This window comes from Rhinolophus hipposideros, assembly GCF_964194185.1.
Source record: "Rhinolophus hipposideros genome assembly, chromosome: 12".
NCBI classification, from domain to species: Eukaryota; Metazoa; Chordata; class Mammalia; order Chiroptera; family Rhinolophidae; genus Rhinolophus; species Rhinolophus hipposideros.
This window is the reverse complement of record NC_138058.1, coordinates 23,741,727-23,813,815: the sequence shown is the minus strand read 5'-3', so window position 1 is coordinate 23,813,815 and position 72,089 is coordinate 23,741,727. Positions and strand designations below refer to the sequence as shown.

The 72,089-nt window shown below is 39.9% G+C and overlaps 2 protein-coding genes across 2 annotated transcripts in view; one reads left to right on the top strand and one right to left on the bottom strand.

Annotated features, from left to right (window-relative positions):
• Window positions 1–3,905, top strand: part of DOK1 (docking protein 1) — a 4,881-nt gene extending 976 nt beyond the window's left edge. Inside the window, exons 2-5 of the mRNA XM_081067882.1 lie at window positions 1–46; window positions 216–309; window positions 498–682; window positions 939–3,905. The exon at window positions 1–46 is cut by the window's left edge and continues 254 nt beyond it. Of these exons, the coding sequence (XP_080924008.1) occupies window positions 1–46; window positions 216–309; window positions 498–682; window positions 939–1,751 (1,138 nt within the window). The 3' untranslated portion in view covers window positions 1,752–3,905. The remainder of the gene's footprint in view (window positions 47–215; window positions 310–497; window positions 683–938) is intronic.
• A 15,454-nt stretch (window positions 3,906–19,359) lies between these two features.
• Window positions 19,360–66,313, bottom strand: M1AP (meiosis 1 associated protein; the record flags this gene model as incomplete). Its single annotated transcript, XM_081067893.1, has 6 exons — window positions 19,360–19,525; window positions 20,500–20,662; window positions 24,601–24,774; window positions 48,135–48,303; window positions 49,627–49,812; window positions 66,074–66,313. 6 exons carry the CDS (start codon window positions 66,311–66,313, stop codon window positions 19,360–19,362), a joined length of 1,098 nt encoding a protein of 365 aa, XP_080924019.1.
• Between the last annotated feature and the right edge of the window lie 5,776 nt (window positions 66,314–72,089).

Below are 72,089 nucleotides of genomic sequence, written 5' to 3'. Positions count from 1 at the left end.
GTCCAGCGCCGCCTGGGTGCAAACGCTGTGCCTCAACGCCTTTCCGGTGAGGGGGGCCGGGGCTGCCCACGAGGGGCTGGGGAGAGCCGCACTGGGCCCCAGAGGCGATGCGGGTGGGGTAGTTACAGAGGCAGAGGAACTGGGCTGGCTCAGGCCCTGGGGACGGCGTTGAGGGAATCATAGGGTCCTCAATACTCTCGTTCTCTTTATCCCAGAAAGGCAGCCGGCCTCTGGCGCCTGCCGAGAACCCACCCAAGCTTTCTGCCCTGGAGATGCTGGAGAACTCGCTGTATAGCCCCACCTGGGAAGGTAGCCGCCTGAGAAGCTGGGCAGGGATGGGGTGGCGGAAAGGAAGGGTGCCCTAGGAAGGGGCTGATTAGGAGGTCCAGAGACCCATGAGCAGGTAGGAAGTTCCTGAGAGCTGGTTTCCTAGTGAGTGCTGGGAGAACCACGCCCCCACCTCCTCAGGTGTCAGTCTAATTGTGTATTCCTTCCAGGATCCCAGTTCTGGGTAACTGTGCAGAGGACTGAAGCGGCGGAACGCTGTGGCCTGCATGGCTCCTATGTGCTGAGAGTGGAGACTGAGAGGCTGGCTCTCCTGACAGTTGGAGCTCAGAGTCAGATACTGGAGCCACTCCTCTCCTGGCCCTATACTCTGTTGCGTCGCTATGGAAGGGATAAGGTGCTGGGTTGGGGGTGTGTGTAGGATGGGGGTGCTGTCAGGGAGGATTGGCTTCCTGGGGCTGGGGCTGTGGATGGGGTGGGGGCAGGGCAGGAAGGTGGAAGCTCTGCCCTCTGGATAACCCTTCTTGCCTAGCCTATGAGCCTACCTCCTCCCCATCTAGTCTCGTCTTTGTAGACCCCCTAACTAGTTAAGCCCTGTGACTTACCTCCCCTGATAGCTTCTGATAATGTGTTTCCCCCCATACTCTCTTCAGGTTATGTTCTCCTTTGAGGCTGGCCGCCGCTGCCCCTCTGGCCCTGGAACCTTCACCTTCCAGACGGCACAAGGAAATGACATATTTCAGGCAGTTGAGACTGCTATCCAGCTGCAGAAGACCCAGGGCAAGGCTGGTCAGGGGCAGAATGTTCTCAGAGCTGATTCCCAAGAAGAAGTGGCAGAGGGGAAGCTGGCTTCCCTCCCTGGCACCGAGGAGCTCCCCGACAGCCTTCCAGCCCTGTATGCTGAACCCTTAGACTCCCTGCGCATTCCTCCAGGTCCTTCCCAGGATTCCCTATATTCAGACCCCCTGGACAGCACCCCTGCTCAGGCAGGGGAGGGGGCACAGTTAAAGAAAACTATCTATTGGGACTTGTATGAGCATGTGCAGCAGCAGTTACTGAAGACCAAGCTGAGAGACCCCAAAGAGGACCCCATCTACGATGAACCTGAGGGCCGGGCCCCAGCCGCTCTCCGGGGTCTTTACGATCTGCCTCAGGAGCCCAAGGATGCATGGTGGTGCCAGGCGCGGGTGAAGGAGGAGGGCTACGAGCTCCCCTACAACCCTGCCACTGACGACTATGCCGTGCCACCCCCTCGGAGCTCGAAGCCCCTCCCAGCTCCCAAGCCCCAGGGCCTGGCCTTCCCTGAATCTGGTGCTGCAACTGGCAATGGCAGCAGAGGCCACAGCTTACCAGACACTGCCCTGTACAGCCAAGTCCAGAAGAACAGGGCCTCAGGGAGCTGGGACTGTGGGCTCCCTAGAACAGGGGCCGACAGGACTGGGGTCAAATCAGAAGGCTCCACATGAGAAGTAGGGCAAGGCTGGGGTCGCTGATGGGAGGACCATGGGGATCAAAGAAACCTGTTAGAACCAGCGGAAACCAGAGGGCTGGAGGGCCTGTGTGAGAGTAGGGGGACAGACGGATCAGGGAAGTCAAGGGAAAGATGAATCCCCAGAAGCTCTGGAAGTGGGACAGATGGCAGGGGCTCAGCTTCCCTAACTCATTCCCCCAAAAGGAACGGACAGCTGCTGGACCAGGTCTATGGAAAGTGCTTGGTCAGAGTAGGAACAGTTGGAGGGGCCAGCTTGGAGGCTGTAGGGAGATGCTGGACTGTGCCTGGATCCTTTTCCCTGCATTGTTCTTTGCCAGAGATTTATTTTTAAAAAGTTTTATTCTCATTAAAGTCAGTTTGGGTTTAAGAGGTCTATGTGTGTGAATAGTCACAGGGGACACAGAGGCAGGGTGTGCTAGGTGGATATGGAAGGGATCAGGAGGAGAACCAGGAATGTGTTGGGGGCCATGGAAGGAGGAAAGGGCCCCAGGGAGGGGAGCTGAGCAAAGCGGCTGTTCAGAGCATGGGTGGTCCATCTGTTTCACCTGGGCTTGACCCTATCTCTGTGACCCCAGGGGAGTTGTTTAACATCTACACCTTCACTTCCCCTGCTGCCCCTTTGTAAACTGGGAAAACTTAATAACCGGCTCTACCTCTCAGGTGTTTTTATGAAAGGAGTTAAATTTCTCAGGTACTAAGTGCAATTTGAAGCACAGAGTAAACATTCTATAAATGGTAGTTGTTACTCTGTAGGCTTCCGAGGAGGCTTTGCTGGCTGATGGGAAGGTAGGCAGGTGTGAGGAGAGTGGAATAGGAAGGGAATAAGTTTTTCACGTCATCCTCTCCTGTTCTCAGCCATATGACACCCCCAACCCCCATTTGCATGCAGGCACCAACCACTTTTCTGTTTGGAGTCTGAAGGGAACTACAGTGTGGTGGGTGTAGTGGGAGGGGCATGGATTTGGAATCAGGCTTGGATTTCAATCCTACTTGCTTTTCATCAGCTCTGAAAACCGCATCCTTGTCTCCTGAGCCCCAATTTCCTGAAGATCAGCCAACCTCATTCACCTGCTTAGGCAGAGCTATAAGGACAAATTCGGACCAGGAATGATCCTAACAATGGGGTTAGCTCATTGGGTGTTTAATCTTCATCTGTGTTCACAGTATCAAGTGACTCAAAAGAAAAAACAAGTCCTTGCCTGGAGGAGGGGGAGGTCAGGTATGTCTCTTCCAGGCTGAGGAGTGGGGGGTGGCAGCACTGAGGACAGAGGAGGGGAAGCTCTGCTTCTGTCACTCAGAGCTCACTGAGGCTCAGGTGGACAGAAGGCAAGCGTGACCACAACGCCATCGTGTGAGCCTTAGCGTGGATGTGCTTGAGCAGGGCAGTCAGGCTCTGGCGCTGGTGGCTTAAGGCCCTGAGGGGTCTTCCTCCTGCTCATCTTCCTCCTCTTCTTTGGAAAACTGGAAGAGTGCTTCTGAGGAGGCTTTGCTGGCTGCTGGCACCTTGGGGGCTCTGCCCGGGGCTGTAGTCATAGGGAGGGGGGCCACTGTGGCTCGAACTCGGTTTGCCTGCAACTGCCCAGCCTGAAAAGAGTAAGCAGAGCCGTCTCTGAAGACTAGACAGAGTTCCTGTTCTATCCCGTTCCCTGCTGGGTCTCCTGTCCTAATTCCTTCACTTGCCCTATCCCTGGAGTGACAGCCTCAAGGCTCAGGGTAGTGAAGTCTCGGGCTCCAGCCTCCACAGCGCCCATGCCTTGGGGGATGTCGTCCCTGTCAGCTTGCCCACCAGCTAGCTTATGGTGGGTTCTGCTCCCACTAGGTTGACTGAGGTCTGGGAACATCTTTCCCTTGTAACTTCAGCTACGGCAAAGCAGGAGTTCTCCTAAAGGCTCTGTTACTGAAAAACTAGAAAAAATTAATAAGGGTAAAAGGAAGCCCAAATATAAATTATGGATTTCACAACAATGACTCTCCACCTTCAATTACTCTTCTCCCTTTCATCCGTGTCACTAGAGTCCTCCCTCTAAGTTACTAACCTTGATCAACCTCCCCCTTTGCCCACCTGTAAAATGATCGTCACACTTACCTTGCCTAGATGCTGTGAGGATTAAATGAGACAAATTATTTGTGAAAGTGCTTGTCACACAACCTCGGAAATGACTGGTGGCCAACTTGCTAATTTCTCTTCCCTGGGGCATTTCTTTCCCCACCTTCCCTTCAGCTTTTCTTTCAAGGGGAGTGTTATGGTTGTAATTCCAGTGCAGCCAGTTCACTTAGTGGGACAATGGTCTGTTAAATGACTAATGAGTTATTATAAACACCACAATTAAGCTATCTGAACACGATCATATGTCAGTGCCCAAGCAGAAGAGGTTCCGCCCCCCACAGGGGAGGAGTTTTAAATTCCTTTGCCAGGTTATAAGGCCGCTCTTTTTCTTCCTCTCCTGGCCTGATTCTCCCTTCCACCAGAGGAAATCCAGGGAAAATGGCTACTCCCTGGGATTGGGGGGAGTTGGGGAAAAGAGAAAAGGGGTCTCTTGGAATCTGGGCATAGAGGGGAAGGAGGGGAGTAAAGAGCGGAGCTGTACCTTTCTCTGTGCCCGGCTCTCCCAGCTTGGGTGGAGTCGGCCCTGGGGCTTGGCAAAGGTGCTACTCAGGTGTGAGTACAGGCGGCTGCAAATCTGCAAGGGGTTGTAGGTGGGTTCTAGCTCCAGGCCATCCAGCACGCCCTGAGGAAGAGAGGAGGAGCCTCACCTGGGGAACTTGCGGTCACAGAACACAAGATGTCAGGCAGACCCTTTGAGTGTGAGGCTGGAGGAGGTGTGAAGATCCAGGGCCCACCTCTCTCTGAAGGCTGTATTATCCTGCTAAGTGTTCTGGCCCCCAGGTTGGAGTGCTTGGGAGGTAAGTGTCAGGCACAGGTGGAAGAAGTTGGAGCAACACTGAGTGGTTAGGGCCACTGAATACTCTGGCCCCAGAAGTGTGCCATGGGATTCGGGAGCGCTGTGAGATTACAAGGGATACAGTGTGCGTGGCTTTGAGGGAGGGTGTGTCCGCGGCCTGGGGCTGCTCACAGTCCACAAGGAGAGTACAGTGAGTTCTCGGCCTGCCTGCCAGGTGAGCATAACCAGAGGACACGCGAGCACAGCATTCCTGAGCAGTCAGGTTTTCCGGCCACAACATCCTGTGCCAGGAAACATTGGCCCTGAAGTGAGACGCTGAGCGAGCCATAGCCACTTGTGCCCACCTCTCTGCACCCCCCTGGCCGCCGAGCGGACAGCACAATCCCAGGCTCTGTCCTCTCTGCGAGTCAGCCAGTGATCCAGCAGCGACGTGGTTCCAGTTCTCCCTGCCCAGAGCCCCCTCCTGCCCTCAGCCTGGGTAGGCCTGCAGAGGAAACCCAGAACCCAGATCCAAGGAAGACGAGGAGGAGAAGAAAATGGCCTATAGAGCTGTTCCCTCCTTTGCATCTGATTCTTATTTTGAAGCCCTTCCTATTTTGGGCTTCAAAATAACCTACATTGTCTGCCTTTTCCTCTTTCCCTCAACAGACAGAAATAGATGCACACAAACACAGGCACACAAACACACGCACGCGTACTGCAGAGAAAGACCCGTGGGAACACACTGTCATGGCTTACTTCCTCCTGCACCACCTCAGTTCCTACAGTTTCTTCTCTGATCCTCTTACCACACCCTTGGAACCACTTCTCCCTTGGCTCCCTGTCCTTCCCCTCACTGGCTCATTCCTCTCCCTCATCCCTTTCTTGAACTTCCTTCTCTTCTCTTCCCTCTGTCTGTCCCATGAGATCTGGGCTCCACCTGCCTCCACAATCTTAAGGCTGTCATCAGGTGGGTCCTCAGGCAGCAGGGGGAAGGCGCTGGGTAGCATCAGTTCCCGCGTGGCCACTGCCTTCACCAGCAGACTAGGGGAGCGCGAGGGCATGATCACATAGAAGGTGCTGGGGGGCTCTCTCAGGCTGTGTCCTCGGCTTTGGGGCTCTCCTTTGGCTAACAGCAGCCATTCTCTTTTCTGAAACAAGGACATACATAAACGATGGTTCATCTTTGGTCTTCGGCACATTTTGAAGATCAATCTTAACCAGTGATTCTCCCTCCCCCCGCAGTTCCTCTGGGGTTGGGGGTGTCCGGAAGGGCTGAGCCGTTTCCCTCTTGCCCCAGGAGGGAGGGACTTCCTGACTGAATCACCAGCGCCCCCAGGTACTGCTCTTCCTCCCTGGTCGGGATGTACACAGAAGGGTTGATAGCGCAGAGACAAGAGATGCCCTTTAACCTGAAGTAGGTGTTCACCCCAGAGGGGGACACTATGTTACTTAATGGTAAATGTAGAGTTTTAAGAATTATAATTCTTAAAAACAGAGTCTTGAAACAAAGACTTGTGTGAGGTGTTGTGAAAAATTCAGGTCTTATTTTGAGGGGGATAAGGTCCGGTTGTGTTACATGACTGGGGTAGAGTGGGCTGAATGGGGATCCCCTGGAATGCCCAGAGAGGGTTTAAGAAGAAATTGGTCAAAGTCACCTTCACAGAGAGAGGAGGAGGGGAGAGCAGGGAGAGGAAATCTTTGGTACAACAAAGCCAGGGGTGGGGGCAGGGCTTTTGAGATCAAAGCTAGAGACAGGACAAAAAGAAGGGTCAGAATTCAGGGGGTGGTGACTGTTTGAGTAAAGGGTATTGTAGAACAGCGTGATGACACTCTTCCTGTGGAGATCAGAGGTTAGCACGTGGGTAAGAAGAAGAGACAGGTAGACATATAAGCAGATTTTCTAGGTATACCCTTTGAAACCAGGCATGGAAATGAGGCATTTTTCTGTGGTAGTTTTCAAGGAAAACTACAAAACTCCAGGAAATATGGAGTCAGAAATGTTACAATCATCTGTAAATTGTGTCCTCTTGCTTGAGGGGGACATCAGTTACAGTTGGTACAGACATAACAGCGTCCCTGCTACGTAAGATGAAAGACAGCACACTAGCTCTACCCACTGTCATTTATACAAAAAGTTGGAAGAAATAAGACGAAAGGCAAAAAAGGAGAAAAAAATATATTAAGGAGATAGAGGAATATCATTATCTTGTGGAAGACAAGTAGAATGTGAGTGAAGAAGAAAAACCTGCTGTAGCATTAACATTAAAGTTATACTTTGGGGGGGTGTGCTGCGGTGGAGGTTGGCACACTTTAAAGCAGTGTTATCAGCCTGTATGGCACAGAACTTGGGGGCTCTGGAAGGCTGGGCAGGTGGTAGATGCCTTCCTAAGTTCATGGTTTTTTTTAATATTTAAAAAAATCATCATTATATTATTGGGGCATGTTGCAGAACAGTGCATTTTTCCAGGGCCCATCAGCTCCAAGTCAAGTCGTTGTCTTTCAATCTAGTTGTGGAGGGCGCAGCTCACTGGCCCATGTGGGAATCGAACCGGCAACCCTGTAGTTAAGAGCTCGCTCTCTAACCAACTGAGCCATCCGGCTGCCCCAAGTTCATGCTTTCTTAACATTTTCCTTACATCTGGAGATATGCTGTCTTCCTGAAGAACAGACCCAAAATGTGATGAAAAGTCTACCTGATGCTTCTCAAATCTATCAAATTGGAAACAGATGATATATGAGTAGAAATTGTTGTGTGTGGGTGGGGGGGATTTGCTCCTGCTTTGAAGACATGGTCTCTTTAAGCCTGTTCTTTGGAAGTAATAGGTAGGAAGTTGCAGAACACTCCATTTTAGTTGCCTCAAGTAATTTCTGATGTGGCTCAGACTTTGGATTATTATTATTTTAATCTCCTACTTTTATGCTGTTTCACGCATTTGTTTGTGAATTAGTTTATTTATTAAGAATTTATTGACTGCCTATTACCTATCATGTCCCAAGCACAAGGTGTGGATATATAGAAATTCATTAGACAAGTTCACTGCCTTCTTAGAACTTATAGTAAGGGGAAGGCTTGTAAACTAATGTTTGTCCCAGACTTAGAATGACCAACTGTTCTGGTTTCCCTGTTTTGGGCACTGAAAGTCCTGTGTCCCAGAAAACCCCTCAGTTCTGGGCAAACTGGGATGGTTAACCAGCCTTGTATGACTCCATGGAGAATGGAGTATCTTGTCACTGTGGCATGTCACTGGAGACTAAAACTATGTCAATGTGACATTTGTTGTACCTTAGTGTTATGGAACAAATTCATACCTGGTATATCGTGGGGTTACTAAGAGCCTTAGAGTGTTGTACACAGAAAATTATGACCCGCTAGAATTTGGGTCTAGTGATTTTGAGACAATAGCTAAGATTCTGTTAGAGAATTGGTTTGTGGAAATGAATGAGGTCTGTCCAAAGTAACTCCTGATGTGGGGACTATTCGAGGACTGGGAAGAGATTTAGTTGAAAAGATTTTACAGAATGCTTTAACACTTTTGGGCTGATTTATAGAGAGGTTGGCAGAAGGTTCTGGAAGGAAGAGAGACAAATGCATCCTTATTAGAGTTTGATAAAGATATTAACTTATCTGTCATTTCCAGAAGTATTCTGAGAAAGTGAGACATAGGGAAGTTACTTCAAGGCCCAATTTTGGACTCTAAATGTCTCACCTCTTTGGGGACTTGACGTCTAAGACCCAAACTTGAACATGTTACCCAAGTCATGGGTTGACCTGTTGGTACAGGCAGTTGTAGCTGCGATAGAAATGGTTAACTTCCATAGCTGGTATCTGAGGCTGAGAAAAAGCTGTGGCACTGGGATGTCCTATGGGATGTCCCAGAACACCAGCCTTTGAGGTCCCAAAATTGAACAACACTTAACGACTCTAGATGACTGCTGAGAACTTAGAATATGCTTTTGCTAATTCTAAACAAAGGAGCATGAGTTAGATGCTGAATTTACCAGAAGGCAGATGAAAAGGTATCTGTTTATGTTGTGGTTAGCGACTTCACTATAGAAGATGCCAGGGAGCTTAGAGTTTGGAGGTGGGGACTGATTCTGTTTGGAACAGGTGTGGAACAGGGGCAGAGTTGAATGGCATGTTATACTCTGAGCTCAGCTTGACTACAGTCAGCCTCCCCTACCCCTGCCCTAACTTCTAATTATTAATACTAAGGTTATGAAAGAAGGTGTGGCAGCCACTGTTGGGTGACTGGCTCCCCCCGTCTTCCCTTTTCTCTACCCATTTTTCAGTCTTTTCAGTGATTGGTCTAGAGGTGATTTGTGACCTACATTTAAATAATGAGACATAAGCAGAAGTTGCTGGGTGGGGCTTCTGGAAAAGCTTTGTAATCTGCTGGCAAGCTTTTTGCCCCTGCACCCTACTTTTTTTCTCCCTAGGACAGGACTTAGTCTTAAGTTGCAACAGTGATCTTGTGACCATGAAGCAATAGGCATAAAGATGAAGTACACCAGCTATTGTTGCTGCACTGGAAAAATGGAAAGAGCCTGGGTCTTTGATGGTATCACTGGTCAACTGCACCAGCTCGTAATGATCTGTCCCTATACTTCTTGTTATGTGAGAAAAATAAACTCTTAATTACTCAAGTTAGAATCGGATTGGTTTTCTGTTAGTTGTAGCCAAGTGGATCCTTTACAGATACCAAAGGGAAGGAAGAGGATGTGGTTACTCACTTCCGGTATCTAGGGAAACAGGAGTAGACAGGACAGTTTTAATGGCACTGGCACAGGCTTTGTCAAATGAACAGGTAGAAATTTATTATATCATGTAAAATATCTAATCTCACCAAACCAGAGCTCCTTTAGTCTGCCATTAGTATGGTGGTCTGGAATCAAATTCAGTGATTAAAGAAACACTGACCAACTCCTGAGTAAGAGTGTTTCTGAGACAGCCACTGAGAGGAGGGAAGAGTGCAGCACTCATTTTGCTTTGCTTGTGGGAATAGACACATTGCATTGTCTTAATGCATCCAGGAAGAGGAAATTATAGCTAGTTATGTTAAAACTATGCATACCCAGGGGTTCTTGGAATCTAGAAAGGCATCAGGAGGAAATCAGATTAATTCGGCATTATTTGCTTATTTGCTTATTCTCTCACTCCAAAAGACAGGACCATGAGTGGAAGAAAATGAAGGTGCAATGTCCACTACTCTGCAACTCTCACACTGGCTTCTAAAAAGGAGACCAAGGAAATATGGTAAAAGACATTTCATACCCCCAAACAGCAGAATGAACATGGAACATTCTCCAGGATAGACCACAAAATAGGCCATAAATAAAGGTACAATAAATTTAAAAAGATTAGAATCATCCAAAGTATCTTCTCTGACTACAGTGAAATGAAATTAGAAATCAATAACAAAAAGAAATTTGGAAAGTCATGAATATGTGAAAACTAGACAACATATTCCTAAATAATCAATGGTTCAAAGAAGAAATCACCAGGGAAATTAGGAAATAATTTGAGATGAGTGAAAATAAAAACACAATATACTAAAACTTATGAAATACAGCTAAAGCAGTGCTTAGAGGGAAATTTATAGCTGAAAACTTTTCAATTAAAATAAAAAGAAGAAAGATCTCAAATCAATAACCTAATTTCCCACGTTAAGAAATTAGAAAAAGGAGACCAAACTAAACCTAAAGCAAGCAGAAGGAAGAAAATAAAAAATACTAGAGTAGAAAGAAATGAAAATCCTCAACAACACACTAGCCCACCAAATCCAGCAATATATAAAATAAAAGGATTATAGGGGCGGCCAGATGGCTCAGTTGGTTAGAGTGAGAGCTCTCAACAACAAGGTTGCTAGTTCGATTGCCACATGGGATGGGCTGCGCTCCCTGCAACTAAAGATTGAAAACGTCAACTGGACTTGGAGCTGACCTGCGCCTCCACAACTAGATTGAAGGACAACGACTTGGAGCTAACGGGCCCTGGAGAAACACACTGTTTCCCAATATTCCTCCCCCCAAAAGGATTATATACTACAACCAAGTGGGATTTATCCTAGGAATACAAAATTGGTTTAATATCCAAAAATCAAACAACATAACACACCATGTTAATGGAATAAAGAACAAAAACTACATAATAATCTCAATAGATGCAGAAAAAGCATTTGATAAAATCTAAAACCGTTTCATGATAAAAAGTCAACAAACTAGGATTAGAATGGAACTTTCTCAACAAAAAAAAAAAAAAAAAAAAAAGAGAAAGAAAAAAATGAAAAAAAAAGGAATGGAACTTCCTTAACCTGACAAAGGTCTCTACAAAAATCCATAGTGAATATCACAGGTAGTGTGGTGAAAGACTGGATGCTTTGCCCCTAGGGTCAGGAACAAGACAAAGATACCTGGTCTTGCCACTTCTATTCAACAATGTACTGGAGGTGAATTGAAGATCAAAGGGCCATTTCCCACATTTTCTGGACTGTCAGCCCCCTAGGATTCCGAGGGAAGGGAGAGGCACTCATGAAAATATTGAGTGTGTCAACATCCTGGCCTTTGGGGACTAGTATTTTTTAAATTTGATTTAGGAAAACATAGTAATGTGACATTTGTCATATCAGAAAGCTAAGGTGCAAATTCGGACTGCTTATCAGTGCTGTAAAAGGAAAGGCAAATGTGGCAACAGGTACATGAGCGGGGAAGGGGCAGAAAGGATGAGTGGGAACAGGCTGTAGCTGGGGTGGGAGTGGGTACAGGAAAAACATAGTATTTATGGTATTTAACCAAATCTGGAAAAAAAATAAGTAAATGTTTGTCAGCTGGACACAGACAAGGAGAATGGAATAGCATGAAGAAAGGTGGAGGTGTGAAACAGTTTAGCATATTTGGGGAACATTTAGTAATTCATAAGTGTTGCTGGAGTGGATGATGGAAGGGGCACCGTGAAAGATGAAGATATCCAGACAAGGCTGGGTCACAAGCATCCCACTGACCCCACGCCAGCCTGCTGTCCTAGCACCTGTTTCCCTGCAGCTTCTATGAGCTCATTCTGATCATTTTTGTCTTTAAAAAATGGCTCCTGACCCGCCATCACCCCACTCTCAGCTTGGATTCTTGCTCTTGACTCTTTGCCTAATATAACCAAGGACTTTCCATTTCCCCACCCATTTACAGCTCAACCAGGTCATTGCCTGTGTATTTAGACTCCTGCTGGCTACATCCTGGCTTGAATCCTGTCACTTCTGAGGCCAATTAGGGCAGACAGGGCCAGTAAAACTGTGGAATGCATCTCCAGAGACTGACATTTTAAGTAGGAAACTGAAAGACCTAGGTAGTATTTTCATTTCTTTTTCTAGTTCACACAGACATGACTTTGTAAGAGAAATGAGGATGTGGAAAATGAGTCACTAGCTACATAACTGGGACTACACAGTACGATTTGGTAGTTGAAATTATGATTTCCTGGTGATAAATCGATTCATCTCATAAATACTTGGGAAAAAATATTTATTTATTTATTTATTTATTTATTTATTTATTTATTTATTTACTCAGTCATTCCCTACCACATTCCAGAAAGCAGTTATGCCTGTTTTGAAAAATGCAACAACACAAAAAGATAAAATAAACAAGGGGATTGGGCAAAGGAAAAATAAGGGTAGGGCAATGATACAGCCAAGATTAGATAAGCTCAAAGAAATGCAAACCACCCACTTTTGCTAGAAGGGTGCTCCACAGCTTTTCCTAATATAAAGTGTTGGAGAAGCTATCTTGTGGATTCTTACTGAGTAGTGAATGTGTTTCAGAGAACTCCTGTAATCAATATGATACTGAATGGCTATAGAGGGGTTAAGAATTTGTGTCCTGGAGTCAACTTTTCTGGGTTCAATCCTGGCTCTACCATTTATTAGCCTTGTAATCTTGGGAAAGTACTTAACATCTCTGTGCCTCAATTTCACATTGGTAAAATAGGGATAATAATTCCTACTTCAGGGCCGGCCCGGTGGCTCAGGTGGTTAGAGCTCCGTGCTCTTAACTCCAAAGGCTGCCGGTTCGATTCCCACATGGGCCAGTGGGCTCTCAACCACAAGGTTGCCAGTTTGATTTCCTGCAAGGGATGGTGGGCTCTGCCTCCTGCAACTAAGATTGAACATGGCACCTTGAGCTGAGCTGCTGCTGAGCTCCCGGATGGTTCAGTTGGTTGGAGCGCGGGCTCTCAACCACAAGGTTGCCGGTTCAATTCTGCGAATCCCACAAGTGATGGTGGGCAGCACCCCCTGCAACTAGCAAAGGCAACTGACCCTGGAGCTGAGCTGCACCCTCCACAACTAAGACTGAAAGGACAACAACTTGAACAACTTGAAGCCGAATGGCACCCTCCACAACTGAGGTTGAAAGGACAACTTGGGAAAAATCCTGGAAAAATACACACTGTTCCCCAATAAAGTCCTGTTCCCCTTTCCCAATAAAATCTTAAAAAAAAAAAAGATAATTCCTACTTCATAGGATGGTTATGGAGATACTATAAATTAATGTTTGTGAAGTGTTTAGAATTGTTTCAGGCACATAGTAAGCACCATGAAATGTTAAAGTTTTAAACTTAAAACACATGTAATAATTATTAGATAACATTATTAAATTTTGTTAGATTAAAAATAATGTAATAATTCTTACAGATCTATAAAACGTCTGAAAAACGAAGTCAAAACGCATGGCTCTTGTAGTCTGGACTGAAATTTAAGGGAATGGATGGATGGCATATATCTTTCAGAAATCATGGAGATGTGTTTATCAAGAGCATTGCCTAACTGATAAAGGGATATTCTTCTGAGGAAAAGGAAGTAAAACACTGAAATAAAACAAAATCATCTATGAGGAGATACAACACTCAATTGTCAAGTTAAAAAAAAAAATCAGGGACTAGAATAACACTTAAGGCTGCAGTTGACCAAAGTTTGAGTATGTGTAAAATGTAATTTGAAAAGTTATACAACATTTATAGTTGATAAGGCCTGGTGGGCTGGCACTAATGACTGGAATTTAATTCTGTTAGAGTGGATTTTGTTCAGAAGAACTGCTCTAAAAGAAGGGGTGGAGAAAGAGACAGCATTGAATGACCTGAGCTGTGCTTATACTTGTAAGGAAACCCAGTCACCTAAAAATGAGGACATGGTGGAGCCGTCAACTGACTGAGGGTAAACCAGAAAATATCAGGGGTTGTCTGGCCAGATAAGGGAGGCAAAGAGGGAATACAGGAACATTGAATAAGTGTTTGCTTTTGCATCTGAGTGGGTTGGAGTGGCCAGAGGCAGACTGGTTCCCTTGCCTAGAACAACTAGAAAAGCTGGACAATATACAGAAACTGTTTGTCTGAAGGCAGGGAGGAGGTGCTGTGACAATGAAATCAAGAGGCAGCTAAGTCTCTGGAGAGGGAAGAATCCAGAGAGACCAGGGAATTATTGCAACTGCTTTTAGTGTAGGGCATATGTTGATTTTGAGTTGGAGGGAGTGGGGGTGGGGGCTGAGCATCTAGGATTTTCACCTGCAGGAACAGAGAAGCCAGCAGATCTTTTGGTGGAGACTTGGCAGGGATGGGGTGGGTGCTCAAGCCAATTTCTCACTCCGCCCATTTGTCAGATACTGGGCTGCAGGGAGCAGGCGGCCAAGACGCCTAAGGAGAAAGCCTCTAAAAGGAGAGCATTGTAGCTGACCTGGGGTAGCGGGATTCGAGTTGGGATCATCCAAGGGGAAAGATGCACATAATACACCAGGTTTTCAGTGGAAAACCCTGGGGGCCAGGAGCAACCCAGGGCTGGATAGAGTCTCAGCAGGGCTGCAGCCCGGCCTTGGCTCAGCGCAATAAGGTGATTTGCCAGTACTCTATCTGCTTGGACAGGGCAGGCTGAGTCCTCTCCACAGAAAGCCGACACCAACTGGGGCCTCTACAATTCATTTAGACACAATGAGCATATGTCTGAAACCACATGTTTGAAAATCAAAAGAAAAAAAAAAAAGACAAGAGAAACAAAGCCAGTGGGGTTAGTGGATAAGAACCTTAAAATAACTATGATTAGCATGTTCAAAAAATAGGTGAAAATATGGAGAATTTCCCTAGAGAATTAGAATTAAAAAAAAGAAACAAGTGGAAATTGTAAAACTACTAACCAATCACTATGTGCAAATTGTATGCCAGCCATATGCAAGGTGCTTTACATACACAGTATTACTTAATCATCTTAAAAACCATATCAGGTATATTTTATTATCTCTACATGATGGGGACAAGAGTTACTAACGTGTGTCTGTCATGCACCTTCTTCCTTTTTTTCCTTCTCCCCTATGTCACTTCTATTCATGAAAGGAGAAGCCTTGTAGGTTCTATTCCTGGATATTTTAAATAGGTAGAAAGAGACGGAACCTGAGAGGGAGGGGCCTATGTCAGAGAGGCTGTCAATCTACAGAATATTTATACACCTGAGAGAGGGAGGAAGTAGAGGAATAGGGACTGGGGCTGTAGATAGTGTTAGAGAGAGAGAGAGAGAGAGAGAGAGAGAGAGAGAGAGAGAGAGAGAGAGAGAGAAAGAGAGAGAGAGAGAGAGACAGAGAAAGGGTCTTAAAATAGCTCCAGGTTAGATATAATTGAGGAGCAGAGAAAGAAAATTTGAAAAATGTCATTGTAGGTTATGAACTATTTCCTATTTGGTGTTCTTTGAAAGCACAAATAAATTAATTTTAAAATTACTATTTGGCCTCTGGATAGTGCTTCTTTATCCACCATTTATGCAGAGATTAAGCCACATGGGGCCACTCGATTTGTTAGGGTTACAGATAGATGAATGCAATGCTCAGAGAGGTTAAGTGTCTAAATATGTATGTATAAATTTCCCTAAATTCATACAGTTGGGAAATAATGAAGCTGTCCTTAGGGCTATCTGATTCTAAAGTCCATGCTTTTCCTAGACAATATAAATTACATTTTACCACAACAGATTAGAAAACTGCTTCGCCTTGACTCCCAAAAAAGAGAAGCAACAAGGAGAGAATTTCTACTCTTAGTCAAAATTTGAGGCTGAGGAATTAGTTGGTAAAATGGGCAAGTGGTAGAACTTGCCAGGGAAAGGCAATGATGTCATTCATTTGTATCACAAAGTCTATGATATAAAGTTGTTCATATCACAGACTTTAACTCATGTCATAGGATCATATACTTAAGAATGAATTGAAATATGCTTTTCTCTAAAAAAGAAAAACAAACAAACAGAGCACACAAAGGCCTAATGATAAATACAGGAATCCAGGAAGGCCTCACTGCACAAGCACCATTTGAGTTGAGTCTTTCAGGATGGGGTAGGATTTGAACATATGGAGATAGGAGAAGGGACCACATGAACAAAGGCCCAAAGGTGGGGCAATTTAGAGTCTGTATATTAATTTTGTCGGAGTGTATGATACATAAAGGGGAATAATGGGAGACAAGTTTGATGTTTGAATACTTGGTTAAGGAATATGGATTTTAAAGTATAATGAATAGTAAGCCACAAAATAGCTTTAAGCTGAAGAGTGGCAGGCTCAGTGCTGTGGCTCAAGAAGATTAATTTGGTGGCAGTATGTCAAATGGATTGGGAAAAGGAAACATGAAAGGCATTTAGACAAGTTACGAGATTATTGCAGTATTAAAGGAAAGAGGTAAAAGGGCCTGAACTGGGGGAGGGATGAATAAGAATGGAGAGGAGAAGATACATACAATACTGGTAGATACGATGGGGATAGAACAGGCAAGGCTAAATTCACTGGGTATAGGCACCACAGAAAAACATGTACCAGGGAATGCTTCAGGAAGATGAATCTGGCTCTATGAGCAGGGCAAATTACAAAAGGGAGAGACTGGAGGTAGGGAAGCTAGTCAGGAGTTTACTGAAGAAATCTTGGTGAGAACAAACAGTGGGAGTGAGAAGGAAAGGACAGTTACAACTCACGTTGTGAGAAGAAAACGGCTATGACTGAATGATGAAGTGGGTGTAAAGGGCGGGAAGGCTGAAAGTGACTGAGGTGTCAAGCCTGGGTGAGTAGATAATGGTGATGTTGCTATTAACGGAAAGACAGAAGTCAGAGTGAAAAGTTAGCTGGAGGGGAAACGGCACAATGAGAAACAGAGGCAAGAGGGCGGGGGTGGTGGTGCTGGCAACAGTAGATTTTAAAAGAACTTGTGAAAAAGGTGTAAGAAAGAATACAAAACCAAGAATGGACTTGAAGTGCTAAAAACTTGCACAAATAGGATCAGGAAGGTCAAAATTCTCAGTAAGTCTTGTCACATAGCAGGCACTCAAAAGATGCTTGTTGTTGAACGAATGAGCTGAGGCTTGCGAAGAATTCTCTCTGTAACACACTACATTTCAGCCTTTTGCTGCTTGGAGAAGATGTCATGTGAAAAGCAAGAAGGAAGAGCCCTTCAAACACTATTTTGCTTCTATCTTTTCCAGAAAAGGAGAGTGGTCTTTAATCTGGGTGAGGTGGAACTAATATAGGGTAGAGGGAACAGCAGCATAAGATGGGAGAGGAGCTGTTACAAATACCCAGTCATTTTAAGTGAATTCATGTCCCGTGAAGGACAGAAGTATGGGGTGTTCAGTGAAGGGAGAATTAGCCTGTGTTGTAGTCTGTATTTATCTGGCTACCTCTGGAGTAGGGAATTTAGCAAGATGTTAAAAGCATTGACTTTGCAGTCCACAGAACTAGATTCAAACTCTGACTTAGCCACTTTGGCAGCTGTGTGACTTTTAGTCTCTTCAGACATCAGTCTTACCCATCTGTAAAAATAAGGTCAACAGCACCTATTCTCACAGAGTTACTGTGAAGATTAAATGAGGTAAAGTATGCAAAATAGTTAAGTGACTGGCACTCAGTAGGATGGACATGCTGGTACATGTATCTTGGCTCCCTTTTCTGATTGTTTTCTTGGGCTACATTTCCAGCAATGGAATTCAAGTGTAGAAGGGTATCACTTTCCAGAACATGTACACTCCGTCTAGCAGTGCAGTAAAATGCCAGTGTCTGCTTAAAATATCATGTACGATAAGAATGTACTAAAGCCACTTGAGTAAAACTCCTCCAGATGCAGCACCTCCGAGACCCTGAGGGATTGGGCAGCGTAAATAGTAAACTGAGCTGTTGGGCTCTAATAGTCGGAACATATCTGTTGCCTCTGCTCTGCAAAGACAGGAGATGGGTGTTCTTCAGATAGGAAACAGGAACTCAGTGGGTGGACCTAAAAGGGAGTGTGGGCTTTGAAACAGGAAAAAAAAAAGTCTGTTTCTGATAGTGAAAGAGACGAATTGCTATGTGCTGTCCTGATCACCCAAATCCTGCTAGGTCAAACCTTTCTTCTATATCCACAAAGCAGTTACACACGTCCTTGGATTATATTTGCGGTTGTTTTATTTTACTTTGTTAAGTGTTGTATTACTGTTTCATGTATGTGCTCTTTCAGTTTTTCCATTTCAGGAAATGGCATACACTTACTTGTTCAAATCAGAAACCAGGCAGTTATTTGATACCTTCCTCGTCCTCACGCCCTACATCTAATCCTTCACCAAGTTCCCACTCTTTCTCTAAAATATTTCTCTAATTGGTTTACCTTTCTTGTCTTGACTTCCATCATTTTGAGTCCAAGCTACTCTCATTTCTTGCCTAGACGACTGCAATGCCTTCCTGCCTCATTTTTTAATTTCCATTCTTGCCTCTGCCACGTCATTTCCAAATATTGGCTCAAGTAATCTTTTAAAAACTTAGATTATGTCATATCTCATGAGTTCTTTCTGTACTTAAAGTCCAAAGTCCTTAATTTGGCCTACAAAGCTTTGCATGGTTTGACATCCACGTTCTTCTCTTCCTCTTTGTGGGCCTCTCCTCTCACTCTCTTTGTTTCAGTCACAATAGCCTTTTCATTCTTGATTCTTCTCTCAGTGCTTTCCACCCTTTGGGTCTTTGCAAATGACTTTCCCTGCACCTGGAATGCTCTTTCTGCCACCTTTCACCTGGCTAATCCCCAGTCATCTGCCAGGTCTGTTTAAATGTCACAGTCACAGAGAGGCTCTCTTTTCCTTCATAAACTTCTCACAATTAGGAATATATATATTTAATTCTATCTCTTCAATGAGAGAGTTTCTTGAGGACATCGATAATGTCTATTATGGTACTACTAAGTATCTAGGGCCTAGCACAATGTCTGGCACAGGTTAGGTGCTCTTCATGTAAATGAACCATCATGTCCAGCACAGTATTAGGAAGAAAATAGGATTTAAAATCCCGGGGGTGCCAAAAAAATGTATACACATGACTTGTATTTATCTTTTGTTATTGGTGTATATTGAGTATTACAGTTTTAATATAGTTTTTTCCTTTCTTAAAATGCGTATACATTTTTTTGTCACCCTCTGTATAGTTACTTAATGGAAATTTCCCCGCTGCCATTTAAATATAAAAACTCAGGGATTTTTCATGTTTAGTGTCATATAACTGAATTCAGGAATTATTATTTATAATATGAAACCAATAAAGGCAAGTCATATTTAATCCACATTTCAGAGTATTTCCAGTTTTTTCCTGTCTTCTTAAGGATTGGGAGAGGCTTGGGATCAGGGCAGGATTAAGTTAACTGCTTCTGTGTGGTTGGTACTTTAACACTCTTCTTCCCTATCGGGGGACATGGGTACTCACTAGCAGGCTGTGACACAAAGCGTGGAAATGCTGCTGGTTTGTCTCCAGTTCATCCCAGTCTAGCTGCCAACAGCTTGTGGGTCTCAGAATGAATGGGAGTCCGTATGTCACTGACTCGCAGACCCCACTGGATTTTAGAGCCCTGGGAAGAGACAATGGCAGTGAAAGTCTCCTTAGTGATATCCAGAACCTCGACCCAGATCCACTTAAATTCAGGTAAGTCTAAGGCCTTACTGTGAAATCCTTTAGGTTAGGGCCTGTGAATTATTCATCTTAGCATGGCCAGAACCTAGCAAGGTATCTGGCACACAGCATTCTCAAAGCCTGTTAATTAATGAAGGAAGCAGCCATCACGGGGGCTCAAGACTCTGATGGGTATTTCTTCTCCTGAGCTCATTCCATTACGGGTGAGTTCCCTGGGGACACTCCCATCATGCCCCTGCCACAGCAACCATATAACACAACAGTATGCTAACCATCCGCATGCAAGTCCTGGCTCTGTCGTGGTGAGGTGCTGACAGAGGATTTATCTAAGGAGAGTATGCATTTAAGACTCTTAGCAGCATCCATGGTCGCAAACCCACGGATAGGCTCCCTCGGATACCTGTGCATGGGCACTGTCATATGGAGTAGGAGCAGTAAAAGCGACCTGGGTCATCATTGCTAATTCTACCTTGGACTTGGTTCCCCTGGAAGCAGGAGATCTGGCACTTAGAGAAATGGGAGGGCAGGGGGAAATCCTGTGTACCAGTGCCTCTTTGAAGGTCAGGTCTCTGTCCTGATTGCTAAACACAGCTGGCATTCAATAAACATTTGCTGAATGGATAAACATCTTCCTGCAGATCTTGTTTTTCTCTGCATTCAGAGACTTTCTGGATTTCCAACCCTCATCCAGACCGCTGTCCTACGGAGGCACATCTCTACCATCTGCTCATTCATCTCCACATGCCGAACAGCCTGAGCGTGTTCTTTCATGCTCATACCTGTAGTTGCTGCTTTGGACCTGACTGCCGCCTACCCAACACTTGGGGATGTCCTCTCTCTCTCAACATTCTAGTCATGGACCCCGTAAGAATAAGCATTTGCATAGATTGGGGAGGTTCCCACGGACCATACTTGATCACCCTGAGCTTGTAACGAGAGGCCCACGACTGGCAAGCCATCTGGTAGATTGTGCTGAAGTCTCCTTTGGGGTCATCCATTCTCAAGGAGCCATCAGCTGTGCCAGGAAGCAAGGACGGGCTGAGGAGTCGCTCTTGGAGATCACATTTCAGGCACACTATGATAAAAACAGCATGGGGAAGGGATGTTTGTCAAAAGTTACCTCAGGCCATGTGATTAGGAGACATCTGCTACCCATTCCACCTCCACCAGGCACAAGTAACGGTTGGGAGGAGGCAGGAGAATGGAAAGGGGGAAGTACGATTGGTTTGGGAAAGCAGAGCAGGTCTGGAACCTACAGTATTGCTTTATGCAATAGGTAACGTTTTCTGGGTCCGAAATCATTTTTACTCGTTTTACTTCTGGGCTGGCTGAGCAGTGGCCCCAGAGTGAGAGCTCCGGCTTGTGATCCAGTCTGAGAGGAACATGTGTCCTCTGTGGAGGAGACAGCTAACGCGACAATATGCAGAGGCCCTCTGGCAATCACAGAAGGAAATCTTGCCTCTGCTGTGTCCTTGGGCCGAAGCTTTGGCAAGACTACAGGTCAGATGAGGGAAGAGCAGGAAAGCAGAAGTCAGGCAGTCAGCTGACAGCTACTGTTCCTCTGTGGGCTCTTTTAGTGACACTCGGGGGCAGGGGAAGAATAAGTTCCCGAAACAATTTACTTTAAATTCCCCAAAGAAACCACAGTATAGAACTTTCTGGGGCTGGGAGCGTCCCTCCGGCACTAGACCACAGATCTGAGGGGCTTCCACTAGGTATGAGTTATTCATCAAGGTCTTATATCACACTCATCTGTATTAAGCTTCTGCTCCAGCAGGTATAGTCACATGCCACAGTGTACAGTGTGTGGTTGCACTAGGCTGGAATCCTTGATATTACACAGTTTTTCAATAAAATGTATACCAGGTTTGATACTGTTCACAAACTTACGAATGTACAAATGTTGAGCGCTTGTGAGGCTAGTAGTTGATGTGATTTATGAAATAACTGTATTAACTACAATATGAGGTAAAAACAAAAGTAGAAATAAGGTAGAGAAAAAATAGGATGGCAGAACAGATGTCAGGCCCAGAGGGGCCTCTGAGGGCCAGTCGTCAGATGTAGACATTCTTGGCCTGGTGTGTCCTAGGCCCAGGAAGTCAGCAGGAGGGACTTTGCCTAGACTCCAGCTTCCCCTCATTGCTGTGTGCCTGCCTTCATTGTTGGGTTCCTTGATTTAGGGCTGGAGAGCTGTATTCATCTGGCTGAGGATCTCAACTCTGGTTGAATTAAATATCACTTAGGGAACTTTCAAAAGGTAACTAACTACTGCCTAGGCCCTACCTCACACCAATCAAACCGGGATCTCTGGGGATGAAAACAAGTTCCTCATGCGATTCTTATTGCAGCCAGGGCTGAGCACTATGGGAACAGTGGTCTCAGCAGAATGTTCCAAAGTTGGGGAAGCTGTTGCAGCAGGGCTTAGGTCTAGAACAAGGTTTGCTTCTCACCACCCAGAACCCAGGGGCCGAGGTGGCAGACCTCAAACCTGAGAAATGAGAAAAGACACTTATATGAAGCTTATGAGCACTATGTGTGTCAGAAGGAGGCCTCTGAAGGAAACACCTAGAGAGGGGGTGAAGAGCCCTAGGCAGCTACAGAGGCAGGTGGTGTGTGGTGAGGAACCTTGTAAGGAGGAGTCAAAGTGAACATCTGAGGAGCAGACCTCAAAAGATTCTATAGTAGGAGAGCTCAGGGTCTTTGTTTGGTTTCATTTTCTTAGAGTGAGCCACATTTCCAGAAACCTATGTGTGTGGCACAGCAGCAGTGTTTTACACATGGATAACTACAGTATGGTCTTCATTGTGGTTGCATAATCTCTCGGCTGAGTCAAAACCAATGCAGAGGAGGCCTCCTTTCCCTAGACCTCATTCCGATTGTGTCCGAGCATCTGGATTCCAGTGAAGTTCTCTCCAGTAGAAGAGATGAGTCTGGATCTAAGTTTTACCACACACCCCAAAGACCTGGGGACTGCTAAAAAATGGTTTCAGTTAGAAAAAAAACATTCAGGCTCTAATCCTGATGCTAAAAGCCATGGAAGAAGGAGGGCAAAGCAGAGAAATTCTCAACAGTATCATGGGCAAATGCTGTGCAACAGTGGAAGAAAGGCTGGTTGCAGGAGTTCCTGGCCTTTGAGGGCCCCTGCACTCCTAAAAAGAGAAGTGAATCTCTAGCCCCTTTGTTTAGAATTATCTGGCATGAGACAGGTTGTGTAGTAGGTAAGGGCCCCGGCTCTGGAGGCAGATAGACCTGGGTTTGATGAATGTCCTTTGGGCTGAGAGTGGTCAAATGTACAAAATATGGATTTCTAATCCTAAGGGTAAGAGTGGGCTCTGGAGTTCCCTGGCTTCAGATTCTGCCTCTGCTATTACTTTTCTCTGTAGCCCTGGGCAAATGTTTAATTTCTCGAAGTCTCAGTTTTATCATCTGTAAAATAGGGATAATATTGTATTTAATTGATTCTAAGACATTTTCCCCATATACTAACATCTCCTTATGAGTCTTACAATTGCCACTGGCCAGGAACCCGCTTTTAACCTGTACATACTACTGTAACCTAAAAAAGCTCTCTCAGTAAGGATAAAATAATATTTGCAAGTGATAAGAAAGCATTGTGTCGTGTTTAATTGGCAGCGTTTTTTCTTTCTTAGTGGTACATAAAATAATGGTGTATCTTATAATTAATAGCATCTTGGATTCAATGACATATGGTAATATTAGCTGCCTCATGATGTTGTGTGACGATGAAATGGGATAATGCAAGGAAAGGAGTTAACATAGTGTTTGGGGGAAAATAGATAAGAAGTGAATTCCAAAAGATGGGACAGAGAGCAATTGGTACTATCAGCCTTGGACAAAAGGGATGGAAAGGAGGCCCCGGGAAGAAGATTTTACACTCCAAGGGAAGACAGATTAAAATCCAGGTAAGTTGTCAACGGCATCCTAGGCCCTATATTGAAATAGAGGGTGGAGGTGGGACCCGATGGTTATCCCCAGAAAGAAAGGACCAAGGTGTATCTTCCCCTCTGGGGCTGAGAGTCTACACCCATTTTTTTCTCATTGAACCCCCAAACCTAAAGGGAAGGACCACCTTGGTCCTTTCCCTTTGGAGCTGGGCCCTAAGGAGTCAGCTTTTCCAAACTCAGTGTGGTTGACTATACTGATGGGTCCATTTGCAGGCTGCCAACATGGGTCCTGAGCCAATCTTCCAAGGGGATGGAGACTAGAAATGGCCTCACCCCTATCATCTAGGGACTGGGAATGAAGTATCACTACCAGCCAGAACAATGTCCAGGGCCATGCTGGCATATCTGGGACACTGGATTGATCTCTCAGTTTCCATAATTGCCACAACATGCTTTATGAACGTGGTCTTGGTCTTCTAGCTTTCCTCCCTGGGGCCTGCTTTTGTAGTTGCTTTAGTTCCCCTCAGTTTGATGTCTCCCTATCCAAAAGACCTCTATTTAATCTTGGTTTAGTCTTGGTTCTTTTCCTATACTCACAGACTCTGTTGATATTGTTGTATTGGTACCAGCCAGCCTCAAATTATAATGTCATTAATATCTACCGCTTTAAAAATGAAAAACTTGGGGTGACTGGTTAGCTCAGTTGGTTAGAGCGCGGTGCTGATAACACCAAGGTTACCGGTTCGATCCTGCATGTGTCACTGTGAGCTGCGCCCTTCTCAAAAAAAAAAAAAAAAAAAAAGTAAAAGAAAAACATATGATCCATTGTGCTCTTATATAGCTGCCGCTGTATTACTGAGGTGTCTAGATCTCTGCTTCTAAACTAACTGTCTTTCCTTGCTATCTGGCCTTAATTCAGTTTTCTAACTGGTCACTTTTTAGAAATTCTTTTCTCATTCCTCATGCTTACACTGGACAACTTCAGCCAATCCTCCTCTAATCCCTAAACCTCAACTACTCTGTATTCTGATGACTCACCAATCTACAGTTCTAATCCTAGACTTGGATAATTATAGACTATATAGTATGTGTTTTGGGGGGTGTATACTTGGATTATCTCTGCCTCTGGAAATGTTGCTGAAAGACTGTGAAGGAAGAAGAAGATGGATATGTTCTTGGTCTGTTCCACTGTTATGTAGCCAGGCTTTGAAGAAACTCTCCATGCTGACAATATCATTGTCTATAGTCTGAAGGTCAATGTCAGTTCCCAGGATAGAACTCTCTGTAGAAGAAAGGGAAATAGTGGTTAGTGTTAAATTCCTTAATTATAAATTTTGAAAAATATAAAATTTTAAATGCACTCAGTTTTTGACCCATCAATGCTACTTCTAGATATCTAGCTTACAGACATTCTTGGACAGTCTGAGCAAAGAATCTCAGACGTATGCAGCGATATTCAGTACAGCAGTGTTGTAATAACGAATAATCAAAACCTCAAACAGGAAGCAATTCAAATGTCCATCAATAGGGCAATGTTTAAATAAATTATGGCACACTCAAAGTATGGAGTATTATGAGGCTTGTAACAAACAAAGTAAAGCTAAACGTATTGCTATGGAAAGCTAGGAGATAGTAAGTGAATAAAGAAAGTTGTAGAACAGATGTATAGTATGAACCCATTTATATAAAAATGAACTGTTGCCCTAAGTACATACATATGTACGTAAATACATTTTACAAACATCTGGAAGGTTACCATGAAACTGTTAACAGTGGTCAGGAGTGGAAATGGGAGGGAGTACTGATATACATTCTCTTTTTATTATTCATCTTTCTGTACTGTTTACTGTTTGAATTTTATTGTAATCACGCATTACATGCATTCTTGTATTTAAAAAGTTCTAGAATACAAAAAAAGCAATAAAATAATACAGCAATGTAAGTTACATACTTACTTAACAAGGGGGACTTCAGCTTTATGTTGTTGAAAATGTATTCAGTTATTATTTCCGTTATAAAAAATAAATTTTCAAAAGACGAAAAGAAAAAACAAAAAGTTGAACTCCTGGGCTCCACCTTCTGACATAGGTCATACAAATTTGTCACTGACATAGCTGCTGTATCTCACGTGTAATTAGCAGCCAGGAAGACAGAGATGGACTGGGGAGTGTGATTTGATTCCAAAGCTGCATGAATGGAGCTGAGTGGGTGGGTAACGAGGCTTTGCTAGTCTGCTTCCTGCTTCAGGCAACACAACTCAGGAATTGGGGTCTGGGTCTGCAGGTAAAAGTTGTCAGTAAAAGCTAAATATAAGGTGATGGAGGAAGCAGAAAGAGAGGAAATGAGGGAAGAGCTGGAAAGAACCCGACATTTTTTGCTTGGCCATGAAGAACTCTCTGAAATACTTTTACAAAGGGCCTATGAAAAGCCAGTTGCTCCAATGAATTAACTTCTGTGTATAATTCAAGGACCCCAGGGAGAAGGCTGGTTTATTTCTAGAACGACATTCCTGAGGACAAGTACGCAGAGGCGGCAGACTCTCCAGAGGCAACAAAGGGCTTCAGTCCAACGTGCTGGTGCCCGTAGAGGGGAGGTGTGGTGAGCCTTAGATGACTTCACGTCAGATTTAACAATTTATTCTGTGGCTGCAAAGGGGCACCAGATGCATTTCTCTTTGACTAGTATTATTAAAACTCTGCCAACTTCCATGAATAGTTAGAAGGATTCATTAGCTAATTAGTTATTTCATTCATTTCTTTAAGCAGTAGTATTTATTATGTATTACATAGAAGATGAAATACCATACCAGGTACAAAGATACACATACTCTGTGACTTTAAGGAGTTTATAAAGCAACATTTTATATGTATATAAAGGAATATTTATTGCATTTATAAAGCAGCATTATTCTTGACCATTCCTCCTTAAACTTTCATCTGCCCCATTATGTTTTAGGGTACTGCAATGACAAATATGAAGTAATTTGTCAAAGAAATGTCCCTTGTAAGTAAAGAGAAAGGTTCTTTTTAATAATGTGACCTTCCTTTGTTACAGGCCTGGACTTAATTTTTCTGAGCCTGGACTTCAACTTGAAGGACATATGGAAATGACTGCACAGCTTCGCTACAGAAATGGAATTGAGCAAAGAATCTCAGGAAGTCGAGAGGATAATATTGCTTAGAGTCAAACAACAGAATTTAGGAGAGGAGAAATAAGTGTTTCATTTTTTTCTCCCCAGGGAAAGGGTAGAAACTCCTCCCATGGACAGTATCAGGGGACAACAGCAAAGTTATCTCCCATCGAGAATCTGGACATAAAAATAGGGATTTCCTCAGATAGTTAAACCATAAAATCAACACAGAGTGGTGAGGTCCAGGAAAAACAGTGACCTTAAGAAAGGAGAATGGCTTACTCACCACAGCGGCTCACCACAGCTGGAGCTGATAGATGCTTTATCCAAAGAATGAAAGTGTCCCTTAGAAGGGAAGATGGATGGCCAGAAATGGGGCACAGAGAAGGGGAGCCACAGCGGCACATCCTGGCAGCACCCATCCCACTGTGGCTCGGAGGGGAGGGTGTGCTGGCTCAATGATGTGCCCCACTGGCAGGATGTATTTGTTAGGTCTCGGTTCTTCCTGGCGATGATGGTAGTTATGGTTCTCCTCTAAAATATTCTGGTTTAAAATAGTCACAGGGATGTGAAGTACAGTGTATAGTTAATAATGGAATAGAGTACAGCATATAGTTAATAACAGGGAATATAGTTAAAAATACAGTAATAACCATGTATGGTGCCAGGCTTATTGGGGGAATCACTTCATAAATTATATAAATGTCTAACCACTACGTTGTACACTTAAACTAATATAAAATAATACTGAATGTCAAATGTAATTGAAAAAAATATTCTGGCGTATATTTTGGTCTTGAACTTGATAAGGTGAGTGTATCTCTGAGAGGGTGCTGACAAAATAACTTTCTGATCCTGCAAAGGTGAAGCACCCAGGCTGAAACATGGCGCCTCTGTGAAGGACAATGCCAGTCTTCCCTGCAGGCACCCCATCAATGTTCCTGAAGTTCTTTCCAACTTCTTAACTTACACGTTCTTGGGAGAGCCACAGAGCAGAGCTTGTTCGTTTGAAAAAGTTCTCATGTAAGTTCCACGGAGGCACTGTGTTTCATGTTTCCGTCTGCAGTTTTGCAGGCCCAGAAGGGAGTCAGCAGCTTCTCCCAGAAAGGCACACAGTCCCAGCTAACGGCTAATGTGGAAAGCAGAACATGCTAGAGGGAGAACTTCCTTTCCACTTTCTCTGTCAGTGGTCAGGCGTTCCTTTTCTTCTGCCTGGGTCATGGCAGAAACCTCTTAGCTGTCCTAGCAAACGCCATTCCTTTCCTCCAGTACTTATGGACTCGTACCAGTTAATTTATCTAAAACTTGGTTTCATCAGATTCCATCTGTGCTAAAGAGCATACACTGCCTTTCTGCTGTCATCTTATTTATTCCCCTCACTCATCCTCTACCTGCTGGAATACTCATTGTTCCTCCCATACCCCACCCTTCCTTTCTTCTGTAATGGCTCATAGGATTCCCCCCATCTCTACTTGTTAAGAGCCTGTATTCCCATCCCCCACGGGTAGCTTGCATAGAGCTGAAGCTTAGCAAATGCCTGTTAAGTTAAATAATAATTTAAACAATTGCTCCCTCCTCCTCGGCTCTCATTACTTTTTCCTGTAACTCTTCTGCTTCAACTAGGTTAGTCTCCTTGCCACATAACTTCCTTCCTTCCTTAGTGCTTTTATTACCCTGTCAATCCATGGCCTGCACCTCCCCCAGAACTCGACTCAGAGCTGACTTTGTCCAGGAAATGATACCTAATTATATCCTCCCTGATTCCGTTTCAGTCAGCACCCCCTCTTGCGCGTCTGTGGGCTTCATTTGGTCAATACCAATTACACTTGTTAACTGGTTTCTTCTTAAGAGTCTTCTCCTTCTGTGAGTTTTTGAAAGGTGGTGGCACGTAGTGGAAAGACCAGGGTTTGCATCACGACTTGAAAGTGACTCTGGGCAAAGCGGGGAGAGTCCAACCTCTTTCCCAGTTGCGGTGAGGCCTCAGAAGCGAGATGATGATCTGTGAATGGCACCCAACAAGTGGCATTTTCTTCCTTTACTCTCATCAACACAATGACGGGCTTTTATAGGATGAGAATGTGCTTTCCTTTTTAAAACTTTTTTCCGTCACTTCCCTTGGTGATTGCTTCCTCCCCACCACCAACACCCAGTACTGTGAGTACAACCAGTGTGCCAAGCCTGGGGGGCGGGGAGGAGACTTCTCACGTCTCAGATGTTGAAATGCAGCTCCCACATTGACTGGCGAGCAGCGCACTGGGCACTGAGGAGCCGGCTGTCCCACTGAGGGTCTGAAATAAAAAGGTGATGGGAGTGCCGCGCAGCTCTGTGTCGCTGGTGCGGACAAGTGAGGACGGCCAGGTTCACGGCCGGCTCCGCAGCAGCCGGCATCCACACTGTGTTTGGACTTAGCCTGCCCCCCTGTGGCCACAAGCAGTGACATCCTTCTCTGCCCTCTTTAAGCTTTTCTGGAAGGGCCACAATAATGAGAAAAACTAAGCCTCATCACTGAAAATAAGGTAATGCCTAAAGCAGTCCTTCCAGAAGTCAATCTAAAAGCAGTGTTACAAAATGGGAATGTGTTTAAAACGGGAGAATTTAACACGTTAACACACACGTACACATTCACGTATAATGGTGTATTTCTCTCTTGACCAACAGCGTGGAGAGGCCCAGGAACACTGTGCTCCCGGCAGCCCTGCACATCCTCCCCAGCCCCACAGAGGCCCCGACCAACAGGCCAGTCCTGTTTCTTCCAAATGACCCTCATATAGCCTGTTCTTGGGCCTCATGGATGGGCTTCAGGGGCTCTTGGCACTCCCTGAAATGTATACACATTTCATCTGTATGTATCGATATATTTTCTTGGGGCGGAGGAAAAGGATTGATCCTTAGCTTTTATTAGGTCGTCAGAGGAGCTCTGTGACGTGAAAAGAGGTCAAGACCCACGACAGAAGCTAAGAATCATGGTATCTTAGCCTCCCTGGCTCACTTTCTGGTCAGGGCCGTCTACCCTCCGAATACAGGAGTAGTCAGGGCGCTACAGGACACTAACAACCGGGTTAGATAATCGTGGCACACAGTTGGCTCAGGAACAACTGCGCAGTCATCCAACCACTGCCCTTAAATCTACAAGGGCACGAGGGGTATCTCCAACAGCTCACAACGTTGGGGGCAGCCCAGCTTCTCTTTCATTTGCCTCATTTGTGGAGGGGATTCTTGGACTCTGGGAAAGAGGAGACACCCCTTGAAAGCAGGTGGCTGGGATAGTGGTGGTTAATGCAGCGGGGACTCCACCGCGAAGTGAGTGCTGGACCCAGCAGGTGGTGACCATCTTCCTGGGGTCCTAGTCTACGGAGGGGGGTGGGGCAGGGCAGGGTTTAAAACATCAGGAGAACCGTATGAGATAGAGAAAATTTATTTCCCAGAACTCTTATCAGGGAGAGCACTATTGTCATTCATTCACTCGCTTATTCTTTCATTTAATTTGTCATTCAAATAATTATTTATTTAGTGCCTTCTATGGGCCAGGCACTGATTGGTGTCAACAATGAAAAGAGGCAAATTTTCTGCTTTCATAGCTTACATTCTAGTAGGAGAACAGACAATAGACAAACAAATAAAACAGAAAACAAGTGCAGACAATGATAGATACTACGAAGAAAAATAAAGCAGGATAAGTGTGTGGTGTGTGTTTGTGTGAAAATATCTAGTTTGGCTGGCTAGGGAGGAATTCTCTAAGAAAATGATAGTTGAGCAGAGACTTTAAGCGAAGGAGTGAGTCATGAAAACATCTGTGGGAATATTGTCCCTTACAGAGGAATCAGCTAGTTCAAAGTCTTGAGGTGGGAATGAGTATGTTGGAGGAATAGCAAGAAGGCTAAAGCAGAATAAAGGAGGAAGAGAGTATTGCTGATAAGCTTCTAGGGTGAAGGATGAGACCCCGAAAGAAGCACGCTCATGTAACAACAGGTAGTCATTACATTTGCTTCTAAGAAGGGTGGGTGCCATTATTGTAAGGCTTTGGCTTTGCAGAGGGAAGCGTGCAAGACTGGGGGAGAGTGGAGCCAGCACTCCTTTCCTTTCGCTTTCTCTTTGCAGCTCTTTGCTTCTAAACAACTGTTGAATTAGTATTTTAAAAATATTTGTTTGAAGGTGTGCCAAACTGTTGCATGGGATATCCCTATGTCTCAGCCCACCCTCCCATACATGCTTTCTGTTCTGTGATGGTGGTGGGCAGTGTGGAAGGAGGGGAGAGGAATCTGGGAGTCCCGTGAGCAGAGTTCAACCAGAGACCCCTCAGCTTGCAGCGGATATGCCTCTTTCCCAGCCCTGGTCAGCTACCCGGGGAGTTCTAGGCTTTGTATAGGGGTTAAGCTGGTGTAGCCTAAGCTGTGCTAAATAAAACCCTGACTGTTAACTAAAGAATGAAGTACTAATGATTCACAATGAATTGTTTTGCAATGTTATATCTCCAGGGATCATTTTTTTTCTTTTCTTTAACTGAATAAATTCAACATGCAACATTGTGTAAGTTTAAAATGGACAGCATGTGTATTGCTTTGATACATTTATATATTGCAATATGGTTGCTGATGTAGTGGTGTTTATCATATTACATAATTATAGCACAATATTATTGTCTATGTTCATTATACTGGGCATTAGATCTCTGGATTATTTACTATTTGTTACAAGTTTGTGCCCTTAAACACCATCACTCTTATCTCCCCACCCCCCAATCCCTTGGTAACCATCATTTTACTCTATGTGTTTTACAGACTTAACTTTTTTAGATTCCACATACAAGTGACATACAGTACTTGTCTTTCTGTCTGACTTATCGCACTTAGCATAATGTGCTTAAGGCCCATCCATGTTGTCACAAATGGGAGGATATCTTTCTTTCTCATGGCTAAATAATCTTCCATTAGGTACCATGTTTCCCAAAAAATAAGACCTAGCCGGACAATCAGCTCTAATGCATCTTTTGGAGCAAAAATTAATATAAGACCCAGTATTATATTATATTATACCCAGTATTATATTATATTATACCCGGTATTACAGTATAGTAAAATAAGACTGGGTCTTATATTAATTTTTGCTCCAAAAGATGCATTAGAACTGATTGTCCAGCTAGGTCTTATTTTCGGGGAAACACAGTATGCGTTTAAGCTCAGCTGACCCAGGTGGGACAAACTGAAAGCAGCTCACAGTTTAAGCTTAAAGAACAGAACTGAGCTTTGGGTGAGGGGCCCATTGCAGGTCATGACAGGTAGCAGTTTGAATCTAACAAAGTTAACTGTCAAAATAAACACTTCTCAGAGTAATATAGTAGAGTCCAGAGTCTCTAATGTTATGTGAACATAACATTCACAAAATACAATCCAAATGTTTTTGGCATACAAAGAGTCAGAAAATGTGGCCCAATCTCAAAGGAAAATACAATTAATAGATTCAAACTCCAAGATGACAAATGTTAGATTTATCAGACAAGAACTTTAAAGCAACATAATTATAATTATGCTCAATGAGGAATGGAAAATATGTTCATAATGAATGAAAAGATAGGAAATATCAACAGAGAAATAGAAAATATAAAAAAGAACCAAATGGAAATGTTAGAACTGAAGAATACGATATCTGAACAAAAAAATTCACCAAATTGACTTAATAGCAGAATGGAGATGAGTGAACTTACAGATCAATAGAGATCATCTCATATAAAGAAGAGAAAGAAAATAGTCTGAAACCAACCAAGCAACCAACCAACCAATCAACCAAAAAAACCAACCAACCGAGCAAACCAAAAAAACCACATTGTCTCAGGGAACTGTGGAACAATTTAAAAAGGTTTGATGTAGGTAATTCATGTCCTGGAAGGAGAGAAGAGGGGGAATGAGACAGAAAAATATTTGAAGAAATAATGGCAGAAATTTTCCCAAATTGGGTTAAAGGTATAAATTTAAGATTCAAGAAGCTCAGTGAGCTCCAAACAAGAAATCCATGTTGAATCACATCATTGTAAAGCTGCTGAAAAACAAACAAAGAGGATATTCTTGAAAGCTGCCAGAAAAATGATCTTTTACATATAGGAGAAAGTGATTTAAGAATTGTGACTTATAATGAGAAACCATGGAAGTCCAGAAGAAGAGTAACATCTTTAATGTGCTGAAAGAAAAAAAAAAATCCCGTCAACCCATAATTCTGTACACAAAAAAAATATCCTTCAAGAATTAAAGTGAAACATACATTTTCATATAAACAAAAACTAAGAGAATTTGTCATCCACGCCACAAGAAATACTAAAGTTCTTTGAGCTGAAGGAAATGATACCCAAGGGAAAGTTGGATCCTCAGGAATGAATGCAAATGGTAAATATAACCTATGATTTTTTTTCTTAGTTTCTTTAAAATACACATAATTGTTCAAAGGAAAATTTGTAATATTGTCTTGTAGAGTTTATAATGTAGATGTAATATACATGACAACTGTAACAAAAAGTCAGTGTGTGTGTGTGTGTGTGTATGTGGGGGATACGTTGCGATGTTTCTATATTTTACATGATATGGTACTATATTAATTCTAACTAGGCTGTAAAAAAGTTTTAAAAATGTATTTTAATCCCTACTTCTGTGAAGTATTGTAATCCTGAGGCTTCAACATTTTATGTGAAGTGGTGCTATATTGCCTTTAAGTAGACTGTGAAAAGTTAAGGATATATAATGTAATCCCTAGAGAAGACACTGAAAAATAATGCAAGGAAATACAGATAAATAACAATAGATAAATTAAAATAGAATTCTAAAAATATTTCATAATTTGAAAGAAAGCAGGAAAGTAGGGAAAAGATGAACAAAACCCAGAGAGGATAAACAAAAAGTAAAATGGTAGACCTAAATTCAACAATATCAGTACTTATGGTCAATGAGAATGGACAATCCACTCCAAATGAAAGGCAGAGATTAGCAGAATGAATAAAAAGTGAACTCAATTATATACTGTCTATAAGAGATAAACTTTTTAAGTATAAAGACACAAATGGGTTGAAAGCAAATAGATGGGAAAACATGAACCAGAAACACAGTAAGACCCAAAAGAAATAAAAACATATGTCCTTACAAAGATTTATGAATGTTTGTAGCAGCTTTAGTTACAATAGCCAAAAACTGGACACAAACTACCAAAATGTCCATTAACAGGTGAATGGTTACAAAATGTGGCATATTCATATAATATAATATGACTCGGCAATAAAAATAAACTACTGATATAAACAACATGGATGAATCTCCAATACTGAATGGAAAGAGACACAATAGAAGGATATACTGTATGATTCCATTTACATAAAATGCAAACTAATCTACAAAAAAAGCAGATCAGTAGTATACGCTGGGAACTGAGGGAGGGATGGAGTATAAAGGGCAAAAGGAATCTTTTGGGGTTGATGGAAACGTTCTGTATCTTGATTGTGGTGATGATTTGTGGGCATATTCAACTGCCAAAACTCATTGAATTGTACACTTTGAATGTATGCAAATTATACTATGTAAATTATTTTTCAATAAAGTCGGTGAGGAAAAATTTTTAAAATTCTAATTTTCAAATAGCTTAATATATTCCATTGACCTCTAAAAAATTATTTAATTCAATTTAAAAAAGGGAAGATTTGCCATTTTCTGAGACCATGGTCTGTTAATGAAATAAATGTCTACGTTAAAAATCTTTAGGTAATAAATACAACAGTGGTTATAATTTAGACTTAACACCACAAGGAAATGACTTTAATGCAGTTATCAAAGACAAACTCAAGAAATAGCTGTATTTTCTGGTCTACTTTCTAAGATACTGAAAGGGGGAAAAAATCAGTACATGGAATCTGGCAATTGCACTGAAGCATGAAGCATGGAAGAGGCTTTTTGTTTTTCCCCCTGGAATCCTTTAGGAAGCAATGAATCTTTATCTTCTTTGTTTGAGTTGTTAACATTTGGTGTTTCCTGAGAACACATATGGATAAAATACCTTTCCAAAAGAGCTTGACATCGATCCCTGGCAAAGTCTAGGAGGAAATATTAAACAGATGGTGTGCGAGCGCTTAGAAAAGGAACCTGATATCTTTGTGTTCAAGGCCGAGAGATGTAGGCTGGTCGACAGAATCATTAGGTTGATTTGTAACTGGTTGGAAGACTTACATATCCAACTGTGCAGACTGCTGTCAACCTGTGCAGATGCCCTCTGGATGCCAAAGTGCATTGATCACAGTGGACATTTTAGTTTTGGCATATTTATTACTTAGCCAGTCTTTAGAAAGCTATTATGAAATTTATATTATATGCAAAGGAACATATGCAATACATACACACACACACACACACACAAAGTTCTAACAATTATGTTTGTGAAATTGTGCAGTGATGTTGCTAACCTTTTTTGATATCAGAGAGATTATTCATTATGAATTGTACCAACTGGACAAAGAGTTAACCAAGTTCACTATTTGGAAGAGCTGAAAGACCGCATGAAAAAGATGAAAACGACCTGAACTTTTCTTTTTCTTTTATCTTTTTTTTTTTTTTACAAAATCCAAGAACTTTTTAATAATATAAATTAAAATAACAGTAGCTAACAGTTTTAGAGTTTACTCTATGTCAAACATTGTCCCAGGAACTTCAAATCTTTGAGATATTGTTATTATTATTATTATTATTACTATGCCCATTTTACAGATGAAAACTAAGACACAGGTAAATCACTTGCCCAAAAGAATGCAATTAGTAAGTTGAAAACCAGAATTTGAAATTATGAAATCGACCTGAACTTTTCGCCAGTAATTAATGGTTCTTGCATCACGACAATGCACCAAATCACATGGCACTGTCTGTGAGGGAATTTTGAGCCAGTAAACAAATAACTGTATTGGAACACCCTCCCTATTCACCTGATCTGGCCCCCAATTACTTCTTTCTTTCCCGGAAGATAAAGGAAATATTGAAAGGAAGACATTTTGATGGTGGTCAGGACATCAAGGGTAATACGACGACAGCTCTGATGGCCATTCCAGAAAAAGAATTCCAAAATTGCTTTGAAGGGTGGACTAGGTGCTGGTGTTGGTTCATAACTTCCCAAGGGGAGCACTTTGAAGGTGACCGTAGCGATATTCAGCAATGAGGTATGTAGCACTTTTTCTAGGATGAGTTCTCGAACTTAATTGTCAGACCTCATATGTAAGCTATGAAGCATAATGGCATTTGAACACTCATGAATACTTTATTCAACTTAAGATATAGAACATCATCATACTACTAAGACATCTGTATGCTTTTCCATGATCTTCTCCAAGGGAAACTTTGCCATGCAGAATTAAAAAAAATCATTCCTTTTCTTTTAAAAGCAGTTTTACTATTTTGAACAAATACTTCATTATTTTAGTTTTGCTTGAATTTTGTAAAGAGGTATCGCATATATCTTAGGTTATTTGCTTAGGTTATCTTGCTTATTTGTTTTTTATATACAACATTCACAATGTTGTATATAGCTGTGGTTCACTCGTTTTCATAACTGTATGATCTTACACTTCGTGAATATACTTTGTAATATTTATTCATGCCTCATTTAGTGAGCATTTAAGGGTTTCTAATTTTTGGCTTTTTGAATAATGTCAACATTCACATTCTTGTACATGTCTCTAGGTGCATAAGTTTTTCTGGAGACATTCTCCTAGGAATGCAATTGCTAGGAATGGAGCATTGTGAATATTACTTTACCACAAAATAATAAGTTGTGTACCAATTTACATTCTTTCTGTCAGTGTATAAGAATTTCCATTGCTCTGCTGTTGTCAATAATACTGTGAGACTTACTAAGTTTTTGCAACCTAGTGGGCCTAAAATGGTACATCATTGTTTTAATTTGTATTTCCCTGATTGCTAATGAGGGTAAGAATTTTTCTTCTGTTTATTTGCCACTTAGATTTCCTCTTCTGTGAAATGCCTGTTCAGCTTTTTTGCTCATATCAAAATTAGATTGTCTTTTTTAAAAAATTGAGTTTCAGGCATTCTTTATTCTGGATACCAATTCTTTATTGGTCACATGAGTTGGAAATATAGTTATGATTTGTCTTATCACTTTCTTCATGGTGTCTTTTGATGAACAGACATTCTTAATTTAAAAGTAGTCATATTAAGCTTTTATTTTTTGGTTAGCAAACTTTGTGTCTCATTTAGGAAATCCTTCCTCCGTCTCCCTACTCCTGGTCATAAAATTTTTCTTCTATATTTTCTTACAAAAGTTCTAAAGGTTTATCTTTCATACTGGTGGTGCCAAAAAAAATGTATACACATGACTTGTATTCATCTTTTGTTATTGGTATATATTGAGTATTGCAATTTTAATAGTTTTTTACTTTATTAAAATGTGTATACTTTTTTTGGCACCCTCTGTATTTAAGTCTTTAATTCATCTAAAATAAATGGTGTGTGGTAAAGATCAAATTTCATTTTTCCCATATGGGATACTGATAGTTCCAGTATGAATTAATAATTAGATCCATCTTTTTTCCACTCCTCTACCATGCCTGCTTAGCCACATACCAAGTTTTCATATAATGTGGCTGGCTGTTTCTGGATTCTCTAATCTGTGTTTTTTTTTAATGTATTTTTATTTTTATTTTATTTTAAAGAATCATCAATAAACTGACTCCTAGAGCTAAACTTTATTCATTTTTTAAAAAAAATTTTATTGGGTAGTATTGGGGAGTTTTTTCTACAGGGCCCATCAGCTCCAAGTCATTGTCCTTCAATCTAGTTGTGGAAGGTGCAACTCAGCTCTAAGTCCAGTCGCGGTTTTCAATCTTAGTTGCAGGGGGTGCAGCCCATCATCCCTTGCGGGAGTTGAACTGGCAACCTTGTTGTTGAGAGCTTGCGCTTTACCAACTGAGCCACTTGGCCACTCTAATATGTCTTATACTGGACAATTTGTCTATTTCTGTTTCAATATAACACTATCTTAATTAGAATAGCCTTATAATCATCTTATATCTGATAGGGCAAATTTTTAGCCTCATTATATATCCTGATAGGATTTTGATTGGAATTGATAGATCAATTTGAGGAGAACTGAATTCTTATGATATTGAATGTTGATATCCATTAACATGCTGCACTTATATCTTCCTTAAGGTGCATCAATAAAGTTTTAAACATTTCCCAATAAATATTCTATGCATCTTTTGTTAAGATTTATTTCCAAATGCTTTACTTTTTTATTGTAAAAGGTATTTCTTTAAAAATTAAATTTTCTAAGTTTGCTTCTAATGATAGACTTTTTTGTATATTGATCTTACATCCAGCCACTTTGTTAAACTCATAGAAATTGTAAAATTTTTCACAAAATCTTTTGGTTACTAATGTAGCCAATCAAATAAGTTTCAAATAATGTTAGTTTTGTTTTTTCCTTTCTAATCTTTATTCCCTTTACTATTTTTCTTATCTTACTAGGTAAGGACAACCATGTTGAATCAAAGTGGTGATGGGGCATCCATGTCTTATTCCTGATTTTTGAAGGCAATATTTTAAACATTTAAACCAGTAGGAATTGTATTTATTGTAAATTTTTCATAGATACATGTTGCCATATTAAGGAAGTTATTTTCTATTCCTACTTTGCTAAGACTTTTCTCTTATATAGTGAATGGATATTAATTTTATCATGTTTTTCTTATCTAGTGAGACAACATATTTTTTACCTTTTAATTTGTTGATGTGATAAATTATATTTATACATTTTTATTGCTAAATCACCTTGCATTTCTGAAATAAATCTAATAATTAGATTTATTATTAGTACTGTATTCTCTTTTTACATATAACTGGATTATTTAAGACTGTTTTATCTACTTTCATGAGTGGATTGGCCTGCAATTTTCTTACATTGTCCTTGTTTGGTTTTCTACTTGGGGAGTGTCTCCCTCTCTCCCTCCCTCAATTTCTGAGAGTTTGTTTAAGATTGGAGTGATATATTCCTTGAAAGTTTAATAAAACTTAACTATAAAATCATCTAGGATTGGTATATTCTGGGAAAAATTCAGATTTTTTATTTGCGAGTCAAATTTAATATCATTTTTTAGGAATGTGTCCACAATTGTCTAAATATTTGAATTCATAGTTCTATCTGCAGTTATGTTCCCTCTTCCCAACCCTAACAGTTTTTTGTGCCTTCTTTCTTCTTTTTCCTTCACCACAGGATTCTCTATTTTATCAGTTTTTTTCAAAGAACCAGCTTTTGAATTGTTTATTATCTCTATTGCTCTTTTCAACTTAGGCAGTATAGAGAATGGTTAAGCATGTGAGCTTTGAAGACTGACTGCTTAGATTTGAATCCCTGTTCTATCTGTTAACTAAGAAACCTTGGGCAATTTAATTTGGACAGGACACTATGCCTTAGTTTCTTCATCTAGATACATGAGGATTAAGTAAGAAAATATGTGGAAACTATTTAGAACAGAAAGTATTTGAATAGTTAAGTGTTCAATAAAACCTTGCTGTTATTATAATTTATAAACAGATGTTAGAGTATGTTACAAGACTGTGGCTTTTAGATCACATAACTTTTCCTTGAGGCTCAGAACTTATTTAAAAATGAAACAAGCCAGCAGCATTATTCCCTTGATTGATGGCTCTTCTATGGGGCTAACTTTGGGTGCTGGAATTGGCAGGCTTTCTTAGATCCTAACTTTATGATCACGACCCAGCATTAGGGATTTGTTTTAAGGTATAGGGTTTGTTTATATGTAAAGAGGGTGTAGAAAGATAAAAAAGGCATCCAGTTTTCTCTGTGAGAGGCATACTTCATATTTTTATTTTTCAGACAAACACTTCCTAGTCCTCTTTTAAGAGCAAACAAGGAGCAAAACAGAGTAATAATAGAATAGAAAGGTTACAAAAACTATGGAAAATTGTATAAATTATGTTACATGAAAAAAATTACATACATGAATTATAATTATGTAACTAAACATGATTGTGAACAACTGAGAGACAATGTGCAAAAATAAAATCAGTGTAATGGGGTAGTGGGATCATGAATGATTTTAAATTAAAAATTATTTTATGATCATATCTTCTTTTCAATAAAAAATTATTAGAGCCTGAGATTTTCTCAGTGAAAAGACATATGTACAAAGGTACTACTATTACTACTACTACTACTACTACTACTACTACTACTACTACTACTACGACTACTATTACGTAATATCAATGGATAACATTTATTTATTTCTCGTATGTACCAGGCACCATTCTAAGTGCTTTACATGCAAGTTATATTTAATCCTCATAAAAACCCATGAGGTAGCTACTATTATTTACCATATTTTACGAATGAGAAAATTGTGGAATTAAGTTTAAATAACTTGTCAAGGTCACACAGTTCTTAGGTCAAATCTAAAAAAATCTGACTGGATGGTTAATTAAATGGTGATAAATTTACACATTGGAATATTTCACAGCAATTTAAAGGAATGGCTTAGATCTCTATGTGCCAACATGGAAAAAAATATTGGATAAATAGTTAAATGAAAAACATAAAAATGCAGAGCAGTGGGTACTGTATAGACCCATTTTTGTAAAAGTAGATATCAATAACAATAATAATGTTACATGTATGTCCATGTCCATATCCATATATGTGTAGGGAAAGCAATTCAGTAAAATGTGTCCTATACTGCTGATGGTAGTTATCTCTGGAGGGTAGAATTTTGGGTCATTTTGAACTGTCTATATTATACGTCTATAGTGTTTAAATTTGTATAACTTGTAATAGAAAAATTAAAATAATCAGACAAAAGCTACTACAAAGACTGCTAGGCAGGATCTCTCTGCTAAATTTTAAAGTAAGGAAGAAATGAACAAGTTAGACCAAGCAGGAACAGATGAAAGAATGTGCCATTTAACATACAGTTGGAAGAAAACATAATAGGCTATCCAGGCTGATAATTTATAGAAAACCCTAAATGATATGAATGTGATTTAAAGTTAACCTTTTCATTTTAGATTTTATTAAAGAACTTTCTAAAATGTGAGTGTACTTTCTTAATTTCTAAGTTCATTTTTTCATACAAGATTCTGGATCTTTTACAGTCTCCAAGTCATCTTTGTAATGATTATTTCTGACTGTGCAAGGCTGCACTAAAGAAGTCAGAAATTAGATCAATCAAAGAACACAGTGTCATAGTTACTTTTTTGAAAATAATTTTTAATTTTTCAATTACAGTTGACATACAATATTATATTAGTTTCAGGTGTACAACATAGTGATTAGACATTTGTATAACTTACGAGGTGATCACCCTGATAAATATAATACCCATCTGACACCATACACAGTTATTACAACATCGTTGACTATATTCTCTGTGTTGTACTTTACATCCCCATGGTTATTTTGTAACTACCAATGTGTACTTCTTAGTTAATGCCTTCACATTTTTGACCCTGTCCCCCAGCTCCCCTCCCATCTGACAACCATCAAAATGTTCTCTGTATCTATGAGTTTGTTTCTGTTTTGTTTGGTTGTTTATTTTGTTTTTTAGATTCCACATATAAGTGAAATCCTATGGAATTTGTCTTTCTTTGTCTGATTTACTCCACTCAGCATAATACCCTCCAGGTTCATCCATGTTGTCGCAGACGGCAAGATTTTACTCTTTTTTATGGCCAAGTACTATTCCATTGTATATATGTACCAGTCTTTATCCATTCATCTATCAATAGAAAACCACATTGCCTCTGTATCTTGGCTATTGTAAATAACAGTGCAGTGAACATATGGATGCATATGCCTTTTTGAGTTAGTGTTTTGGGTTTCTTTGGATAAGTACCCAGAAGTGGATTTGTTGGGTCTTTCTTTATATCTTTGTATGGCCTTTGTTTTAAAGTTCATTTTATCTGGTATAAGTATTGCTACCCCAGTATTTCTTTTTGCCATTTTCATGAAATATCTTTTTCCATCCCTTTACTTTCAGTCTTTGTGTGTCTCAATCTAAAGAGTCTCTTGAAGGCAGCATATGTAAGGGTCTTGTTTTATTCATTCAGCCACCCTATGTGTTTTGACTGGATCATTTAATCAATTTACATTTAAAGTAATTGTTGATAGGTATGTAGTTATTGCCTTTCTATTATTCATATTTTTGATATTTTTTTTGGTTTTTATTCTTCTTATAGAAGTCCCTTTGACATTTCTTGTAAATCTGGTTTGGTGGTGATGAACTTCAACTTTTTCTTGTCTGGGAAGCTCTTTATCTCTCCTTTTATTCTAAATGATAGCTTTTCTGGGTAGGGTAATCTTGGTTGTAGGTCCTTGCTTTTCATCCCTTTGCATATTTTGTACCAATTCCTTCTGGTCTGTAAAGTTTCTGTTGCAAAATCAGCTGACAGTCTTATGGTCACCTAATTGCTTTTCTCCTGCTGCTTTAAAAATTTTCTTTGTCTTTAACCTTTGGGCCTTTTTAGGTTCATCTTGTTTGGGACTCTGTGCTTCCTGGGCTTGTATGTCAGGTTAGGAAAGTTTTCCATCATTATTTCTTCATATAGGTTTCCAATTCCTTGAGCTTTCTCTTTTCCTTCTCATACCCCTGTGATGTGAAGGTTGGTATATTTGATGTTGTCCCAGAGGTCCCTTAAACCATCCTCATTTTTTTGGATTCTTTTTTCTTTTTGCTGTTGTGATTAGGTATTTTCTGCTACTTTATGTTCCAAATCACTGATTCAGTCCTCTGCTTCATCTAATCTAATATTGATTCCATCTAATGTATTCTTCATTTCAGTTATTGTATTCTTCATTTCTGATTGGTTCTTTTTCATACTTTCCATTTCCATTTTTATGTTTCCTATCTCTTTGTTGAGGTTCTCACTGAGATCATTGAGCATCCTTATAACCAGTGTTTTGAACTCTGCATCTGGTAGATTGCTTGTCTCCATTTTGTTTCATTCTTTTTCTGGAGCTTTGGTCTGTTTTTTATTTGGGAGATGTTTCTTTGTCTCCCCATTTTGGCTGCTTCCCTGTGCTTGTTTCTATGTATTAGGCAGAGCTGTCTCCTGGTCTTAGTAAAGTGGCCTTATGTAGTAGGGGTCCTGTGCGGTCCAAGGTGCAGTCTCCCTGGTCACCTGGTCCCTTGTGTGGGTTGTGTATGCCCTCCTATTGTAGTTGAGCCTTGGTTTCTGTTTCCATGTCAGTGGGAAGGATTGAATCTCAGGCTGATTGGTTATGAGGACTGGCTGTGACTACAGTGGAGGAGCTGTTGTGCAGGGGCTGACCCTATGGATCAGGATTTCCTTTAGCAGGGCTCTGGTGCCTTCTCAGTCTGCCCTTTGGGTATGTTGTTTGTGGAGATGGTTGGGTGGTGCTCTGGTGAGGTCTGAAGTTGACCATTTGGTATAGCCTCTTGGAAGGGGCTCCAGTGCAGATGAAGTTCAGCTGCTGTCTGTGCCTGCCCATGGCCACTTGCTATGAGCTACAAACTGATCTGCAGATGATTGTCACTTGAGCTGGGCTTGGAGGTGCCTGGGAAAGGCTAAACTGGGAACTTAGGCTTGCTGCAGCTAGTGCTGGGCTTGGGGATGCTTACCAAGAGGTACAGGGTACACCAAGGCCAGATGCTGCTTGTTTAGAGTTTAAGAACCTTTGGGAGATCTTAAGAAAAATCCACAGCATGAGCCAAGATGGGCCATTTGTATGGAAAAGCCACTGAAAGTGGCTTGGATGGGCCTGCAAGTTGGGTGAGGTGGGGTTTCAGGTGAGCACAAGGGTGGCGTGAATGGTGTTAGCCAAGCCGATGGAAACTCAGATATGATGCCTTCCTGTGCACGAAGGCTGGGTGGGGGAAGGGCTCAACAAAGGAACAATGGCTTCTGCCAAAACTTTTATCTGGGAGAAAGCTGCCCCTCCAGCCTTTTCCCTGATGGAGACACTTCAGTTCTTCCCGGTATGTCTCTGGCACCTTTCAAGCTGCTGCCCCAGCACCGGAGCTCAGTGCAAGTAAATCCATCAGCAAGAAAATCTGTGCATGGACCCTTTAAGAGGAAGGCCTGGGACTCCAGCAGCCCTCCATCTCAGTCAGCCACAATCTCTGCTGGTTTTCACAGACAGAAGTTATGGGGATTCCTCTTCCCGGCACTGGTGCTCCAGGCTGGAGAACTCTGTGTGGGTCTGGGACCTCCTCATTCCTCAATGGGGACCTCCGCAGCTGAGATAGTCCTCCTGATTTTTAACTGCCATATGTGGGTGTAAGACCAGTCTGTTCTGCATCTCCACCCCTTCTACCAGTCTCCTCGTGGCTTCTTCTGTATATTCTTAGTCACAGGACTTCTGTTCAGCTAGATTTCAGGTGGTTCACAATGATGTTGTTTTGCAGTTTAGCTGTAATTTTGAAGTGGTCTGGGAGGAGGCAACACAGCATTTTCTTTCTTCTCCCCCCCTTCTTCTGCCTCCTCAACCCCCACTCTGGTTCAAGCTGTTGTTTCTCTGTCTAGTTGTATAGGACACAGCTCCCTGGCTCATGCTGGTATTATGAGCCTTGCACTCCCCCGGCTGAGGCAGTTGGTCGTCATTGGGTCAGACGCTCACAGCAGCTCACAGCAGCTCTCGCTGGCTGCTGGCCGTTCACACTGGCTGCCGGCCACTGGCAGCTCCAGAGCCATTATTCACAGTCTTAGCTGTGTAGGGCACAGCTCACTAGCCCATGTGGGAATCAAACTGGTGACCCTGGCATTAGGAGCACAGTGCTCCAACCACCTGAGCCACCGGGCCGGCCCAAGCACAGCGTTTTCTTCTTTGCCATCTTGACTGGATCATAGTTACTTTTTAAACTAATCTAAAATATCAGTATTTCCTTGTAACATTTCTTTCTTCAAAAAGTAGAGTATAGACAATTTTTATCTAATTGATGATCACGTTCACCAGAGTTTGAAAAATTATATGTAAATAGATTCAGAAGTGTTTGACTTAATTCATGATATTCATAGACTCCAAAGGGAAGTTATGGGTGTTTGGGATATATTCCTAACTATTTGAGTTGGTGTCAGAGAGGGTAATCACAACCTCTCTAAAATAATTTTATTTTCTTCCAGTCATTCACTTACTTATTTAACAAAGATTTATCAAGGATCTGCTATATGCCTGGAAGAACAATATATGCTGGTGATACAAAGATATATAAGAGACAGTCATATCCTCTGGTAACTCACAGTCCAGTTAGGACCTAACCATTAAAAACAAATCTCAGAAATATTAAACCATCTACATAGAAAAATTAAAAAAAACGTTAATAATAAGACTAGCTATTGTTTACTGAGCACTTGTTATGTACTAAGTAATTAACATGCATGATCTCATTTAATCCCCACAATTACTGCACTAGGTAGGAATTAATAAGTAAGGCTTAGACAGGCTAAGTAACCTTGCCCAAACTCACATAGCTAGTAATAGGACTGGGATTTAGACTTAGGCAACCTAATTCCGGAGCACACATCTTTCTGAGAAAGAGGGAAACTAACATTGCTAGTTATTGATAGGACATCAAGATGAAGCAAAACATTAACAGAATAAAGGAATTAATTATGAGGAAAGTATAGGCAAAGTAGGAAGATTTCAAGCTATGAATCATATATACACTTAAACCACAAAGAAGAATTACAAGCAATTTATGGGATAATGTATTATTTATAAGCAAATCGGAAATTACTGAAAGAATCATCAGCAGTGACACAGGGTAAAAAGCTGCTTTCCTGCATTTGAAAGCTCTTCTATATAGCTCTAGCCACTAACAATTCTAAATAAAGCATTAGGCAGCCTCAGAGTACTCTGAGCTCTGTGCCATTAGAGATACAGTAATTTCTTTTTGGGTACAATCACTGGAAGAAGAAAGGGCATAGTTCATGCTTGATCTGCCCATGGCCAAAGAGAAAGAAAAAGAGCTCTCACTCACAGATTCAGTTTGACAGTGCACTGGGAAGGACTCTGATTGGTGGCCTGGGGGACTATGATTGCGTCACCTGGGTCATTGCCTACTCTGTGACCAGGAAAGTGGAGGTGTTACCAGAGACAGGGGAGCAGGGGATGCTGGACAGACCAAGGACAGCTTCCATGGGTATCGCTGTCATCAATTCATTCAAAAGATATCTACTAATAACCCAGGACATGCTACACACTGGGACACAGAAGGGAGGAAGACAAATTTCTAATCCTAATATACTTACAGTTTAATGCAGAGAGAAAAGATACCTGGTAGTTCACAATTTAGGTAAGAAGACAAAACGATCATACAATAAGCAACGGTGAACACTTCTACATGGTATATAATTAAGTGCTAAATTGTGTGGTGCAGACCACAAGTAATGTGGTTGTTCTCAGGAAAGGAAAATCAATACAGTAGTCACATGCTGGAATTAGGCCTTACAGGGAGGGGGGGATTTGGCTGGAAGAAGATAGGGGAAAGAATTCAGAGGGAAAAAGAGAGAATTCAGAAGAAAAGCCTATTACGAGTGGAGGGATGGACAGAGAAAGAAGGTCAGTGAGGAGACTGGCTTGAGAAAGGCAGTGTGTGCAGTAGGTGAGAGCTCATGAACCACACAGCTAAGGCTGGTTGCTCTCCCTCCCTGAGAGCCTCAGGATTCTGGAAGGATTGACCTGTGTCAGAATTTGATGGGAAACACACCCTTAGTTACCAACCCATGACCTATTAGGGGGTCAAGGGCAGTTATCAATATGGGAGCAGGAAGAGATCAATGGTATCAGAACAGTGGGCACCTCCCCACGTTCATAACCTTGGAGAAGGCCAATATAGCCAGAAAGAATTGCTGGAGGGCGAACTGTAACTTGAGTGTTGGATAAATTAAAAGCAGTTAATCACCTGTTAAACTCCATAATTTGGGAATCTCTATCTGACTTCCTGACTAAGGCCTTTTTATAAATTTCTAATGCCTTAGAATGAAATGTGACAGAATGGTGTTCGGGTGTACATGGCCCTTCTTGATCTAACACTTACCTACCTTTCTAGCCTCACTCCCACCTCTACCTAATAAGGCTCCAGACATAGGGAACCACGGGCACTTCTCTGAAAGTTGATTCATCTTGCTTTCTCATCCCCTGGGTATGCTGTTTGAGTGCCCTTTTCCTCTTCCTCTGCTTGGCTAATTCATACTTGTCATTCAAGACTCAGTTTGAAGATTTTTTCTTCTAGGAAATATAGGATTATTGGTGATTTATGGATGATTTATGTAGGATTTATTGGCAGGGACCTGGACCCCAGTGGTTGTTGGGTGGGGGTGGATGGGTTGGGGACACCAGGACTGGGAAGCTGGGGACCGAGAAACCATTCTGGGAGGTGGGAAGGATGCAGGAGACAGGGGTGTGTGTGAGTTAAGACCCTAATCCCCTGGCACATGCTCCACTGTTCCATCAAACTTCACTTAGAAAACATGAATTCAAAGTAAAAATTATTAAGAATTTCAGGACAGCAACCTAAGAGGATAAGTCCCAAGCGTAGAGTTTTTATGAGTGCAGGGCCCTGTGTGACTGCACTGGTTATAAGTCCATGAAACCAGAACTGCATGTGCACTAGTTATAATAGCAAAATGTAGTGAACCAAATTGTTCATTAATAAACTGTTAAACAAATAATCTGTGGTTCAACCACACAGTAAAAAAAAAAAAATCATGTGGCCAGTAAAAAATGAGAGAGATCTGTAGATACTAACATAGATAGTTAACCAACACACTAAGAAGGTTATAAAATATTATGTATGTCATGATCCCATTAAAATAGTAAACACAGTGGGCCCTCCATATCCATGGGTTACGCATCTGTGGATTCAACCAACCATGGATTGAAAATATTTGAAAAAAAAAGTTACGTTGTTGCTGACACGTGCTATGGAGTTAGGCCTACCATGGTTGCATCTGTATTGAACACGTATGGATTTTTGCTTTAGGTCATTATTCCCTAAACAATATAATATAACAACTATTTACATAGCATTTATATTGTATTAGGTGTTATAAGTAACCTAGAGGTGATGTAAATTATGCTGGAGGATGTGCATGGGTTACATGGAAATACTATGCCATTTTATATAAGGGACTTGTGCGTCCTTGGATTTTAGTATCGCGGGGGTCCTGGAACCAATCCCCTGTACGTATAATATTTATATACGTATGGAATGTTGGGAGGGATGCCTGAATCTCTTAAAAGTGATTAGAGGAGGAATGAATTTTTACTTTTTATACCTATAATATTTCAAGTTTTACACTAACATATATTGTTTCTGAAATTAAAAATTTGATTAAAAAATTCAACTCAACATCTAGATCACCTCCCTGAACCACAGTGAACTCTGTTGGATTCATTTCATTTAAGAACATGAAAAAACCATGGGAAATAATCTTCCTTACCTGTAAAACTAATACTCATTAAAATTCTTATCATTATTTCTACCCTTTTCATTTAATTCTTACCGTCACTGCTGGGCTCTTCACCAGGGGATGCTGCATCCATACAATCTAGGGCTCCCTTTGTGATCTCAACCACCTGAAGCCTTCTGACCCTGACTAGGTCTATGTCTTTCAACCCTTCCTCCAATTGTTTGACCACCTCTTTTCCAGGCTGGGAAGTCAGAATAGTAATCTGGAAATAAATCCAAGAATCAACATGCCTATCTTCTCTGTGTAGAGTGAGGAACAGAACACGTTAGAACTAGAGGATAAACACAGGACAAGTCTGTGGTAGTGGCTACTGTCTTTAGGGCAAAGAAGAGGATTTAATTGTAACTTACAAATCAAATTTCACTTGACAGATTTTTTTGACAGAGGTCTGGTGGGAGTGATTATCACAGAACCCTTCCAAATAGGCTGAGCCTACCCCAGAAAGTGCCCAGTAAGAAGCCACCCCTATGTTTTAATTTTTTAAGATTGCTTGAAGTACTGGTAGTATCTGTCCTGCTTAAAATGCTTTCATTTTATGAGAAAATAAAGGAAACAGGATCGTTCAATTCCACTCACTAAATGTGTACTAACATCAGAGAGCCTATGTTCTCCTTTCTCAAGGTGGTGCTTCCATATAGATTTCTTTCCTTGTTCAACCTGGATTTAGTGGAGCTGTTTCTTTTGCTCTCTTAACTCTAAAATGTATGTACTCACCCTTGATCAGTATATATGACCTGAAAAAAATACTGAGATGTTTGTATTCAAATATTCTATATTTGAATATTGTATATAAAATATTCTAATTTGAATATTTTATTCCACCTGAATGATTATACTGTTTTTATTAGCAGTTTTGTCTTGAATTTGAAACTCTGGGAGACAATTCTTTTTAGACATTTTTGATTGATGAAGATAGATGGAGATTAAAACACAATTATTTTTTAAATTCTGTTTTTAAAAATATGTTTGATGCCTGAGGTTACCAGAGACTGGAATTGTTTTAACTCACACTCATTTACACACCCAATGGAGTATGTCGTCATGACTTACTATATTTTTAAGAGTGTCTCAGTCTGGCACCAGAATTTTAGATAATTTTACACTTGCACCTTTGCTAATCCTGAGTATTTACTCAATTTGATTAAGAACAATTGTAAATTGTTAACAGTCCCAGAAAATATAAATATAGATACCAATGTAGGCAGTTTAATGATTGCTTTACAAATTCCAAAAATCCAAAGGTAGATAGCATATTCAGATTTTATTTTGATTTCAATTTTCCCTTCTAGTTCACTTTAGTCCTCATTTTTAGAGCTCTTCTCTATGCCTAGCTGTTTACTAAGAATTGCACAGGTTATAGGAAAAAGGGAACATGTCTCCTGCCTGCAGGGATCTGAAAATCTAGTCTTCAAATTTACATTCAATGTGTATGAAACAGAGAACAATATAAAAATGATAAATAATGAAGCGTCTAGATGGCTGAAATGGGAAGGTGGCTGAGACCCCCAAGGCCAGCATCCTTTACCTCCAGGGAAGTGCAACTCAGAGCTGTGCCTGTGGTCACATGTCTGCTGTACTGTTTGAACTGCTGGAGCCCATCTTCTACTGCCAGCTGCAGAGAAGTGCCTTGTGGTCTGAAACAACCTTCTCTCTGTAACATGCGGAGTTCTGACATGCAGGCCTGTAGCTTAGCAAAATTCCCTTTCACTTGCTGCAGAGAAAAATGAACCAAAGATACAAATCTTTAGTGATCCAGGTTTCAGATTAATTGGCAGTCTAACTTCATTAATATTTACTCCTCAGGAGTTCCTTCTCTTTCTGAAAATCGGTTTATTTGACCAACATTAACTGAGTACATACTATGTTCTAGGCATTGCAAGTCTTCCCTACACCAGAAGAGGGGAAATTTGTAGCCAAAGGGCTCCGATTAGGTAGTGTTACCAGAAATAGGAAAGGAAGTGTTTTAACTCATCTGCTCACCCCAAGGAAGGTCCAGTTGTGACTGCTTAGTTTTACTCTGGGCGGCCTGCCAGTGGGAGGACTAGCAGGGTTACTTTTAAACGTATCTTAACTTCTCAATCTGGGTGCTGGGAGCTCCTTTATTCAGGCATGCTGTTTTCCCAGAAATGAGGATTTTGATGGGGTTGATCATTTCAGAACTGATAAGGTCCTACCTAATCTGCTCCCAGGATCACTTCAGTAAATAAGAGATGCTTAGTTTAGGCAGCAGTCAGCTCAAGGAGCCAAAAGTAAACTTCTTGGTTCTCCTCACTCTCCTTTATACAAACTGGTTATCAGGGAGTAATCTGATATAATCTAATTCTAGATCAATGTTACACGTCTTAAGGATATATGTGTATGTATTTCGAATAAATGTAGAATGAAAATTTGTGACACTATTGGAAGAAATTCCAAGCATCAGTATTGGGTGGGCGGTGGGGTGGGAAGGAATTGTATTTTAGGATGAGGAAACCTTCCTGGCCAAAGAGCAAAACTGAGCAATATTTGCAAAATGCACATAAAATTCATGAGCATACTGCCAGGGTACAAAGTCTGCTGAAGTCAGTGCTGCGCCACTCAGTTCCACAACTGCTTACCTTTTTTTTAAGGAGGGCGCAGCTCACAGTGGCCCATGTGGGGCTGAACAGGCAACCTTGGTGTTATTCTCTAACCAACTGAACTAACCGGCCACCCCACAACTGCTTACTTTGTTTACGTACTCCCCTCCCTGAGTCTCTGGGAAAAACACAAATAGGACATAGTTCTTACACAAAGAACAATCTAGATAGGGAGATAAGAAACCTACTCAAGAAAGAAAGGAGAACAAATGAGACCACAGGTAGACTCTAGTAGACTTTGAGAATTTCTTTTCATGTACCCCCTAAAGAATCTGAACTACGATACGCCTTTATACATTTTTAAGTTGACATCTAGATTTAAAAATTCTGACTGTAAGTAGTTGCTAAGGATGTAACTTCCAGCATATTTAAAATATCAATATTTTAAAATAAAACTATAACTCACTCTTCAAAGCATAATCCAATGAATCTAAATACTATAGTGATTTGATACTCACCATTATTTAATTAAAAAGTACACGAGCAAGCTCTTTTTTATTATTATTAGTTTCCGGTGTACAAAACAATATAATAGTTAGACATTTCACCCTTCACAAAGTGATAACCCTCCCTCCCCTCTGCCATAGTACATATCTATTACAATTCCACTGACTCTATCCCTATGCTGTACTCCACATCCCGTGACTATATATATATATTAAATTATAGTTGACATACAATATTATTCAGCTTCTTTTTTCTTTTTAACAGAAATTTATGTTATTCCTTTTTCTCCTTGGACTCATATTTCCATGTCACTTTTCCCACACAGTTTTATCATAATGTAACAAAGTTTTTTGTTGGCAATATTTTATTGATCATCATATCATACTTCTCTGCTCAAAAATATTTACATATTATAAGATTTTTAAAATTTCCTATATCCATAGGCTCTAAAGGGTAACCTGAGTTATTATCAGAATTATTGTTTATATACAATTGATCAAAATAACATGTATATTATTGATTTTAATAAATAATTATTGGCATTAAGCATAAACTTTAACTAGAAGTGGATCTCTTTTTTTAAATATAATTTTATTGACTATGTTCCCTCTGAGTACTTTACATCCCCATAACTATTTTGTAACTGTCTATTTCTGCTTTTTTCTTTTGAAAATGCATCTTTTAATAGCATGGACATGCTGGGTTCTTTTTTCAGTTAGTTCAGGTATGTGTGAAAAATAAATTACTGCTCGAATTCATACAACTTTCAGTATTAATTCTATTCCTATTTTCTATTGTTACAAGGCTGAGAAACTCGTTTTCATAAATATAACATGCAATGTCAAATTGCCAAATTCCTTCTAAGTTATATGCCAAAAGTCATATACATATCTACCAATAAAAAATATTTTAATGATCTATCAGCTGATACTCAATTGGTCTTCCTTCAATTTTGTGAAAATTGAAAACTACCTGGTTACAAAAGACCTTTAAGTCATAAATTGGAAACCACCTGGTTGTAAAAGACTTTTAAGTCATAAATCATTTCCTTTCTTATACTGATAACAACATTTTGAATTATTCCTTTGTTTGGTGCCTCTGGAAGTTTTAAAATTACATGGCAATTCATCACAGTAAGATTCATGATAAGTGAAAGATATGTACCTCTCACTTCTTTTTATTTTGAATTTTCTTTGTGAAATAAAAGCAGGGTAATTGTGAAAGGGATAGTGGGAATGGAAAAGCAGCCTGACACCCTCATCATAGGAATAGTTAGTCAGAGAAGTTTTAAGGGAAATTGAGGATCTGTATATCAATTCTTTAAACTTATCTATTCCTGTGTACTCTGGGAAGTTTTTTTGTAGTTTTTTCTTGTAGTTTTTCTTGTAGTTTTCTTGTAGCCCTAGTAATACATATGTGTACCTCAGTTTGAAGAGACTGTCATAGATTGCAAATGTTTTAGAAGTTTAGGGAAAAAAAGGTAATTGTTGGAAAGCAGGTGAGATTGGGCTGAGAATTGAAAGGGTAAGATTTGTTAAAGAATATAGTATTTTATGTATGTGTATGTGTGTGGGGAGTGATAGAGAGACAGAAAGTTCAATACTAGCAATGGTATGGAGGTTGAGAGTGAATATTATGTGCCAGAGAGAATGAGGAAACGTGCCTGACAAGAGTAGAAGATGCTCGTTAAGAAGTAGTGGGCATTTTAGTTAAAAAATGACGAGGTGTTAGCTCAGGTTTTCGATCCAAATAGACTTGAGTTCTAAATCTGGCTCTTCCTCTTATTGGCTATGGATCCTTAAGTCTAACTTTCTTCAACTAGAAATTGGGGACAATGGAAATATTTATCTTAAAGAGTAAGTATTAAATGAGTTAATTCACAGCGCACAGTATGTACTCAGTGTTAGCTGTGATTATTATTTTTATGTCTCAAAGCACTTGGGGCATTGCTGATTAAACAGAAGGGGTTTGTACTGACTTAATGGCTTTGTTCTACATTTGACAAAATAAGTGAAAAAAGTAGTATCTACATAAATGACATAGATCCATTTACTCATCCACTTAAGAAAAATATTTATTATTAAGTACTTATGATGTACTAGGTGCATTAAAAAAAGACATAATTCCTGCTATTAACTTTAATAACAAGTGAGATAGGTAGCCTCAGAATATAGAGGGATAGGAGCCACAATTGAATGACATTTTCCAAATATGTTGACCAGTTATTGTCTGTTTCGCTAGAATATAAACTCTATTAAAGGAGGAGCCTGATTTGTCTCTTCATTGCAATGTGTACAGGTCCTAATATCAACTGGACCACAGTTGGTATTAAAAATGAAAATGAAAACACAATGACCTTCGACCAAGCAGGGAGTGGGTGTCTGGCTCCGATGAAGTGTTTGCCAGGAGCCAAAATAATTACTGATAGCTACCGCTGTCTGCCTCTTTCATCCCAAAATGTTGTTTTGTGTTATTTCTTCCTGTTATCCCTCAGTCAACAATAAATAAGCTGTTTGAATTAAAAAAAAAAAATCTATGGGACACAGCAAAAGCAGTCCTAAGAGGGAAATGCAGGCCTATGTCAAGAAAGAAGAAAAATCTCAAATAAACAATCTAACTTTATACCTAAGGGAACTGGAAAAAGAACAACAAAGCCCAAAGTGAGTAGAAGGAAGGAAATAATAAAGATCAGAGCAGAAATAAATGAAATGGAGTCTAAAAGAAATACTAAAGATCAATGAAACCAAGAGCTGGTTCTTTGAAAAGATAAACAAAATTGATAAGCCTTTAATCAGATTCATTAAAGAAAACAGAGTGAGGACTCAAATAAATAAAATCAGAGATGAAAGAGAAGTGACAACAGACACGACAGAAATACAAAGGATTATAAGAAAATATTATGAAGAATTATATGCCAGTAAATTGGAAAATCTGGAAAAAATAGATAAATTTCTAGAAACATAAAATCTTCCAAGACTGAATCAAGAAGAAACAGTAAATCTGAACCAACCTACTACTACTAACGAAATCAAATCAGTAATCAAAAAACTTCCAACAAACCAAAATCCTGGACTGGATGGCTTCCCAGGTAAATTTTACCAAACATTCAAAGAAAAATTAACACCTATCCTTCTCAAAATATTCCAAAAAATTCAAGAGGAGAGAGAGCTCCCAAGCTCATTTTACGAGATCACCATTGCCAATTCCAAAACCACACAAGGACATTACAAGAAAAGAAAATTATACGCCAATATTCCTGATAAACACAGGTGCAAAAATCCTCAACAAAATATTAGCAAACAGAATTTAGCAATACAGTAAAAAGATCATATACCATGATGTGGGATTTATTTCTGGGATACAAGCTTGGTTCAGTATCTGCAAATCAATTAATGTGATACACCACATAAAGAAAATGAAAGAAATCATATGATTATTCAATAGATGCAGAAAAAGCGTTTGACAAAATCCAGCATCAACTTATGATAAAAATTCTCAGCCTTTGAGAGTTTTTATCATAAGTTGATAAAACTCTCTTTATCAAAAGTTCCTTCTGGTAACAGAAGGAACATACCTCAACATAATCAAGGCCATATATGACAAACCCACAGATAACATCATACTCAATGGGGAAAAGCTAAAAGCATTTTCCTTAAGGTCAGGAAAAAGACAAGAATGCCCACTTTCACCACTTTTTTTTTTTTTAAAGATTTTATTGGGGGAAGGGGAACAGGACTTTATTGGGGGAACAGTATGTACTTCCAGGGCTTTTTTCCAAGTCAAGTTGTTGTCCTTTCAATCTTACTTGTGGAGGGCGCAGCTCAGCTCCAGGTACAGTTGCCGTTGCTAGTTGCAGGGGGCGCAACCCACCATCCCTTGCGGGACTCGAGGAATTGAACTGGCAACCTTGTGGTTAAGAGCCCACTGGCCCATGTGGGAATCGAACCGGCAGTTTTCAGAGTTAGGATCATGGAGCTCTAACTGCCTGAGCCACTAGGCCGGCCCCTCACCACTTTTATTCAACATAGTATTGGAAGTTCTAGCCACAGCAATTGGACAATCTTTCCAGATTGGAAAGAAAGAACTAAAACTGTCATTACCTGCACATGAAATGATACTATATAGAGAGAACCCCAAAAATTCCACCAGAAAAACTATTAGAGCTGACAAGTGAATTCAGTAAAGTATCAGGATACAAAATTAATATTCAGAAACCGATTGCATTTTATACACCAATAATGAACTGTCAGAAAGAGAAATTAAGACAATAAGTCCATTTACAATTGCCTAAAAAAAAAATGCCTAAGAATAAATTTAATCAAGGAAGTGAAAGACCTGACTTGAAAACTATACGATACTGAAGAAAAAAACTGAAGAATAAATATATGGTGATGGAAGGAGAACTGACTCTGGGTGGTGAACACACAATGGGATTTATAGATGATGTAATACAGAATTGTACACCTGAAATCTATGTAACTTTACTAACAATTGTCACCCCAATAAACTTTAATTAAAAAAACACACAAAAAACACTGAAGAATAATAAATAATAAAAAATAATAAATAAATAAATGGAAGCATATACCGTGCTCATGGATAGGAAGAATTAACATTGTTAAAATGTCCATACTACCCAAAGCATCTATAGATTCAATGCAATTCCTGTCAAAATACGAAAGGCATTTTTCACAGAAGTAGAACAAATAATCTTAAAATTTACATGGAACTACAAAAGATCCCAGATAGCCACAGCAATCTTGAGAAAGAAGAATAAAATTGGACATTATCATGCTACCTGGTATCAAGCTATACTACAAGATTATTACTATAAATACAGCAAAGTACTGGCTTAGTAACAAAATAGCATAGTACTGGCATAAATACAGACATATAGATCAATGGAACCGAATAGAGAGCCCAAAAATAAACCCATGCCTATATGGTTATTTAATCTATGACAAAGGAGGCAAGAATATACAGTGGGGTAAAGAGTCTATTCAATAAATGATGTTGAGAAAACTGGACAGATACATGCAAAAAAGTGAAATTGGACCACCTTTTCACACCATATACAAGACTATATTCAAAATGGATTAAAGACTTAAATGTAAGATCTGAAATCATAAAACTCCTGGAAGAAAACATGGGCAGTAAACACTCTGACATTGCTTTTAGTAATATTTTTTCTGATCTATCTCCTTAGGCAAAGGAAACAAAAGAAAAAATAAACAAATGGGACTACATAAAACTAAAAAGTTTTCGCATAGCAAAGGAAACTACCAACAACACAAAAAGACATTCTACTGAATGGGAGAAGATATTCACCAATGCTACATCTCATAAGAGGTTAATATCTAGAATTTATAAAGAACTCATACAACTCAACACCAAAAAAACCTCCGAACAATCCAATTAAAAAGTGGGCAGAGAACCTCAATAGACATTTCTCCAAAGAGGACATACACGTGGCCAACAGACATATGAAAAGATGCTCAACATCACTAACCATCAGAGAAATGCAAATTAAAACCATGATGAGATATCACCTCACACCTGTCAGAATGGCTATCATCAATAAATTAACAAATAACAATTGTTGGCGAGGATATGGAGAAAAGGGAACTCTCGTGCACTGTTGGTGGGATTGCAAATTGGTGCAGCAAGTATGGAAAACAGTTGGAAGTTCCTCAAAAAATTAAAAATATAACTATCTTATGACCATGCAATTCCACTTCAGGGTATTTATCTGAAGAAATCCAAAACACTAATTTGAAAAGATAATATATGCACCCCTATGTTCACTGCAGCACTACTTACAATAGCCAAGATTTGGAAGCAACTCAAATGCCCATCAATAGATGACTGGATAAAGAAGATATGGTACTTATATTCAATGGAATATTATTTGTCGATAAAAAAGAATGAAATCTTACCATTTGAGACAACATGGATGGATGTAGAGAGTATTATGCTGAGTGAAATAAGTCAGACTGAGAAAGACAAATACCACGATCTCACTTATGTGTGGAATCTAAAGAACAAAATAAACAAACAAACAAAACAGAAACAGACTCATACATACAGAGAACAAACTGATGGTTGCCAGAGAGGAGGGAGTTGGGGAGCTGGGTGATAAAGGTGAAGGGATTAAGAAATACAAACTGGTAGTTACAAACTAATCACGAGGATGTACAGTACAGCATTGAGAATATAGTCAATAATGTTGCAACAACTATTTATAGTGCTAGATGGGTACTAGACTAATGTGGGGGAATCACTGCATAAATTATATAAATGGCTACACTGTACACTGTAACTTAAAAAAAACAATAATAATAAAAAAAGAAAATGAAACCTTTACATAGTTTCCAAAATTTTGTTGTGATTTTTTTCTCTCTCTCATTTCTTTTCTCTTGTGAGTTTATACTGTGGTGGCAGGGATTTCTAGTTGTCCCTCCATATTTATCCTCTTCCTCTAAGGCACCAAAACTGTCAAATTTTATTCGGGCACCATGACTCTCTGGAATAATAACTTCATTTCCTAGTCTCTCATACCCTAGGAGTTTCAGTGTGATTAACTTCTGGCCAATGGGATGATGGTAAGCAAAGTGATGGGAGCAACTTTTGATAAGTGTTTTTAAAGGGTGTGGGAGTTCCCTTTGCTCTCCTTTTCCTTTCCTGCTTGCTGGAATACAGGCATAAGAGTAGCAGTGTGCACCACAAGATAGCCAAATTAGAGCACTATTCGTCCTAAAATCCCATTGTAGATCAAATATGATTTAAATAACTTCTTTGTTCTCATAAAAAGATAAAAAGAATTGGTAAGATCTTCACAGTAAGAGAATTTTTCTGAAACTGCTTTGAGAGGAGATTAATCACTTTGGTCAGATTTATTTATATTAAGGGCACAATGGATATAAAAGGAATTCTAATATTTTAATTATGATTCCTCTGTCATGATTCCTTATAAAAAGTTCAGGATTATTTGATTATACTCAGAAATTAAATATGAGGAGTTATATTGAGGTTCATTTTGGGCAAGATTCCTACCCGCTCTCTCCATTTATATTTTGAGCTAACTGCAGATAGACAATGACAGATACTCATATAGGTCAGCAACAATGGATTTAAGGTAACATTTTCCTTAAACTAAGATTCAATTTTTCTATACATAAGGTAATGGCATTGATTTTCTTGAGCTTTTAACCAGGGTTGAACTTACTGTTCTTTTGAAAAAAAATTTGGCTTGTAATTTTTCCTGAGTTACTAGTCAGTGGTTTTTAGTCTAGAATGGTCTGCCTCTCCTAATAGGGTAATTATGGGATCAAGGGATTCATCTAGGGCCAGAGGTACCGAGGAGGGCCAGGTGCATGTAATATAGTCACTTGAGGAGGGGAAAAAAAAATCCTTTTACCTTTGTTTGGGACATGAGCTCATTTCTCAAAAATCCTCTTATTCTGGATATCTTTCATTTGCCCTTCCAGATCACTCTACTTTTCTCTACCTTTATTGCCTGACAGAAGGTTGATATCACCGCCAAATATGGTCACGGGACAGACATGTGCAAGGAAAATGGCATCACAGAGGAACATTTCTGCCACACGGCCATAAACATCACTCTCACTTTCACTCTGTCTTCAGTATACTTGTAGGATATATAATCCCTGGATTACATACAGTGAGAGCGATACATTTTGTTTATCCATTCACCAGTTAATAGACATTCTTATTGTTTCGCATTTGGGGCTGCCATGAACATTCCAGTATGTGTATTTGTGTGAATGCTTGTTTTCATTTCTTGGGGTCGGGGATTGTTGGGTTACAAGGAAGGTGTATATTTAACTTTTTAAGAAATTGACAACCTTTTTCCCAGAGTGGTTGTATCAGTTTACCTTCCTGTCAGCAATGAATGAGGCTTATAGTTTCTCCACCTTCTCACCAACACTTGGTATTGCCTGTCAGTATTACCTGTCTGTTTAATTGTAGCCATTCTGGAGAGTATGTCATGTCACTTTTGTTTTTAACTATTTAGAAATAATTATAGATTCACAGAAAGTTGCAAAAGTTATACATAGAGGACTTATGTACTCTTCACCCAGTTTCTTCCAGTGGTTACATCTTACATAACTATAGCACAATTTCAAAACCAAGAAATTACCTTGGTTGAATGTATGCAGAGTTCTGTATCATATTATCACATCTGTAGTTTCATGTAACCACCACCTCAATCAAGACAGAATTATTCTATCACCACAAAGATCTCCCTCATGCAATCTTTTTATAGTCACCTCTCCCCCATACCAGTGCTAACCCTTGGAAACCAGTAATCTGTTCTCTACAATTTTGTCATTTTGAGTGTTATATAAATAGAATTAATGTGTGTGACCCTATGAGATTGGCTTTTTCCCCCTACACAGCATAATGCTCTTGCGATCCATCCAAGTTGAGCATGTCAATAGTTCATTTCTTTTTATTGCTGAGGAGTATTCCATAGTATGGATTTACTAGTTTGTTTAATCATTAAGCCATTAAAGGACTTCCAGTACCATGCTGAATAAGAGTGGTGAGCATAGATATTTTTGTCTTATTCCCAATCTTAGGGGTAAAACATTCAGTCTTTTACCTATTAAATATAATGATAGCAAAGCTAAAACAAATGAATGGGACTATATGAAACTGAAGAGCTTCTGCACAGCAAAAGAAACCATTGACAACATAAAGAAGCAACCAACTGAAAGGGAGAAGATTTTTGCAAACAGTGCCTCTGATAAGGGGTTAGTATCCAAAATACACAAGGAACTCATGCAACTCAACAACAAAAAAACAAACAACCCAATTGAAAAATGGGCAGAGGACCTGAAGAGACATTTCTCCAAAGAGGATATACAAATGGCAAACAGACATATGGAAAAATGCTCAACATCGCTAATCATCAGAGAAATGCAAATAAAAACCACAATGAGATATCACCTCACCCCAGTCAGAATGGCTATCATCAACAAGACAAATAGCAACAAGTGTTGGAGAGGCTATGAAGAAAAAGGAACCCTCATACACTGTTGGTGGGAATGCAGACTGGTGCAGCCGCTATGGAAGGCAGTGTGGAGGTTCCTCAAAAAATTATGAATAGAATTACCATATGACCCAGCAATCCCTCTTCTGGGTATCTACCCCAAAAATCTGAAAACATTTATACATAAAGACACGTGTGCTCCAATGTTCATTGCAGCTTTGTTTACGGTGGCCAAGACATGGAAACAACCAAAATGCCCTTCGATAGATGAATGGATAAAGTAGTTGTGGTATATATACACAATGGAATACTATTCGGCGGTAAGGAAAGATAAAATAGTACCATTTGTGACAACATGGATGGATATTGAGATTATAATGCTAAGCGAAATAAGTCAGACAGTAAAAAGTAGAGAACTATATGACTTCACTGATATATGGTATATAAAATTGAAAACAACAAAAGAACAAGACAAATGTAGGAACAAAACTCATAGATATAGACAATAGTTTAGGGGTTACCAGAGGGTAAGGGGGGAGTGGGGCTCCAGAAGAAGATAAACGGGGTCTAATATATGGTGATGGAAAGAGAACTGACTCTGGGTGGTGAACACAATGTGAGATACAGATAATGTATTACTGAATTGTACACCTGAAATCTATGTAACTTTACTAACAATTGTCACCTCAATAAACTTTAATTAAAATAATAATGTTAGCTATAGATTTTATCATTAATGGGTGTTGAACCTTATTAAATGCTTATTAAAGATTTTATCATTAATGGGTGTTGAACCTTATTAAATGCATATCATTTCAATGATATGATCATATGATTTTCTTCTTTAGTCTTTTAATATAGTGAATTATTTTAATGATTATCAAATTTTGAACCAAACTTTCATTCCTGAAGTAAACCTCACTTAGCTATGGTATATAATTCTTTTTGTATATTGCTGAATTAAATTTATTAATATTATATTAAGACTTTTTTGCATCTGTATTCATGAGGGATATTGGTCTTTAGTTTTCTCTTTTGTGTATTCTCTTTTTTTTGGCATTCGAGTAATAACTGGTCTCATAAAATGAGTGGGTAAAAGTTCCCTTCCATTTTCTGGAAAAGATTGTGTAGAATTGGTATTAATTCTTCTTTGAATACTTGGTAGAATTCTCCAGTAATTCTACCTTGAATCTGGGCCTAGAGATTTCTTGTTCAGGAGTTTTAAAATTATGATGTCATTTTTTTTCATAGTTACAGGGCTGTTGCAATTATTTATTTCATATTAGGTTGTGGTAGTTTGTGCTTTTCAAGGAATTGATCTATTTCATCTATGTGTTCAGATTTATGTATATAGATTTGTTCATACTGTTCTCTTATTATCCTTTGGAAGCTTACTGGGCCTGTAATGATACTCTTTGTTTCATTCCTAATATTGGTAAGTTATATATTCTCTATTTTTCTTTGTCTGTCTTGCTGGAGGTATGTTAATTTTGTTAATCATTTTGAAGAATTAGCTTTTTGTTTCAATTTTCTGTCCCTAATTTCATTTATTTTTGTCTTTATTATTTCCTCCCTTCTGCTTCCTTTGGATTTATTTTACTCATCCCTTTCTAGTTTCTTGAGGTGGGAGCTTATATTACTGATTTGAAACTTTCCCTATTCTAATGTAAACATTTAGTGCTATAAATATCTCTGTCAGTACTATGTTAGCTGGATCCCACAACTTTTGACATGTTGTATTTTAATTTTCATTCAATTCAATATATTTTAAAAATTTCCCTTGACATTTCTTCTTTGATCCATGATTTATTTAGAAATGCATTGTTTAGTGTTCAAGTGTTTGGAGATTTTCCTGTTATGCTTCTGTTATTATTTTCTAGTTTGATTCCATTGTGGTCAGAGAACATACTGTGTATGACTTCAATTCTTTCAAATTTGTTGAAATTTCTTTTATGGCTCAGGATATGGTCTATTTTGATAAATATTCTGTGGGTGCTTGAAAAAAATATGTCTTCTGTTGTTGGATGGAGTATTCTATAAATGTCAATTAGATCCTGTTGGCTAATGTTTTTCTACATCCTTGTTGATTTTCTCTAGCTGTTCTAACAATTGTCAAGATCAGGGCATTGAAGTCTCCGGCTGTAATTTTGAATTTGTCTATGTCTTTCAGTTTTATCAGTTTTGCTTCACATATTTCACAGAGCTGTTGTTTGGTGGGTATGCATTTAGGATTGCTATGTCTTCTTGTTGGATAGACTCTTTTATCATTATCTAATATCCCTCTTTGTACCTGATATCCTTTGCTCTGATGTCTACTTTATTTGATATATAAATACAGCCAATTCTGCTTTGTTTTGATTAATGTTAACACAGTATATCTTTTTCCATCCTTTTACTTTCAACCTACTTCTATTGTATTTGAAGTTAGTTTTTTGTAGATAGGATACAATTGAGTCTAAGGCAGAACAGATTCAAACTTCTAAAAACTAAAGACAAACTTTTGAAAGCAGAACACTGACACCTTACCTAAAAGGGGAAAAAAATCAAGTAACAATAGATTTTTAAAATCAGAAACCATGGAGGCCAGAGGAAGTGTCACCTCATCCCTTCCCCCTCCTCTGCTAATCTCTTTCTTTTAAATGGTATATTTAGACCAATTATATTTAAGTTAATTATTGGTATGTTAGCCTGCCAATTTATTTGCTGTTTTATGTTTGTTCCTTCAGTTTTCCATTTCTCTGTTTTCTTTTACCCATCTCCCTGTGGACTTAAATATATGTGTGTGTATATATATATATATATATATATATATATATATATATATATATATATATTAGAATTCCATTTTAATTTATCTATAGTATTTCTGAGTCTAGCTCTTTGTATAGATTTTTAAAGTGATTGCTTTAAGTGTTATTATACATACATACTTATCACAGTCTACTGGTGTCAACTGTGTCTTTAAGTCTCTTTACCTTCCCCTGTTTATAATGTAATTATCTTAAGTATTTCCTCTATATCCATTAACAACCAGATCAGAAAATATTACAATTTTTGCTCTGACTGTCAACTATAATTTAGAAAACTCAGTAGGAAGTCTATTATATTTATCCATATTTTATTCTTTCCCTTGTTCTTTCTTCCTTCTGGATATTCCAAGATTCTTTCTTTTAGAATTTCCTTTCTGTTTCAAGAACTTCCTTCAACAATTCTGTTAAGGTTAGTCTGCTGGTGACAAATTCTCTTAGTTTTCCTTCATCTGAAAATATCTTTATTTCTGATTCATTCCTTAAAGGTATTTCCACTGGACACAGAGTTATAGGTTAACAGTTCTTTTTTTTTCCTCTTAAGATTTTATTGGGGAAGGGGAACAGGACTTTATTGGGGAACAGTGTGTACTTCCAGGCCTTTTTATTTTTTTTTCGAAGTCAAGTTGTTGTCCTCTCAATTTTAGTTGTGGAGGGCGCTGTTCAGCTTCAAATTGTCCTTTCAGTCTTAGTTGTGTGCAGCTCAGCTCCTGGTTACCATTGCTAGTTGCTGGGGGAGCAGCCCACCACCCCTTGAGGGAGTTGAACCGGCAACCTTGTGGTTGAGAGGACGTGCTCCAACCAACTGAGCCATCCAGGAGCTCAGCGGCAGCTCAGCTCAAGGTGCCATGTTCAATCTTAGTTGCAGGGGGCGGAGACCACCATTTCTTGCAGGACTCGAGGGGTTGAACTGGCAACCTTGTGATTGAGAGCCCACTGGCCCATGTGGGAATTGAACCGGCAGCCTTCGGAGTTAGGAGCATGGAGCTCCACCTTCCTGAGCCACTGGGCCAGCCCAACAGTTCTTTACTTTCAGCATTTGAAAAATGTGACACTTCCTCTGGCCTCCATAGTTTCTGATGAAAAAAATTGTTACTTGATTTTCCCCCCCTTTTAGGTAAGGTGTCAGTGTTCTTTCAAGAGTTTGTCTTTAGTTTTTAAAAGTTTGAATCTGTTCTGAGTTAGAACAGATTTCTTTGCATTTATCCTGTTTGAGGCTAGACAGCATCTTGAATATGTAGGTTTATAACTCTTGCCAAATTTGGCAAATTTCCAGTGATTATTTCTTTGAATATATTTTTTACCCTGCCTTTCTTTCCCATTCTTCTTGGATTCTGATGCCACAAATGTTAGATTTTCTGTTACAGTCTCACAGGTCCCTGTGGCTTTGTTCATTTTTTTAAGTCTATTTTCTCTCTGTTGCTCAGAATGGGTAATTTCTATTTTACCTTCACGTTCACTGATTCTTTTCTGACCTCTCTATTCTGCTGTTGAGACCATCGAAGGTTTTTGTTTTTCAAATTTCAGTTATTGTATTTTGCAGTTCTAAAATTTCTATTTGGTTCTTCTCTGTACTTCTTTTTCTTTGATGAGATTTTATTTTTTCCATTTATTCTAAGCATGTTCATAATGATCATAGCTGCTTGCTGAAGCATTTTTATGATGCTTCAATTTCTGTGGGCTAAAAAAAGTATTCAAAGAAATAATCACTGAAAACTTGTCAATTTTTATAATGGCTGCTTCAAAATCTTTTTCAGATAATTCCAACATCTGTGTCATTTAAGTATTGAGGTCTGTTATCTTCTCATTCAAGTTGAGATTTTCCTGGTTCTTGATGAGTGATTTTCTTTTTATTGTATTCTGGACATTTTGGGTATTATAAGGATTTGGATCTTATTTAAATCTTTTGCTTTAGCAGGCCTCCTCTGACACTGTACCAGTGGGGGAAGTGAGGTTTCCAGGTAATTATTGCCAGGGGTGTAACTCTACTTGGCCTCTGATTACAACCCAGAAGGGAGGGTGCCTTGTTATTTTTGGGTAGGGGTGCAAGTTCAGTCTCCCCACATGGCCCCCACTGACACTCTGGGGATGGGGAAGCTTCATTACCATCAGGTGGGCATAAAAGTCCTGGCTTTTTACTAGGCCTTCACTGACACCATCCTGCCTTGGAAGTAAAAAGGTGCCTCACTGCCATGCCTCACATGGCCTCCACTCTGCCTCTTCCAGCATCACCTCAGCAGCAGAGGCATTGTTAATGTTGGGTAGGAGAGCGGTAGTACAGGCTCCCACATGGTTCCCATGGACACTAGCGGGAGGAGATCTTGTTCCCACCAGGTAGGGACAAAAGTCCTGGCTCTCCAGCAGACCTTCCCTGATGATCCCAGCAGCAAGGCTGCCTCAGGAAGAGGATGCACTAGAACTTCTGAAGTCTTTCTCATCCCTGTGATTCTGAACTTTGTATAGGGGACCAACTGAAGATTTGAATTTGATTGATGATGAGGAGACACAGTTGTCTATGTGTAAGGGAGCTTTGTAAAAGCATTACCCCTGGCCCAGCCTTTGCCTTCGGAAACCCTAGGGGGAGTTTCATTTGAGTCCCATGTGAAACAGTAGAGAACACATTTTCATGTTTCTGCACAGCTAGGGCTTTCTGAGCAAAGACAACTGGAACCTGAGTGAAAAGACAAGTCTTGGAAGTTAAAGAGTGATTGAATAACCAGAGGCCTCTGAAGAAATTTAGAGATGTATTATTCTTTGCATTTCAAAGGTGTGAAGAGTCAGTTGCTTATATTCCAAAGGTCTGTAAATGCCAAGGTTTCTTTCCTTCTCTCAAGCGTGGAGGGGGGCAAGATATAGCCTATTTAAACTCCCATATTAATAATTTTGGGATTCCTCTTTTGCAGTACAATGCCCCCACCCCCTTCCTTACGTGCAGGATGACATCTGGCTCTCATTGTGTTGCCTGTGGTACTGGGTATAAGAATGAGCACAGTTAATGCTATAAGTAATAATAACTGTGACCCTTGCTTCAGAAACCTCATATTTCCTTTCAGGATAAAGTGAAAAAAATACAGCTATACTCACCACAAAGGGGAGGATACACTCGTGCTGATTTTGTACCAGGTATAAGCTGAAGAGGGACATGCGGCTGGGGCCCATCAAGCTGCAGGCTAGAGAGAAAAAGTTCTGCAAAGCCTCACAGAGGTTGGAGCAGATGTCAGCCCAGGACGGTAGAGCGATATGCACAATGAGAATCCTCGGAGGTCGCTCGTACATCTGTGTGGGAGTAGAGGGTCCTTTACCAGTAGTTCGTCCATGATACATGGCAGCCAGACCAAAGGTGGAACTGCAGCCACCACCTGGATATTCTCTACACCTATAGGGAAGAAAAGAGAAATCATTGGCTTTCATAAAACTGAATTATATGCTCTGTGGAAACAATGAACACAGGTCTAGGGGATTAAGTCCAGAAAGGAGTCAGACTGGGTACTAACTCAAGCTTCTCTAGGCTGGCTATCGCATTTTTATTTATTTGTTTTTTTAGTGTGTGATTTCATTTATGTACAATGTACAGAACAGGCAAATCCATAGAGACAGAAAGTAAATTAATGGTTGCGAGAAGCTGAGGGCAGAGGGAAATGGAGAATGATTGCTAATGGATGAAGTGTTTCTTTTAAGGGGATGAAAACATTCTGGAATTATGGAGTATAATGGATGTACACATTTGTGAATATAGCAAAAACCGCTGATTTATACACCTTGAATGATAAATGTTGTGGAAGGCTATCCCTGCTTAATAGCTCCCAAGGGATTTAGATGTTTGCCTGTAATGTAAGTCTGAGAATGCTTAAAGATATTGAGTGGAACTAATCAAAAAGATATACAAAAGTGAAACTTCAGTCTCAAAGTAAGTTATCTGCCCTCATAAACTTTGTTTCTTTATTAGCATTTATTGTACTGTATTGTAATTTGTTCCTATGACTTTCTCTCCCACTATATTGTGTAAGCTTTCCAAGGGTGGAGAACATTTCGTCAACTTTATCAGTGCTCATTGTTTTTTGCTACACAAAAAACAATTTCCATTCTTAAAAATGAAAATATGACCACATTTCCTCCTTCAGGACTCGTTTGAGACCCTTCATGACTTGATCTTCAGCCTTATTGGACAAATTACTAGAAAAATATACCTAACCAATATTAATTAACATAGAAGATTTAAAACCTAAATACTCTATAACCATTGAAGAAATTTAATTGGTAGTCAAATATCTTCCCACAGAATACACTACAGGATCAGATGATTCCACTGACAAGTTCCATCAAACTCTCAAAGACCAAGAACTTCAATCCTAATTTCTTTCAGAGAATAAGAGAGGGAACACTGCTCAGTTAATTTTACTAGGTTAGCATAACCTTTGATATCAAAATCAGATAAGAGTATTATAAGAAAAAAATTTATAGGATAATCTCATCCATGAATTCAGATGTAAAAATGCTACATAAAATATAAACAAATTGAAAATAGCAACATATAAAAAGAATAGAAGAAATTAAAGTCATTGTTTGCATAAGATATGATTGTATATATAGAAAATCTAAAAGAATCTACAGTTTTATAATTTTCTCCAAAAGTTCTCATTTTTTATTAAATTTTATTCTTAGAAATTTGCTATTTTTAATGTTAATTTACATGACGTATTTTAAAATTTCGTTTTCAGTTTGTTGCCAATGTATGGAAATAAAATTGATTTCTGTATATTGATTTTGTATTTAACAACCTTGCTGCAATTGCATGCCCTCTTATTAATTATAATAATTTATCTGTTAGATCCTTTTGGATTTTTTTTGTTCACAATCATATAATCTGTGAATAATGACATGCACAAGGATATATGAACAAAGTCAGATCATAGCAGCAAAAAGATTATTCATAACGTCTTGTTCACAATTATCCCAAACCGCAAACAACACAGTATAGTCACACATACAGAAATGAAAATGAGTGAACTAGAGTTACATGCAACAACATGGACGACTCTAAGACACAATACTGAATAACAGAAGCAAGACACAAAGAATACATATAGTAAGATTCCATTTACATAGATATTTTGAAATAAGCAAACATAACTAATAATATATTGTTTAGAGATCGGAACATAATGGTAAAACTATTTTTAAAAAGCAAGGAAATGATTATCACAAAAATTAGGGGAGCTGTTTTCTCTAGAAAGGAAGGAGTACATTACTATTAGAAGGGACAAAAGAGGAGGTTCTGGGTATTGGCAATGTTCTATTTCTTGACTTTTACTGTGGTTACATGGGTGCTCACTTTATAATTATTAAACTATATGTTCATGTTTTATGAAATATTTTCTATGTTATACTTAACACTAAAAATATTTCAAAAAGAGCATTAGGACAAACAAAATATTTTTTAGATTGAAAAAACATATCCCACCTCTGGGAACTAAAATAATTCTATATAATTGTTTTTTAGCTAAAAAAAATGAAGGGGAAATAAAAGCTTATTTAATTTCCTCTGGGTCCAAGAGAAAGATATTTATGATATTTTTTAGAAACATTTTGGAATTTGGGATCTTTAAAAATGATCTAAAAGTGCATAGATAAATGTGTTTCTCAAAATGAATCTGTGAAGTCAATCTCTTTCAAATTTTCCTTTTTGGATAGTGGAAGTCAGCATTTGTTCGTTGAACAATTTTTTATTGCACTCCAATTATACTGGGTACGGATGAACAAATAAATGAATGAATATGCTAATCTGTTGAAAGCAATATTGAACCAGAAATCCAAGCCAATGACTATTTACCAAGAAAGCACATATCATAAATATTTTTTAACTGTACTTGTAAAATTAAGTGCATAGGACCAATGTAATGCTGAATTTGAGGCTGATACATAGACAGGTTCACACAGACAGACACGCAGACAGAGGCCTTACTTCATATAGAATGAGCTTATATTCCTCTTGCCCCACTTCCTTCACATCTGAAACTCTTGCCATTTTAGAGTATAGGCAGTTCTAACTTTTCACGATTCCAATATATACAAATCTCAAATCAAATATAACTTAGTTAAATAACACCAGTACCCATCAACACAGTTCAAATTTCAATTACCATAGAATATTAACTGTAATTACATAAAGTGCAAATCTCAGCTAGCTCTTCTGGCCACAAATCACTACATAAGTTAACAGATGCACATCATGATCAGTGATCAATTATGCCACTTCTTTCAAAGTTTGTCAGTGAGCAGTCACTGTAGATCTCTTAATCAGTTTAAGCACAGACAGCAAAGTGTATAGTTGTTTTACTGCCTTGTTTCCTACTGATAAATCCACGTGACATTGTACAAAAATGGATAATTGAAAGGGAACTGGCAAACAAAGATGAAAGTGTAGCAAAAAAACTATAAGTGATGTAACACTGAAAGAGAAAGTTGAATCAAACATAAACGGAGCTATAGAAGAAAGAGCAATCAGAAAATTGACAATGACACCATTTGATAGATTCTAGATAAGCAGTCAGAGGACTTAGTGAAAGTGAACCTTTAACATAAATGAGGAAAGTATTTATGACAAAATGTATGAAAACGTCCAATTGAAAGTGCCACTGGCAAAAACCTTCATATTAGAGGAACTCCTGGAGATATTTTACAAAATTGAAAGTGTAAAGGACAAAATGCTGGAAGCTGATTCACACTCAGGCGTATAACAATTTGCTAAGGCATAGAAAAGATGCTTGCTCTATCATAAGATATACCTTGGGAAGAAGAAAAGCACAAACACTACTGAAACTACTTTTGATGTTTTTACAAAGAAATAAAACACTTTAATTCTTAATGTTTCTAATGTTATAAATTACAGTTTACTAAATAGATACTGGTTTTATTATTTTTCATTTCCCTGTATACTTATAACTGACAATAAGAGAGATTTTTAACAATTGAGGACAATTTTGAGAGGTCCTGGAACAAATGTAATTTTCCCCATTGATTATTAAGATCTCTCTGAACCGTTTCAGCTTGCACAGTCATTTTCAGATCCCACACCGTGCAATTCCAAGACTACTTTAAATGAGGCAGCTCTCTTCCCTGTATCCTCAAACATGATCAATTAATGCGTCTGATGAGTCTCAGCACAGTACTAAGCAGCATATACTCTCCACTTTTGCCAAGAACACCCACTTACTGGTGTCCCCCTGCAAACTGGTTAAACCTGGAATGGAGCCTTTAACCAACAAAAGCCATCAAGTTACTCCCTTACTAAAAACCCTTTAATGGCTTCCAATTACACTTGGAACAAAATCCAAAATCCTTACTCTGGCCCCGAAATTCTGCATGTGTCTCCTTTTCAACCCTCCATCCTCCTCGCATGCCAGCCCCTGCCCAATCACTTCCCACTCCACCTCAGCCAGGGGCGCCTTTCAAGTCCACAAATGGTGGGTCTCTCGGTGTGGCCTGCACTGTCATTCTTTTCTGAGTATTCCCCTCCTTAACCCTACTCATCTTTTAGGTCCCAGACTTTAGGTCTTAACAGGTTAGTGCCCCTTTACATGCCCTCATAAAATCGCCTTGACCATGCTTTTATAGATCTTTGGACACCTTGTGTGTGATAAATGATGTAATGGTTCTCCCTCCTGCAGGGCCGCATTAAAAATTTGGCGGATTCTTAGCCCTTTTGCCTTCGTGGCCCCTTCCTCATTTAAAAAATAAAATAAAAATTAATACATTTTCGTGGGCCTTAAAGTTTCACTTTCTTTTGTGACGTAGGAAAAAAATCAACACGTTTTCTTGACCCTAAGAATTGTTTTCTTCTGACTTTACAGGAAGTTAGAACGTTTTCGTGAGCCCCCGAAAGGGTCGTGGGCCTGAGGCAAGGCGCCCGCCATGGCTGACGTAAGATTGGCCCAGCCCGCAGGCCTGAGAGAGCCTGCCCAGGAGACAGGGCGTCCGCCTGTCCTGTCTTCAGAAACGCATGCCCAGGGACGGCCCATCCGCGGTGGATTTGGGCCTCTGGGCGTCAGTCCTGCCCCAGGCCTAGGCCGCTAACATCTGCCAGGGAGCGGGCCGGAGCTGGCCCACGACCACCCTGCGAGATGACTTCTCCTGTTTCCCCGCTGAAGCCTCTCTCAGCCCTTGTGCCCCGAGGCGTGGAGGAGAGCGGGTGTCCTCCCTTCCTGTGGATGGAAAGACAAAGACCCCATTACCTACCTGGCCTTCCTGCTCTCCGCGCGCGCGCGCCTGCGCGGCAGAAAGCTCCGGGGTCAGGCCGGCGGCCGCTGCGCGGGGCGGCTCACCGCAGGCGCCTTCCGGCGGGCGCCTGAGGCTGCACCTCAGGACCCCGGTCCTCAAGCCCCCGGGCGCCGGGGCACACTCCTTCTTTGGCCCTGAGGTAGAGTTTTGGATCTCTGTTGAGAATATGATGCTAAACCTGACACTTCCTGGTGCGCTATACCCTCGAACCGCCATGAAACATTCCAGTGGCACCTCCATTGTGTTCTTGGCTTTAATCTTTTTCTCTTCCATTTCATTCATTCACTGAGTCAGTCACTCATATTCAATAAATACTATGTTAACCAGGCACTGTGCTAGGATTGAAGCCTTCTTACGCACCAGCCTCAACACAATAGGACCCTCCTCAAAGCTTCTTCCTCTGGAGCTGATACATGCCTCTCCCTACAGTAGTTGGTCCTCAGCAATCTAGCCTAGGCATCTGTCCCTTCTCTGAACAGGGTTTAGGTACTCATTTTCTGTCTTTTGATTTTTTTTCAAAAAATTTTTTCAATAGTTTTTTACATCCGCACACAAGTTCGTTTTACATTGCAACCTAATCACACGTAAGGAACATACATTCATAATATATTAGTGAAGTAAACTTTTCACAAAGTCATACGTATACTATGTTATCTTTAATTCAGGAGCTAAACCCTGATATTTTCTATTGCATTGCATTTTATTCTATTTCATTGTTCATGCTGGTTGCAGAGCATTAAATTGATTTTGCTATCTACTAATGGGTTGTGATCCCCACTTTGCAAAAAAGTCACTGCTCTAGGCAGCTCATTCATGCTAATCT